The sequence below is a fragment of the Leucopleurus acutus genome (genome assembly GCF_964270905.1).
Source record: "Leucopleurus acutus genome assembly, chromosome: X".
Lineage (NCBI taxonomy): Eukaryota > Metazoa > Chordata > Mammalia > Artiodactyla > Delphinidae > Leucopleurus > Leucopleurus acutus.
In genome coordinates, this window is record NC_139148.1 from 45,865,154 (window position 1) to 45,926,101 (window position 60,948).

At 45.8% G+C, this 60,948-nt stretch overlaps 3 protein-coding genes across 3 annotated transcripts; 1 reads left to right on the top strand and 2 right to left on the bottom strand.

Annotated features, from left to right (window-relative positions):
* Nucleotides 1-11,704: 11,704 nt before the first annotated feature.
* Nucleotides 11,705-43,913, bottom strand: SMC1A (structural maintenance of chromosomes 1A). The gene is made up of 25 exons (XM_082864975.1): nucleotides 43,754-43,913; nucleotides 38,254-38,442; nucleotides 38,023-38,135; nucleotides 36,513-36,716; nucleotides 36,181-36,419; nucleotides 35,300-35,558; nucleotides 35,056-35,196; nucleotides 34,128-34,210; nucleotides 33,766-33,973; nucleotides 32,245-32,430; nucleotides 31,972-32,151; nucleotides 31,725-31,871; nucleotides 31,492-31,629; nucleotides 30,393-30,509; nucleotides 30,180-30,286; nucleotides 26,936-27,077; nucleotides 24,812-24,957; nucleotides 24,567-24,720; nucleotides 23,409-23,519; nucleotides 15,046-15,202; nucleotides 14,416-14,570; nucleotides 14,145-14,296; nucleotides 13,019-13,088; nucleotides 12,623-12,733; nucleotides 11,705-12,193 (listed from the first exon to the last, which is right to left on the bottom strand). The coding sequence occupies exons 1-25, from the start codon at nucleotides 43,860-43,862 to the stop codon at nucleotides 12,110-12,112; spliced, it is 3,702 nt and encodes a 1,233-aa protein (XP_082721101.1). The 5' UTR covers nucleotides 43,863-43,913; the 3' UTR covers nucleotides 11,705-12,109.
* A 6,412-nt stretch (nucleotides 43,914-50,325) lies between these two features.
* Nucleotides 50,326-58,120, top strand: RIBC1 (RIB43A domain with coiled-coils 1; the record flags this gene model as incomplete). The annotated part of the gene is given in 7 exon segments (XM_082864482.1): nucleotides 50,326-50,442; nucleotides 52,060-52,141; nucleotides 52,345-52,432; nucleotides 52,434-52,687; nucleotides 56,794-56,912; nucleotides 57,353-57,747; nucleotides 57,815-58,120. Coding segments are annotated over 7 exon segments (1,170 nt in total). The 3' UTR covers nucleotides 57,930-58,120.
* A 109-nt stretch (nucleotides 58,121-58,229) lies between these two features.
* HSD17B10 (hydroxysteroid 17-beta dehydrogenase 10) lies at nucleotides 58,230-60,570 on the bottom strand. Its single transcript, XM_082864577.1, has 6 exons — nucleotides 60,522-60,570; nucleotides 59,998-60,162; nucleotides 59,207-59,371; nucleotides 58,950-59,078; nucleotides 58,762-58,870; nucleotides 58,230-58,562 (listed from the first exon to the last, which is right to left on the bottom strand). The coding sequence occupies exons 1-6, from the start codon at nucleotides 60,546-60,548 to the stop codon at nucleotides 58,372-58,374; spliced, it is 786 nt and encodes a 261-aa protein (XP_082720703.1). The 5' UTR covers nucleotides 60,549-60,570; the 3' UTR covers nucleotides 58,230-58,371.
* Nucleotides 60,571-60,948: the final 378 nt, after the last annotated feature.

Here is a 60,948-nt window from a genome sequence, read left to right on the forward strand (position 1 = left end):
GGTCCATCAGCAAAAGAGAGATTCCAACAAATGTCTGGAAGATAGGAAGTAAATGGAGAAATGGTGACTGATGAAGCGTGGTGGAGGAAGCCACAGCCTGGAGTATGCATGGAGGTGATGTCACCGAGGAAGGAGTTGATCTTTCTCTGCAGAAGCCTGGAGTGTCTTGGGTCTTAACAATGCCAGGTATGGTATAGAGTGGGAGTGAGATGTGGGGCTGAAAACAGGGAGATTAACTGGAAGGCTGTATATCAAACTGTTAACCCACCACCCTGTGTACAATTCACAGCAGCCAGGTGTCTACCCATTAGGCAAAACCAGAGGTTTCTTATTTAAGGAAACTGAACAACCTTGGAGAAAAGATCTTTGCATTTTGGCACAGCATAGTAGTCAGCTATTCTCCAGTCATCCTAAAGGTAAGCCACCAGTCACCTAGCTCTGTACCCCATATACAGAGCTTCCAATCAAATTTTATTGCTACATTCTTAAATATGAGTAAACAACTATAGATCACTGGGTTTTTGAGAAAAGACTACAAATTGAAAGAGATCAAAATACACAAATGAGGGAAAATAAATGCCAAAGGAAATAAATATTTCAAAGAACACAATGAAATATAAAAATACCTCTATTAGTCTCAGAAAGATTCAAGATAATAGTGCATCCATTAAACAAGAACAGGATGCTATAAGAAAGGAAAAGATAACATGAATGGACATTTGGAAATTTTAAAATGTGATTGGCAAAATGAAAAGGAATGTTAATAGAAGAGTTGGAAAATAAAGTTAAATCTTCTTCCAGAAAGTAAACAAAAGGGAGAGAGAGAGAACTAGGAATGGAAGGGAGAGGGAGGGAGCGGGGAAGTGTGGCAGCAGTTGAGAGAACAGATAAAAATACAAAAGATCAGTTCAGAAGGTCTAACATCCAACTTCAAGGAGTTCCAGGAGAGAACAACAACAATAACAAAAACAAAAACAGAAAAGAGGAATGTATCAAAGAAATAATATAAGAGAATTCCCGGAGTTAAAGAACTTCAAAATGAAGGGACCTAACCAATGACCATCACAATGAATGACAAATCCCCAAACTTAAATACATAATTAAGAAATTTTAGGACACCAAGAATACAGTTTTTTTTTTTTTTTTTTCGGCACACAGGTGTCTCACTGTTGTGGTCTCTCCCGTTGCGGAGCACAGGCTCCAGATGTGCAGGCTCAGCGGCCATGGCTCACGGGTCCAGCCGCTCTGCAGCATGTGGGATCTTCCCGGACCGGGGCACGAACCCGTGTCCCCTGCATCGGCAGGCGGACTCTCAACCACTGCGCCACCAGGGAAGCCCCCCAAGAATACAGTTTTAAAAAAATAACTATTTAAAGGTGTGTGGGGGAGTGGCTGGAGTAAAAGTACTTTTCCCTATTCTTCTCCCCAAGCACAGCTAAAATCCTGGGATATTACATATAAACATAAGAAGACTGAGAGGTGGAGAGAAGGCAAACCTCCTGGGGACCTCAGTAGCAGAGGAGCGACATGGTAGTGAGTTCCCTTGGTTTGCTTTTTGCCTCACATAGCCAAGACTTGGTGCTGGAGAAGATGGCAGTTAGATAATAACCACTCTACTCCAGCCAAACACAAAAGAAAAAACTGTGGCCCCACCAGCAAAGGCCAAGTGGGGAGCCTAGACTTCTACCTTTGCTGGCTATAAAGAATAACTCTTCCCCCTTCTCACTGGGGTGCTGTCAGAGAAGGCTGTGTGGGGAGCCAGAACTACCACCCTCACCCAAGAATCATGAGGAAACCCTCCTTCTGGGGTGTGAACAGAGATTGAGTGAGGATCCTGGACTTCTATGCCCATCTGGTAGTAACAAGGCAGTGTCCCCTCTTTCACTGCTGGAACAGTGTCTAAGGAGACAAGCTAAAACAATTAAATAATCCTCGTATTGGACTTCCCTGGTGGCACAATGGTTAAGAATCTGCCTGCCAATGCAGGGGACATGGGTTCGATCCCTGGTCCGGGAAGATTCCACATGCCATGGAGCAACTAAGCCCATGCGCCACTAACTACTAAGCCTGTGCTCTAGAGCCCGCGAGCCACAACTACTGAGCCCGCGCGCCACAACTACTGAAGCCCGTGTGCCTAGAGTCCGTGCTCCTCAACAAGAGAAGCCACTGCAATGAGAAGCCTGTGCACCGCAACGAAGAGTAGCCCCCGATCACCACAACTAGAGAAAGCCTGAGTGCAGCAATGAAGACCCAATGCAGCCAAAACTAAATAAATAAATCAATTTATTTTTTAAAAAAAATCCCCGTATTTAACACCATACCCAAAGTGCCCAGGCTTCAATAGAAAATCACTTATGTTATCAAGAACCAAGAAAATCTCAACTTGAATGAGAAAAGACACTCAGTAGACTCCAACACCAAGATGACAGAGATGTTAAAAATCATCTGACAAGGGTTTTTAAGGAGACATCATAAAAATGCCTCAATGTACAATTAGGAATATGCTTAAAACAAGTGGAAAAACAGAAACTGTCAACAAAAAAATAGAAGATACAAAGAAGAATCAAATGGAAATTTTAGAACTGAAAAATACAATAACCCAAACAAAAACCTCAATGGATGGGCTAACAGCAAAATGTAGAGGACAGAGGAAAGAATCAGTTAACTTGAATATAGAACAATAGAAATTACCCAATCTAGAAAACAGAGAGAAAATAGACTGGGAAAAAAGTGAACAGACTCAGGGACCTGCGACACTATAAGAAAAAATATAACATTCATGTCACTGAGATCCCAGGAGAGAAGAAATAGAGATGGGTAGAACTATGTAAAAGCAATTAGACTCAGACTAATATTAGGCTTCTTATCCTCAAAATTGGATGTTAGAGGAAAGTGGAGCAACGCCTTCAAAGTTCTATGGGAAAATGATGTTGAACCTCAAACTTTAGGGGACATCCCTGGTGGTCCAGTGGTTAAGACTCTATGCTTCCACTGCAGGGGGCATGGGTTTGATCCCTGGTCAGGGAACTATGATCCTGCATGCTGCATGGCCAAAAAAACCCAAAAAACAAACAAACAAAAAAACCCCAAACAAACTTCTGCCGAGTATAAGAATGGAATATGGATATTTTCAGATATGCAAAGACCCAGGAAGTCTACCCCCGACACAACCTTTTTTGAGAAAGTTACTTGAGGATGTATACTATCAAAACAATGGAAAAAATAAACAAAACAAAACCCCTGGGAACCAGTAAACAGTAGATATAACCAAGGAAAGCTGTGAAGGAAAGTCTCAAAATGACAGCCATGCATCAGGCCTAGAGAGCAACTAGTACAGATTTGAGAAAGGAGATGGAGGGCTCCAAGAAGAAGGTCTTTTTATTTTTTGGTGGGGGGGGTGGACTTGATGTACTTAATGTGATAGAGATTTTGGGAAAGAAAAAAATGGAATATATGAAAAAGTAAAATAGTGAAAGAGAAGCAAAGAATTAGAAACTTCAGGAAAAATGAAAAACTGCTACAAGGAAAAAATTATAAAAGTACATAATTGGGACTTCCCTGGTGGTGCAGTGGTTAAGAATCCACCTGCCATTGCAGGGGACACAGGTTTGAGCCCTGGTTCGGGAAGATCCCACATGCCACGGAGCAACTAAGCCCACGCACCACAACTACTGAGCCTGCGCTCTAGAGCCTGCAAGCCGCAACTACTGAAGCCTGTGCACCTAAAGCCCATGCTCCTCAACAAGAGAAGCCACCGCAATGAGAAGCCCACGCACCACAACAAAGAGTAGCCCCCGCTCGCCACAACTAGAGAAAGCCCGCGCACAGCAACGAAGACCCAATGCAACCAAAAATAAAAAAATATAAATTTATTTTTAAAAAGTACATAATTGGCTCTGCAATGAACAATTAGTCATATTAATATAATAACTGCTTATTGCTTTTAAACTTTTAGAATCAAACTATTAAACTGTAGACAAAACACACAGAAAAAGCCTTAATCATGTTTACAGAACAGAATTCAATGTTACCAACTTTGACACATAAAAGACCAGATGACAGAAGTTGAGAGGTTGAACTGTGGGGAAGAAAGCGAAAAGATATTCTCAGCTAACAAAATTCTGGTCAAGAAAAATTGTCTCATGGAACAAGGAATCACAATGTTGCTTAAATTCAGAAAAGTATCTAATAGAGAAACTAAATTATATTAGAAGCAGGAAGGACAAGAGTTGAACTTGGTGTAAATTATCTAAATCCTCATCTGTCATAGCAGGACATCAATGGGTAATGCCTGAAACTGATAAAAGACAAATCACATGGCATAGTATTTAGATATGGAGATAACAATCAGAAGAAATAACTAAAAGTGGTTGCTAATAACTAAAGGTGGTAGAACGGTGGTGGGGATGTGTGGGTCAGTAGACTCTTTTCATTTCCTTTTGTACTAATTTGAGTTTATTGATTTGTTTTCTGAACAACGTGCATGCATTACTTCTATTTTAAAATGAAAGTGTATTTAAAATTAATTTTTAAAAGCAGAAAAAGGACACTCCTCCCCACCACTTACTCCCTCCCCGCAAACTCCCTTGTCCCTGCAGACCTAATGGCAGCAGAATTTACAAATATTTGAGAAACCTTGCAGTCTCCCTTCCTGCCTCTCCCTTAAATGCAGCTCTACTGCAGTCAAACTTGAATATTCGTTAGCCCAAGCTTGCCATACTTATGCTCATCTCCTTGCTTGGAAAAAAATTACTCCTTATCTCCAGTAGTTGGAGTCTTCCTTATTCTTCAAGGCTCAGCTCAAATTCTACCTCCTCCAAAAAGTCTTCCTTAGTCCCCTGGCAGAACTTCCTTCCTCCTCGGTGACTCCCGAGTCTTCATTCATGCCTCTAGTTATGACACTTACATGTTGTTTCTTCAAGTATGTTATTCAGGTCAATGTTTCATGCCCCCACCATCCTTCAAAGCAGCTATCAGAGTGATCTTCCTAAAATACCAATCTGACTCTGTCACTTCCCTGCTTCAAACCCTTCTATGGCTTCCCATTGCCCATAGAATCAAAGCTAAGCTTGACTCCCTGGCTTCCACCATTTCTTCCACTGCTCCCCCCAAAATCCAGGTGCTTTCACACTCTTTATGTAATTTTGCTTAGGCAGCTCTTCTGCTTGGAATATTCTTTCCCCCATTTCTCCATGGTAAACAGCAGCTCTTCCTTCAAGACTCAATTCAAGTACCCCCTTCTCTATATAGGCTTTCCTGATTACTCCCTCCATCCCACCCCACCCTAGGAAGAACAATCCGATGGTCTTATATTCTCTACTCTGCCTCATCTAGACTTCTGTTAGATAATTTGTCACAGTTGGTGCACTTATCTGCTTACTTATCTGAGTCTCCAGGTAAACTGTGACTTCCTGGAGTTCAGGGAGTATATCTCATCTCCAGAACCAAGCACAGGGCCTGACATGCAGCAGGAACTCAATGTATGCTTGCTGAACAAATGGATGAAAAAGTTATGACCGAGTGAATACTGGAAAGAAATGAGCAAATGCTTATATTAATGCATGAATGAATAAGTTAATAAGTGAATGAATGAGTTATACATGAATAAGTGAATAAATGAATGATGACCAGATGAATGAATGAGAAAAAGAAGCCAATGAGTAAATGATTGAAAAGTGCCTGTGCCAGTGAGGGTATGAGAGAAGAATGAATAAATTCCCACCTCTGTGTCTCGGTTCAAACCCACCTGGAAGACCTTCTGCCCTGCTCTTCACCCATCTAAAGTGCACGCCACAGTGTTAACCTCTTTTAGATTACAAGGAACAGACACACTCAGGTTAGTGATGGAGATTTATTGAAGCATTCACAGGGAAATAAGGAAGACAAAAGCAGCTACACAGGCAGCCTCACAGAACAGAAACTTGAAAATGGTTCATGATCCAAAGCAGCTCTAGAGCCTGGCTTATCTTGTCACCCCCTCAGCTGCAGGCATCTGTTGCTCCCTTCTCTAGTGCTTCCCAAAATGGTGACTCAACTTCTTTCTGGCAGTATTTATACTCCTCCTACTGCTACTGACTACCTTTTCTCTGCTCCCCTCCTCCCTAGCCCATGGCCTTCAGGGCCTCAAAGCTTCTGGGCCTCCTGGCTCCTACAGCTTCCTGGCTTCTGGGGCTTCAGTTCCAATTAATCCAGGGCTTCTATGTGCTGTAATTTCTGCTTGCCTTGTCTATCCTGCTGCCTCTTTGATTCCTGATGCCTTGCTGCCACGTGGTTGCAGCTACCTTGTGGCTCTTGCAGTCTCATCGCTTCTGCTGCCTCATGGATCTTGTCTGTTCAAGCCGTATGCTGCTTCGTTAATCTCACAGATTCAGGGTTTTGTCTCATGATTTCTGTTCCTCATGGCTACTGCTACATCGTGGCTCCTATTGCTTCATGGCTTGTGCCCTTTTGACCCATTGTCTTGCTGCTTCATGGCTTCTGCTACCTGTGGCCCCACATTCTAATGATGTCTCATTATTTCTGCAGCTTTCTCCTTGCTTTCACTGTTCAGTTTCTGACACCCTTCATCCACCACCACTCCTGCCTTGATAAATTCTAATTAACTGTTCACTTCTTCTGAATGCCTCACATTCAACCTCCCTGAAAAAGCATCTGATTGTTTCATATATTTGCCATCCGATACAGCCCATCACTAGGAGGCAGAGTTCTTACATCAGTCCACCTAGTAGGCCACTGGCCAGCTTAGAGACTGGCTGTCCTTGAGTAAGATACTACCCCAACTTAACCATCTGTGGCCAGGACTGTGAGGTCACATGGTACAGAACATGGCAACTCATGCTTAAGAAACCCCTTAGAAGGGACTGTGGGCATGGCAGGTCTGCTGAGGGCTTCCAGAAGGGGGCAGTGTAATTGGCAAGCTGCTTCTTGGGCTGTCCAGTACATCGACCTTCAAGGCCAACCTAAGTCCCACCTTCTCCATGGCCTCCTCTCCCTGTCCTGATCTGCAATGGGAGAAATCAAGGCTCTAGGGGCAATGTGGAAAGGGAACTTAGGTTCCAGTTCTGGCTCCAACACTTCCTAGTAGAGGGGCCTTGGGCAAGTTCCCTCCCCTCTGAGAGCCTCAGGAAGGGGTTAGACAAAATCCTAAATTCACTTACAGGTCTGACATCTGGGTATCTCCCTTTAGGTTACTGTATAAGGGATATAAGTCTTATCTGGGGAAGCCCACAAAAACATCTGAGGTAGGAAAGAGGGAGTCAGAGTCCTGGCTTGGAAAAGCACAGGAGGTGCTTAGCCAAGATTTATTGAACTTGATGAATGAATCAATGGTGGTGGGGGGGGGGCGGGGGGGAGACCACACAGCACACAAAGAATGTTTACCTAACTTGAGGAATTCCAGTTGCTGAGGAGGCTGGAAGGAGATTCTGAGTCAGATGGGTAAGGAAGAAGAATGACTGAGATAGGGTAGGAATCTTGGCTATTAACGAGTATTCATTCTATCCTCTCAGTCACCCTCCACATCCAATAATCAGTCACCAAGTCTGCTTCATCATCTTCCTTTAACAGCTCATCTCCAATCCATTCCCACTGCCCTTGCCCTTGAGTGGGCCTAGTATTTTCAACTGTTCCCTAACTAATGTCTCCCCTCTCTCCCTCACAAATGCATTCATTCATTCAAAAACTATTTATTAGGTGCCTGTTTGGGGTCACGCACTGTGCTTTTTGCTGGGGATATACCAGTAGCAGGATAACCCCAGGCTGACCCTTGTGGTGCTTACAGCTTATTCAGAGAGACAAAACAAGCAAATATAAAACAGTGTGAGAATTGAACAAGGAAACTACAGGCATGGGAGCATACAGCTTGAGCATCTAACCTAATCTATTTCCACACTGGCTGGCCAGAAAGGGGTTTGTTAAAATCACATCTTATCTGGAGTCTCCTCTGCTTAAAACTATTCCACGGCTCCCCTGCTGTTTCCAACCCACAATCCCCAAACCTGGCTGCACCCTGGAGTTGTGTGCAGACCTCTATAAGCACTCCAGATCCTAAGGCCCCCACTCCAATTATGGAAATTGAATTTTTAGAAGTTGGGGCCCAGGATGCCCCAAGATGCACAGCCAGTTTGAGAACCACACTGTCCTACGAGGTAAATCTGCTCTGTAGCCAGGCTCTTACGACCCTCTTCAAATCTGGTTCCTGACTACCTCTCTAGCTTCATTTCCTGCTGCTTTTCCCCAGCCCAGGAAACCTTATGCTTCCGTATTTCTGAATTGCTAGGATGTTTCTTGCCTTCAGGTCTTCGTGCATACTGTTCTAACTGGAAACTCCTTCCACTTCCTCCTCAACTGGCTAATTCCTGCCAGTCCCTCAAGAGTCAGCTCAGGTGTCACTTCCTAGACTAGAGGACGTCTTCCCTGAACCTCTACCTAAGCTAGATGCCCCTCCTTTATCCATGCTCCTGTCAGAGCACTGATCACACTGCTTTATGAATTGCCTCCCCAACTAGACAGTGAGTTCCTCAAAGACAGGAGAAAGATTTGACTCATGTTTGTGTCCCGAGACTAAGGCTACCGGGTCCAGAACATAAGGGAGTCAACCTAGTGTCCTCCAATTAGCCCTAGGGATTCTACTTAGATCCAGCTGGCTCTTGGAAACACACCATGGTGTCTGCTCTTCTCTGGGCACAGCCTGCACTGAGCACGTGTTGCCTTGTGATGATAGGAGGTGGTGTGCCACAAGGGAAAGCACTGGGCAAGCACAGAGGAGATCCCAGTGGAAGTCTAGGCTCTGCCAGCAAACCACTGGAATCTCAGACAAGTCATCTCACCTCTCTGATCCTCAGGATTTAAATCTTTTGGAGCACTTCTGTTCCTATGTGCCAGGGTCTTATCCTAAGGCATCTCATGTAATGCTTTCTACCTCGTGAGATAGGGATTAGTTACTCAGATTATCATCCACACCTACTGAATTAGATTTCCAGGGGTGGGACCAGAGCAAGGAGCTCCACATCCTTTGGACATGGGGGTGCAGCAGGTAACTGCTGCTTTTCATTATAAGTCCTTCTGTACTATTTTATTTTCTAACTGGTGTATATATTGCTTTGATTTTTAAAAAGGAAAAAGAGGGAGTTCCCTGGTGGCCTAGTGGTTAGGATTCCAGGCTTTCACTACCATGGCCCGGGTTCAATCTCTGGTCAGAGAACTGAGATCCTGCTAGCTGTGTGGTGCAACCAAAAAAAAAGGAAAAGGAAAAAGCTTCGCAGGTAAGGTTGATAACCACCCTTAGAGGGGAGAAAGCTCAAGACTGAATTGGAGGGTGTGGGTTCAAACCCTCACTGTTATCTGGTAGCTGGGTGATTTAACCTTGCTGGGCCTCAGTCTCCTCATCTGCAAAGTGGGAAGAATAGCAATCACTTTTTAAAAAATTAATTAACTAATTAATTAATTTTTGGCTGTGTCGGGTCCTCGTTTCTGTGTGAGGGCTTTCTCTAGTTGCAGCGAGCAGTGTCCACTCTTCATCGCGGTGTGCGGGCCTCTCACTATCGCGGCCTCTCTTGTTGCGGAGCACAGGCTCCAGATGCGCAGGCTCAGTAGTTGTGGCTCACGGGCCCAGTTGCTCTGCGGCATGTGGGATCTTCCCAGACCAGGGCTCGAACCCGTGTCCCCTGCATTGGCAGGCAGACTCTCAACCACTGCGCCAGCAGGGAAGCCCAGCAATCACTACCTTTAAAGTCCTGTGATAATCTACATGCCAGCCAAATTGCTTCAGATATATTTCATTTCATCTTCCTTACACCGCTGCAAGGTAGGTGTATATTATCTGCTTTCCTACATTAGGAAACTGAGGCTCAAGGAGGTGAACTAACAGGTTCAAGTTTCTACAGCTAGTATTTGAACCAGGGTGACTCCCCAGTTGTGCTGTTCCACATATGCCAGCATTTCCCAAATTACAGCACACATACCACTAGTGGTATGTGACTTCTTTGGTTGAACACAGACAAATTTATTTTGTTTTGATAGCTATCCCTTTTAATATGTATTAGAAAATACATACTTATTAGCACATCTCACCCATGGTTTCACGGTTATCACTACTCAGGATGAAATGAAGTAGATAACGATATTAGACCCAAGACAACCTCAAGAAAAATACTGAGTAAACAGTACAGAAAGACAATTTGGAAGTATCTATTAAAAACAAAAATATAAATAACCTACGATTCTGTAATTCAACTTGTAGGAATCAACCCTAGGTAAATTTTCACACACGCACACACGATGCTCCTGCGTAGTATCCTTATAACAGCAAAAACAGAAGTCTTACTGTCTATCACACGAGAAATAGGTAAATAAAATGTGGCAGAGTCACATCATGGCAATTTACATAACAATTACTAAGGATGAACTGCATCTACATTTAGCAACATGCATATATCTCAAAAACATTGCTAAGAAAGAAAACTGCAGAATGATTCAATATACCATCTGCATTAAACACAGTATTTTCAATGAATTCATACGTAAAAGTCTTAAAGTCAAGATGGATGTACAACAGACATTATAGGAATTGAGAGGGGGAGGGGGAATGGTAGTCGAATGAAGTTAGCTTTATTTGCAACAATCTAATTTCTTAAAAAGAAAATGGATTCATGCATTACTTGGATAATTAGAACTGATTTAACTTTTAAAAAGAAAAAATGTAATATACAGATCGGACAAGGTGATGGTCTGACAGTATACATGAACAAGCAAAGACCGACCTCATGGCAGCAGACTGCACTGCCTCTGCACAGTGCCTGCAACTAATGCGGTTAGTTCCCAGAAGGAACATTACACACAGCCAGGATGCGGCCCAGGCTACCTCTCCCCTACTTCCTCACAACCCAGGTTGGGGCTTAGGCACCCAGTTATCATACATGATTGAAGCGATAGGGTTCCTTAGGTCCTCCACTTACCAGGTAAACCCCATCAATGCCCTGGAACTTTCCCAATAACCAGGGCATTCAACACTTCCCAGATTTGGAGGCTCCTTCTGTCTCTAACAACTGGGATCAGAAGCCCTCAGGGGTTAGGCATGAGAAGGCTTGGATTCTGAGGGGTTGGCACCTAGTGGGCTCCAAGCAGGGATAAGGCCTCCAGTGAGGAGTTTGACATCATTAAATCCTACGAGGTAGGTAAATACTGTTAGCCCCATTTTACAGTTGAGGAAACAGGCACAGAAAGGTCAAATGACTTGCCCAGTGTCAAGCTAGTAAGTGATTAAAAAATGGGACTAGAACTGTCCCTAGAGCCTAGGCTCTGCTCCTAGCACCCAACCAAATCCTACCAACTTGTCAAGGTCCAGCTCAAATGTGACCTCCAGGAAGCCTGGAGCTGATCATCCTCTTCTCAAATTCAAAGCACCTATACATGATTCAGCTAACGACAGGAACTCATGAACCCACTAGCATCTCCTTAGTAGGAGGGTAGAGATCATGTCTGATTCAGTTCTGTATTCCTAGCATAGAGTCTGACAAAGAGGGTGTTCAGTATGTATTTGATGAACACAGGAAATGAATGAAAGCATTAATGAGTGAATGAGGGTGGTTTCACGTAACGGCCTGAATCCTGAGGTCTGGAATAACTATGCCCAGTGCCGGGGTGCTGTCATACTAAGCTCTCTTGGAATCAAATTCAGCCTAGGCTCCTTCTAAAATGGGTCTCCAATATCTTTATTATTTTGCAAACACACCCACATGTGCACATGTGGACACATATACACACATGTACATACCACACACAAGCAAAATGCAGGGGGCCCAAGGAATCCATGATTATGGGTGACGGGGTAAGGTCCAGGGTGGCGGAAGGGGGGATGGACAGATGGCCCTGTTCAGCTCAGTTCAGCTCAGCACCTCGTTCCAGAGGCCAGGATGCTCCCTGAAGCTCAGGAATTTTTGCTCCAGAACTAACATCACCTCTGTTCCTCTTCATGCTTGACAGCAGTGCCTAAATCCCATAACTATACCAAACAGGGACAGGAGGTAGGGAAAGGTTGGGAGCCAAATATCCAGAGATTGGGAGAGGCGTAACTTAGGGATCCAGACCGGGCAGGAGGGCAGAACTACTGCTACTGCTCATTGGGGTTGGGGTTGGCATCTGGGTACTTGGTGAGGTCGAAGGTCAGGACTTTGCTGATCACACAGTCCCCTTGCTGAAGGAGGAGGGAGAAAAAGAAAAATAAAATTGTAAGGAGAGAATTAAGAGGGGTCAAGTGCCCCAGGATTGTGGGGCCTCAAACCCTCCTCCCTACATACCTGCCCAAAGCCCAGGCAATGGTTCTCTGGGTATGAGAGGATGTGCTCAGTCCCATGTGCCTTTCCTGCCTATCTCTGCACTCTCCTCCTTTTCTCTGCTGTCTGGCTGCCTCTGCCTCGCCTTTCCACCTGTCCCCAAATGCAATGGCCCTGCCCAGCTGAGCTGGCTAAGCCTCCAGGGCAGGGCTCCAACAAGCCCAGATGGCCATTCAGGACCTGAGTCCCTATGCTCCCCCACCCCTGTGCCCCTCCACTGCAGCCTTCCCTTCCTGCCCTGGGAAGTCAGGCAGGGAGTGGGGCTGGCTCCTGAGCCAGGACCGCCCTACCTCGGGGTAGACTCCAATGAGGCTCTCAGCCTTGGTGTAGAACTCCTCCTTGAGAGAAATGACGATGGCCTGGAAGTTGCAAGTCGACTGCTCCTTGATGTAATTTGCTACCTGTGGGAGGGGCCATGGAGCACTTAGCAGGGCTGAAGCCCTAACACTCCCTGTCTTATCCAGTCAGAACCAGAGGCAGATGGGGTAGGGTACGGGGCGGAGGGTTGGGGGAAGAGAGGCTGAAAGGAGGCCACTGACTAGCACAGTGCGGATGACCCTGGGCCCAGCCTCCCAGGCACAGTGAAGAGGCTGCAGGAATGGCTAGGGCGCACTCAGGAGTTGTTCCCTGAAACCCAGCCCCGACCTGGGGGCCTCCCTCCCGGGCCCCACTTTCCTTGCACCCACCTTGCCAATGTTGGTGTTATCCAGGGCAGCATCTATCTCATCCAGGACGAAGAAGGGGGCTGGCTTGTAGCTGGGAGGGAACCAGTGGGTGAGCTGACACTGATGGGGGCAGGGGCGGGGCATGACAGCCCCAGAGCCCATCATATAGGCCAGCACCCCCTTCCATTTCTTCAGAGATTAAAAAACCCAGGTCTGAATGTTGCCTGAGCCCCTAAAGCCCAATATACCAACTGAGTCCTCCTTTGCATCCAGCCCTGCGCTCCAGGATCCCACAGAACAGAAGACATGATCCTCTCTGGAGCGTCCAGGTTGGCTGGGGAGATAAAGCTGTCCTAGGCTCTGGCCATACTGACCAAGCTACCTGGAGGTCTACCCCACCCACTCACACCATGTCTCCCTGCCTCTGCACATGCTGTACCCTCTGCCTTGGAATGCCTACTGGTCTCTCTGGCTAACTTCTACTTATCCTTTGCATTTCCTGCTCAAGTGTTGGCTGCCCTTGAAAGGCTTTCCCAGATTGGGTTGGTAGCTCTCCTCTGTGCATCCACCGCTCACACGCTCACCCGGTTACAACATTTAGCTCACTGTTTGTTTACACATCTGGCTTCCAGTAGACCATGAGCTCCTCGAAGACAAAAACCATGTCTGACTCATCTGTGTCCCTAATCCCCCAACAAGGTCTGGTACAGAGCAGCCCTCAAGAAATGCTCACTGAATGATGCTGTACAATCAAGCACTAAGTTGTGGGGGGGAGTCAGATTCAAGTACTGTTGGCATTCAGGAGGGGGAGGTCAGGGTATGCCACAGTGGTTGAAGCAGGCTTCCTAGAGGAACAGGAGGAAGAGAATGAGATGTGAAGGGGTGGAAGGTGATGGCCAAGCTAGATTTGCATGAAAAGGGCTTATGAGCCAGCAACCATGTAAGCAAAAGCCTGGAGGTGGGACTGAATACATGCAGGGGAAGGCATGCTGAGTGGATGAGGTTGGATTGGGAAGACAGGTCCAGGAAACCAAGGCCAGATATGCTGTAGTAGGTAGGGAAACAGGGATTCAATCCAGAGTCCACCAGATTATCCAGTGGCCTCAGTACAGTCTCCACCAACTGCCCTGGAGGGGCACAGCCATACCTGTGGATGGCAAAGAGCAGTGCCAGAGCTGCTACTGTTTTTTCCCCCCCTGACAAGTTGTCCATGGGCCGGAAGCGTTTGCCAGGAGCTACACAGTTGTAGTTGATGCCATCCAAGTAGGGCTCCTCAGGGTTCTCAGGGCCCAGGAATGCCTAGGGGGAAAGGAGATGGGTCAAGAGTCTGGGTCTAGATGGGGATGAGGACAGGAAGCCTAGAGGGAAGGGCAAATGAGGATGGGTAGGGGCTAGTTGGGTAAGGGGCTCCAGCCTACCTGGGCACTGCTGTTACGGGACAGGGCCTTGTAGATCTCATCAATGTTGGTGGCCACTGATTCAAAACAGGAATTGAAGCGGTCAAAGCGTTCCTTCTTGATCTGTTCAAATGCCTGTTTGGCCTTCTTGGCTCGCTTTCGGGCTGCCTCAAACTCTGCCACAAGGGAAAGACAGGTGACCCCTCAGTACCCAGGCTCTGCCAAGGCTGAGGACCATGCCCTGGCAAAAATGACCTACAACTGACAATCCACAGAGCAGGGACATCCCACATGAAGAGGAATGCCTGCGGAGGGGCCCAGGAAGACAGTTCCACGATCACCTGTATCCAGTGGGCCAGCCACATAGTGCAAAGGAAGAAACATGGGCTCGCAGCCACATAACATGGATTCTTCCCTGGGCTCTACCAGCAACGAGCTGTGTGACCTCAGGCAGGTCACTCATTCTCTCTAAACCTCAGCAGTTTTCTACTCTATAAAACAGGTGTGATAATCCCTACTGTTTAGGGCTCTTGGGAGTTTCGAGCAAGAAAGCACGTAAAAACAGGAGCTGTTGTGATGTATAACAGGCCCTTGCCATACCTCTAGCCTCCTGCCTTCATCTTAGAACCAAGAAGAAGAGGAAACCCTTACCGTCTGAGGTTTCCTGGAACTTGTCTCGGACACTTTCCAGCTTTTCCATGGCCTTCATGTTGGGGGCAGCAATACGCTGGAGCACACTCTGCTGCTCATTCAGCTTCTGCTGCAGTGTGTTCATCTCCTGCTTGATCTCCTCCTCGGCCTGGGCATCCTGCAAATCCCAGGCCCAGCAACATCAAGAAGGGCCAGGCCCCTACAAAGATACTTGATCCGGGCGGGGGCCTGGGGACCTACTCCCACGCAGAAGGCAGGTTCTTTTTCCCTAACCCTGCTCCTCTCATCAGGTCCTGCCAACAGTAACCATTCCCACCGTCCCTAGAAATTACAGGCTGACGTCGCTTTTCTCATCTCTAGCCCTTCCCCCAGGCCCTGTCAACCTCTCCATCTCTCAGGAGGAGCAGCTGGTGGTGCCCCTCTCTGGCTCTCAGCCCAGGCCATGAGCCAGCGCCATCCCAGGGTGACCTAGAGGCTCCCACACAGGCTGGTCTGGACTCCACTTACAGCTCTACAACGAATAAGGCAACTCACGTTTTCTGCTCAGATCACCACACCTGAGCAAATTCCATTTGAACTTGGTTTTAGGTCTTATGGATATTGTGATGCATGTCTGGGCTTGTGCCTTTCTGCCACTTTTAGTCAATAAATATTTACTGAATGCCTTCCAATGCCAGGCACTGGCCACTCATATCCTGTGAGTCATGGCTCCTGTGTTCATAGAGCTCATGGACTAACAGAGGAATGCATATAAGCAAACAATCAGAACATTGTATGGTGAATACCCAAACAATGATAAACAGATGGTGACGGGTCAGCACACAAGGGCACCTAACTCAGACACTGGGGCTAGGGAAGGCTTCCAGGAATATTTTTAAGCTCAGGCCCATAGGATGAATGGTGAGGACAGAGAGAAGGAACAGTCTTCTATGCAGACAGGAGTATCACATGCGAGACCAGGGTTTATTCATGGTTCATTCAAGGAAATCAAAGAAATTCAAAAAAGTAATCAACTTTAATGAACTTCAAAAGCCAAACAGGGGAATTCCCTGGCGGTCCAGTGGTTATGACTCAGCGCTTTCACTGCCCGGGCCCAGGTTCAATCCTCGATCAAGGAACTAAGACCCCACAAGCCACACAGCACAGCAGAAAAACAAAAAGGCCAAACAAATATGCAAAGGGCAATTCAACATGGCAACAGTAGCAACTGTGTGTGTGTGTGTGTGTGTGTGTGTGTGTGTGTGTGTGTGTGTGTGTGTGTGTGTGTGTGTGTGTGTGTGTGTAAGCACACACGTGCCTGTCCGCTAGGCAAAGAGACAAAGCTGGAGGCACATGAAGAAGCCCAATGATAACAGGCCTTTTAAGAAATTTGGACTTTATCCCAAGGGAGGTGAGGTACCACTGAATGATTTCAAGCACAGGAAGGACATGAATATATATATATATATATATTTTAGAAAAGCCTTTCTGAACATCTCTCTCTATATATATGTATGGAGTGATTCGTGGATACAGTATAAAGGTACACAATAGAATGCTATCTTTTATCTAAGAGAGGAAATGTGAATAATTTACATACAAATATATTTGTATTTTAAAAATACAACAACAACAAAAAGATAATCCAAAAACTAAAATGGTCACACATACAGGAAGGGGGGTGAAGTTGGACAGGAAAGGAAGCTAAACTTCTCTTCACATACCCTGTATTATACTTATGGTTTCAGAATCAAATGAAGAATTTACATAATTATAAAACAAAATTAAACTGAATCAAAATGTGAAAGCCACGGGGTAAAAAAACTGTTGGGGAACAAGATACTGACAAGATGCCAAAGAATCACCCTAAAGATTCCTTATTACTTACAAAGGTAAAAGTGTATGCTTAGCACTGAGATCTGGCAATTGATACCTTAACTGAGGATCAAACCTACCATCATGAATAGTGGGATACCCTAACACTATGTGCCTCCTGGCATGATGCAATATAAAGTACATAGTGGGGAGTTCCCTGGCGGTCCAGTGATTAGGACTTGGTGCTTTCACTACCATGGCCTGGGTTCAACCTCTGCTCGGGGAACTAAGATTTGGCAAGCCACGCTGCACAGCTGGCGGGGAGGGGGAGCACACAGTGAAATATTTTTGCCAAAAAATTACTTAACCCAAATCTATCAAGCCTCTAAAATAGTTCAAACTTCCAATTCATAGGAAACACAAGGTTAGGTGGAACAAATTAAACAGAGTAATGAAAGGAAACTGACATATCCAATGTACCCATAACATATCCTGTTCTTCGAGACAACATGTAGACTGTTCAAAAGACCGATGTTATGAAAAAAAGTGAGGGGACTGTTCCACATTAAAAGAAACTAACTAAATAAAAGAAACTAAAGAGACAGAACCACCAAAAGCAATGCATGAATTTGATTGGGTCACAGCTTAAAAAAAACAAACTACTACAAAAGACACTTTGTAACAACTAGGAAAATTTGAATATGGGTGGAATATTAGACATAAAATTATTAATTTTCTTAGGTATAAAATTGAACTGTGGTTATGGAGGAGAATCCCTTGCTCCAGCATGCTGAAGAATTTAGAGTTGAAGTCTACAACTTCCTTCAAAAGGTTCAGCAAAAACAAAAAAAGTGTGCAGTACAGAGGGAGGGAGAGAGTCGAGAGATAAGAGAGAAAGCAAACTGGGAAAATGTCCATTGGTCAATCTAAGGTGAAAGGCATATGGGTGTTCAACTGTACTATTCTTTCAGTTTTTCTTGTAGGTTTGAAAAGTTTCAAAATTAAACTTGGAAAAAATAAAGGAGAATAGTAAAAAGCAAAATCCTTTAAAAATTGAAAACTAAACAAAAGAAGTCTGACTATATATTAGCTGGTTAAACACTCAGAAGATTCTTTCAAATCACTTTAAAACATAGGAACACGACTATCCATGCTCAATGAGCCATTAGCTTAATGAGCCATTAGCATCAAGGAAATCTTAAATAGCATTCAATAATTGAATTGTTACTAATAATATCTTATTATGAGTTTCTACATATATGATAGGCTAAAGTAAATATACTATTGAATACTTGCTAGAAACCAGATTTTTAGCAAGAATAATTGGAAACTCAAACATAAAATCAATGTTAAACTGTGAAAATTACAATTTCAATTGGAAGTATCAATATGAACTCATGATACATTTTTCCCTCAAATAAAAAATGCATTTTGTAGCCCAGTCTACTGAAAAGTTCTAGAAGCACCGAGCAACCAAGCAGTCATGAACATTCCAGTGTCCAGATGGTAGTTGCTAAATAATAGCATTCCCTACTAAAAGAAGTCAGAGCTTCTCAGAGAAATGGCTAATTCCAGATCTGGGGTGGGAAACGTAAAGGATGAGCCTGGACATACCAGAAAGCAAGGAAGATATCAAAGACTACAAGAGGGGACTTCCCTGGTGGTCCAGTGGTTAAGAATCTGCCTTCCAATACGGGGGGGCGGGTTCAATCCCTGGTCAGGGAACTAAGATCTCACATGCCACGCGGCACAGCCAAAAAAAAAAAGACTACAAGAGTTGTGTCAAAATTATTCAGAAGCCAACTTGAACGAGTTCCCACTGGCCGAAGATACAACACCTTTATGCAATGAGAAGGATAATAACCACAACAGAGTGCAACACATCAAATGTGTTTAAATCCTTAAGTTCATAATAACATGAAAACAACTCAGTGGACAAATCTTCAGAATGCCAAAGAACCAACTCATTATTTTATAAACTGGTAAATAAAGGGAAAGAATCAAGCCATATATCCTGCCTTTCCTATACAAACTACCTCAGGGTAACCAAATAATTGACGGAGGAAATCTCTTTACAGTATTCCAGCTAATAAAGAAATGATAGAATAAGATGACCATTTTGCAACCCCTGACAAATTATGTAATGGATCTAGGCAATAATCATCATGGCTGCAAGCCACACAAAAAGAGCCAATGACCAGACATTATAAACCTCCTGATGGAAGTAATGACGTCATATGAAGTAGTCTTGACCAAAATAAACCCCAAAACTTGAATCTAATCAAACCTCTAGATCTGAGCTGTCCAATACAGTGGTCACAAGCCACATGTTACTACTGAGCATGAAAAATGCAGCTGGTGTGACTGAGGAACTAAAGTTTTAATTTTACTGAATGCTAGCTAATTTAAATTTAAAAACTGATACTCAATTCAGTTACTACAAAACTTCTAAGTATATTTGGAACAACTTGGGTATGTGGTTCTCCTTTTTCAATTGTAAATTTTAGGATATCTAAATACAGATCAAGTATTTCTGAGTAAAATTTAGCATCCAAATTGAGATGTGCTGGAAGCTTAAAATAGATAATGAATTTTGAAGACTTAGTACAAAGAGATGGTTAAATTTCTCATCAATAATTTTTATACTGTTTACACATTGAAATGATCATTCTTTTGGATATACTCGGTTAAACAAAATATAGTATTAAACTAAATTTCATGTTTTAAAAGTTACACATGTGGGCGATACTGTATCTCTATTGAACAGCACTAATCTACATCTAACTACCCACTTACAGGAACTATGGGGGACAGCAGAACTTATTTTTTTTTGCTTTGTTCTGGGGGAACATTTTAAAAACCACAGGATACAGTCAACAAAGTACAGAATGTAGAAAATCCTTCAGGAGAAATGAGCGAATTTCTTCAACAACAGTAAATATTGCAGAGAAAAATAAAAACAGACAGAGGGGGAACTTTTGGATTAAATGAGACTTAGGAGACATCATCAACCAATCACTATATCAATCATCTATCTCTCTTTCATCTTACTTGACTCCCAGTTCAAGCAAGCACACTGTGAGTGTGTGTGTATAACAATCAGGGAAGTGTGAATACTAATCATAATATTATTATTAAGGAATTATATAATAATATATAACTCCAATGTTAAGTAATTGGGTTTTTTGTATGATAATGATTCTAAATATTTTTAAGAATTTTCTCTTATAGAGATACATTCTGAAATATTTACAAATGAAATGACATGGTGGCCAGAATTTTTTAAATAACCTGGGGGTGGGAAGGGGAGGATGGAGTGTGGGGGGGTGCATATGAAACAAGTTTGGCCATGAGTTGCTAACTGCTGAAACTGGTGATGGCCACATGAGACAGCACTGTACTATTTTACTTCTGCACATGAAATTTTCCATAATAAAAAATCTAATAAGAACAATAGCAAAACTCAACTTGAAGTGGCTCCCTCTGGCCAAGAATGGGACAATTTGAATATCAAAAAGAAAAATGACTCCAAATAGACTGAAACATACCAAAAGACATTTAAACACTTAAGTTTATAATAAATATAAATTAGAAACCTCACTGGTCACTAACTTTAAAGGTTACAAAGATAACCAACTCATTCTGAAAGCTGGTAAATAAAGGCAAAGAATTAAGTATTTATTCTACCTTTTCTGTACTAACTGAATTTCAAGGGAACTAAACAGTTGATGTGAGAAAGTTCTTTTTTAGAAATCAAATTAATAAATGTAGGAGGAATGAAAGAATCAGAAAATTACCATTTTGCAGCCCTTAATAGATGTAGGCAATGATCGTTCATTAATAGCTGCTAAAACCAGCTGTGAAAGGCTGATAGGGAACTTTATAAGATTGATGGGGCTAACAACACCTGAACATGGTGATCATGATTGTTTTTCCTTTTTTAACTTTACATTACGTAAATTTTTAAACATTCACAGAAATGCAGAGAATAATACAATGAACCCCACGTACCCAGCTTCAATAATTATCAACTCATGGCCAATACTCTGCCATCTATACCCAATTTCTTTCTATATTCAACTATTTCAAACCAAATCTCAAATGTTTCATCCATAAATACTTCAGTATGTACCTCTAAAACAGGGTTTCTGCATCTCAGCACTAATGATATTTTGAGCCAAATAATTTGTTGTTGTAGGGGCTGTCCTTTGTGCACTGTAGGATGTTTAGCAGCATCCCTGTTGTCTACCCACTGGATACTGGTAGCAACCTCTGCCCCAGTTGCGACAACTAGCTGTGACAAGAGTATCTCCAGACATTACCAAATGTCCCCTGGGGAGGCAAAATCTACCCCACCCATTGAGAACCACTGTTGTAAAAGGTAAGGACATTTTAAAAATAAAACCACAATACCATTATCACCTAAAGATATTAACAGCAATTCCTGAACATCATAAATTATCTGGTCAGTGTTCAAATCATCCCAATTGTGTTAACATAAAAATTTTTTTACAGGTTTTTTTCAAAGCAGGTTCCAAATAAGGTGCCCACATTACAATTGGCTGATACGTCTCTTAAATCTCATTTAATCTATAAATTCCCCTGCCTCTCTTTTCTTTGCAATGGATTCAAGGGAAGGCCACACATTGTAATTGGTTGATTTGTCTCATAAGCCTATAAAAGTTCTCCCTTTCTGTCCATTTCTTTCTTCCCATTTATTTATGGAAGAGACCAGGTCTTTTGTCCTTTAGAGTTTCCCACAGTCTAGATTTAGTTAACTGCATCCCTGTGCTTTTACTTAACATGTTCCTCTGGCACCAGTGTTTCATATAATTGGCGGACATAAAAGCTTAATCAGATCCTTGTTTGAGTTTTTGGCAAGAATATTTCATAGGTAGTGTTGAGCATTCATCAATCTTACCATTACAAAGATAGAGAGAACTGACATTCAGTGTCTACTGATGCGATGCAAAAGGAAGTTCATGAGTACATGGTACCACTTATGATATATTCTTGCCAAAAATAAAAAATGAATCTGAATCCAATCAAACCACAGATTTAACTACCAGTTTATAGGAAACACAAGGATGGAAGAACATGTTAAAAAACATCATGGGACACAATCAGCCAAATTCAGAGTATAGAAAATTGTACAAGACCAATGACCCAGTTTCTTCCATAAATAGCAAGAAAAAAATAAAAAGGGATAAAAAAATGTTATAGACCATAAGAGACCAACTTTAACACATGGACCTCACTTGAATCCTGATTTAAACACAGAAATTTTTTTTTTTTTTTTTTTTTTTTTGCGGTATGCGGGCCTCTCACTGTTGTGGCCTCTCCCGTTGCGGAGCACAGCCTCCGGACGCGCAGGCTCAGCGGCCATGGCTCACGGGCCCAGCCGCTCCGCGGCATGTGGGATCTTCCCGGACTGGGGCACGAACCCGTGTCCCCTGCGTCGGCAGGCGGACTCTCAACCACTGCACCACCAGGGAAGCCCAGAAAAAATATTTTTAAAAAAGATATTTATGGGACATTCATGGAAATCTAAACATTTATTGAATATCAGGTGACATTACAGAGTTAGTGCTAATTTTTTGGTATAATATCATGGTTACATTTTTTAAAAAGGAGTCCTAGAGATATATACTGAGGTAATTATGAATGGAATATCTAGAATTTGATTTAAAATGTGCCAATCAGGAGGGGGAAGGGTATAAAAAACAGGATTGACCATATGTTGCTAATTATTGAAGCTGGATGATGGGTACCTGGGGTTCATTGTATCATTCTCTCTACTTCTGTATCTGTTTGAAATTTTCCATAATAAAAAGGTTAAAAAAAAAAAAATCAAGTCCCCCTGCCTGGCTATAAGGAAAGACTGGAAAGCATCAGAAACTATTTAGAAGGCTCCTACAGTAGTCCATGTGAGTGGTGAAAGCAGCCTGAACTACAGAGACAGTGGAAACAGAGAAAAGTAGAATTCAGTAGATATCTGGAAGGTAGAATTGACAGGGCTTGGTAATTCACTGAATATGCAAAGTGAGAGAGAGAGTTAAGGACAAGGCTCAGATTTCTGGTTTGAACCTGGGGCTGGCACTGAAGAGAAGAGGCCGATTTGGGGAGGAAGGCTGGGGTTTGAGGTACCTGTGGGCCCTAGCACAGAGATGGCAGCTGAAGCCAGGGGAGTAGAGGAGACACCCAGGATGAGAGCACGCCAAATGAGAAGGAAAGGATGCCTGGGACAGAGCCCTGAGGAACCCCCGAGGTCTATCTGTTCACTGTACAGGAGCCTGTTCTCCGTGTATCTGGGCTGAGATGTGTACACAGGTGGAAGGGGAAGACTGGCAACAGGCAGGGATGGGGGCAGCTGGGGGTGGAGGCGGAAGATGTGCCTGTGTCTGTGTGTGCATATTGGGGGAAGCCATGGATCACAACTCCACCCCGCCCCGCCTTGCCAGCTCGCCCCTCTTTCCAGACATGGTCTGTCTCCACAGGGCCCCCAGATGAGCTGACCCTCTCTCTGGACAGCTGGGAGGATGTACCCACTCCCCGAGGCTAAGCCTCACCTTCAGATCCTCACACAGGTCGCCGTAGTCAATCTCGATGAGGGCCTCTCGTGCATAGATATTGGAAGTTCGTTGGGAGCCACTCACTGAATCCTCCCCCTGGGAGCTACCCTGCAATGGCGAGAGGGAGAGTCAAATGGACCCGAATGGCCATAAGAGCACTTGCTCCTCTAGAGGGGGCTGAGGGGCTCCTTTGCAGCCTTCGATGTCTTTGAGAAGCACCTTGCTAGAAAGTACTTGTGGCAAAAGGAAAAGCAGCTCTGACAGCAGAAAGATCTGAGTTCAAAATTGGGCTCTACCGCTGACTAACCGTGTGACCCTGGGCAAGCCATGCTGTTGCTTGAATCCTCATTTAAACACACAAACCCTCATCTGTAACACAGGACGATGCCTGCCTGGCAGGGCTGTGCTTAGGATTAGGAGTAATTATATCACATGCTACCATGATGCCTGGCACACTGCCAGTGTTCAAAATATTTTGCTGAATTAAATGGAAATGCTATTTGGGAAGAAAGGAGGGAGAAAGACATGTGGGACTGAAATACATGTTCAGGTCAAAGACAAGATATATGCAAACCTCCTCTCAGTTAACATTCCCACCCCCTTGCTACCAACCTTCACTTCCAGTGGATAAAATGCCTTGGCTCTTCTATTGGCTGGTGTCCCTCCCTTTCCCATAACTAAGCTTCATCACCTCTGTATTGTTGATGTCCCTTACCCAACTCTCTCTTGGCCAACCTCCCTCACTGCAGCTAAGTTACCATCCCTCAGGTCCCTCAATTCCATCTTCCTTTGCTCTTGGCTAATGTCCCTCAATTCCCACTCCTACCAGTATCCATCACCTGCTGGAACTATCTTAGCTCAAGTCCCTAAGGTTAATGAATGACTTCCTCTTCTCCTGGCTTACCTCCCTCACCACCTACTGACATGCAGCCCTACCCCCAACAACTTCCCTCTCACACCAAGGCTATTACCTTTCACCTCACCTGCCTTCACAGCCTCACCCTGCCTCATCTCCCCTGCATCCCTCCTTTTGTCTCTCACCACCTGCAACCACCATCCTTTTCTCTCTCTCACCTGCCCTCCCTAGCCACCTTCATCCCCCATTCCTGGTTATGTTATTCACAGCCCACACCCACCACCAGCCTTAATACTCACCTCTTCCTGACTAATATCGTCCATGGTGCCCTTAGACAGTGGCAACTTGATGTCCTGCATCTTGCAGGCCTGTAGCAGGTTGTGGCGGTCACTGCGTTTCTGTTCAAGCTTGGTCTCAATGGCTGTCACCTCCTTCTGTAAATGGGTCATTTCCCTAAGAAGATCCAAGGAGATAGGTGAGACCCAAATCCAGCAAGCTGCCCGTACTACGTACTTCCCCCAGGCCCAGGCCTGAACCCACTCACTTGTTGGCGCCCCCCAGTTTCTTACGAATCTCCTCCATCTCATGGTTCTTGTCATTCACCTCTGACTTCTTGGCCAGGTGCTGATTCTTCAGGTCTTGTAGCTGGGCCATGGTCTCATCTATGATCTTCATGTGTCTTTGTTCCTCCTGGTCCCAGCACGGTGAACAGGACAAGAAGTGAAGGCCTTCCCCAGCTCACCTTGGGATCTTCTCCCATTGTCCCCACCCTTTCCACCAGACAGTTTGCTGGAATCTGTCTTCAATGAGCTCTGCTTTTACAAACCCCATCACCCCTCTGAGTTCTTTTACCTTCTTCCAAATTATTTTGTTGACCTCCCCCTTACCCCAATATACAAGTTGCCTGCTGTAGAAAACTTCAAAGTATAGGAAAAGTATGAAGTAGGAGGAAAATAAGAAATTACTTGTAATCCCACCAGCCAGAGAGAACCAATTAACATTTAGCCTATTTCCCCTCAGCATTACTTATGGACAGGTCTACATAGTTGAGACTAGATTGTAATTAAAAGTCTATATTCTGACTTAATGTTATTTAAGCATCTTTTCCACACCAAGACTACTGTCATGAGCAATAACATCAATGTTTTTAAAACACTCACAAAAACAATACTGTGTACTTTCCATGAGTACATATATATGAATGCAAAAGTATTTAAGTAGGGCTTCCCTGGTGGTGCAGTGGTTGAGAGTCTGCCTGCCGATGCAGGGGACACGGGTTCGTGCCCCGGTCCGGGAAGATCCCACATGCCACGGAGCGGCTGAGCCCGTGAGCCATGGCCGCTGAGCCTGCGCGTCCGGAGCCTGTGCTCCGCAACGGGAGAGGCCACAGCAGTGAGAGGCCCGCATACCGCCAAAAAAAAAAAATTTAAAAAAAAAAAAAGTATTTAAGTAAATGCCTATAAGGTCTGGAAGAATACACCCTACGTGAGATTAGCCCCAGGAAGAGTAAGGGGACTGGGATTGAGAGTGGTCAGTCAAAGGGGACTGTCATCTTACCTATTATGTTCTGATTTTTTTTTAAAGGAGAATGTTTTCATTTTGATCTGAAAGTCACAGAAGGGGACATATCTGCAACTTCCTCTCAAATGGCTCATAAGAAATAATATACAGGGCTTCCCTGGTGGCACAGTGGTTAAGAGTCCGCCTGCCAACGCAAGGCACACGGGTTCAAGCCCTGGTCTGGGAAGATCCCACATGCCGCAGAGCAACTAAGCCCATGTGCCACAACTACTGAGCCTGTGCTCTAGAGCCCAGGAGCCACAACTACTGAGCCCGTGTGCCACAACTACTGAAGCCTGCTCGCCTAGAGCCTGTGCTTCACACCAAGAGAAGCCACCGCAATGAGAAGCCCACGCACCGCAACGAAGAGCAGCCCCTGCTTGCCACAACTAGAGAAAGCCCATGTGCAGCAATGAAGACCCAAAGCAGCCAAAATATTAAAAAAATAATAATAATAATTTTTTAAAAATTAAAAAATAAACAACCTGGGGGACCTCCCTGGTGGTGCAGTGGATAAGACTCCACACTCCCAATGCAGGGGGCCTGGGTTCAATCCCTGGTCAGGGAACTAGATACTACACGCATGCCACAACTAAGTTCGCATGCCAGAACTAAGGAGCCCGCCTGCTGCAACTAAGACCCGGCACAACCAAATAAATAAATAAATAAATAAATAACGAAACAAAAAACAAAAACATCAACCTATGTGCCAGCATTTTGGATTTCCTCATGTATTACTGAGGAGAAATGTATTCTGAAGACTCTCAATGCATGGTGCCATATGGCCTAAGAATGCTGGTTTTGTGCATCATGGCCAGTATCCTTTTTAAAAAAAAAAAAAATCTTGGGTGATGTGATAGGAAACAAATTACACATAATTGTTTTAATTTGCATTCCTTTGATTTCTACTAAGGCTAAATTATATATACGTGTTTATGGGTTATTTGAATCTCTTCTTGAACTGTTTGTGCCACTTACTCATTTTTTCTCCCTATTTAGGTCTTGGTGTTTTTCTTATTTAGAAGAGGGCTTTATAAAGTATGGATATTATCTCTTCCAATTTTTCCTCTTAGCTTTTAGTTTAGTTTTTCATGGTCTCCTTCCTTACCTTTTTGAGCTTTTCTATTTCATTTTCATCTTTTTTCACTGTCTGCTCCCACATGTGTACTTTATCCTGGTCCTCCTTCAGTTGGTTCTTTTCAAAATCCAATTGGATGCCCAAGCGAGTCTTCTGATTCTCGAACTCCAAACTGTGGGGAGAAAGGAGAACTAGGCCTAGGGCACAGGGACACAGTTACTGCTGAATTTTAGTCACCACTCAGCTCATCCACATAAAACTGTCCCCTGAAGTTACAGAACTAAGTTCCTTGGCCTCGCTTTGTAGATATGGCACAAGGCAGAGGAGATTGGGCCAAACTCCATGAATCCTCCTTTAAACACTGGAGCCTCCATTCTGAGTTCCTAGAAGGAGGCACAAAAAGGTCCACCTGAACCCACCAGCTATGATAATTCCTATTTATTAAGCTTCTATGTAATTTACATACATTACCTCTAATCCTCTAATGAACAGCTCCACAAGAAGGCATTATTATCCTAATTTTACAAATGAGGAAACTTGGGCCAAGAGGTAAAAGACCTTGCCCAAGGCCACAGAGCTGGCAAAGTGAGATTAGATCCCAGGTGTAAACACCAAAACCTGGGTTTCTTCTCCTGGCATCCTTGCAATATAATGTGGTGGGATAAGGGGACTGGCATCTCAACTCTGCCATTTACTAGTAATGAATCTCAGACAAGTTAGTCATACTCTCCATGCCTGTTTCCTCACCTGAAAAATGGAAATAATAATAGTACTTACCTCAGAGTTATTGGGAGTTAATATGTATAAAGTCTTTAGAACCATGCCTGGTACACAGTAAGCACTCAACAAATTTTAGTTATCATCACCATCTCCAGGTATACTGGCTGTATTCAGTTCATATTCAGTTCATGGGCTTTCACTCTTTCCAACTACCCCCAAGCCCCCGCATACACCCCTGCCCCAACATTCCAGAATCTCTAAAGGGGCAGAGCTTGGGTAGTAAAAAAAAAAAAAAAAAATGGAGAAAATAGATTTCTGCTAGTTCCCTCCTCCCCATCTCTATAGAAACTCAAGAATATGTAACCAGCATATGCAGATACTAGCAGGACAGGCCGGTCTAACTTTCAACTGTCCCTCCACCCCCCAATATGGTGTGACAGATGCTGCCAGATGTCATGCTAGCAGCTTAAACCTATTAGTCACTATAATCCAAATGGAATGTAATTAACTCTATAATTTTGAGCTATGCAATTTTAAGTTCAATCTCCTAAGCGTGACTCACAAAGCCTTCTGTGATCTGGCCCCTGCTGACCTCTCCAACACCTCCGCCTTCCTCCTGACCCCATTTTTCTGCTCCAGACATTCAATACTTAGTTTGCAGAACATAGTATGCTCTCTCACACCTCTGCGCATGCTGTTCTCACTGCTTGGAACTCCTTTCTTCTGTCTACTGCCTAGTTGGCTAAATCCTACTCACTCTACAGGTCTCCAGTTCATCACTCCTTGGTCTATAAAACCTTTCTTCACGATTGTGAGCAGGTTCTTAGTTTCTATTACAATTTGTTGGGTTCCTCCCTTTTTGGTGTAATCATACCCCATAGTCCATAAAACACTTACGATCACTGTCTGTACAAGACCTTTCCCTTTTCTCCTTTGGTTCAATCTGATTTCTACTCCTATTATCTTCCTTACAGTGAGCATGTACACCAAAGTGACATACAGACATACATACACACACATACGTACACACACATACATACGTACGTATATAACCTTAAAAATGCATATCCTTGTAAAATGTTTTGTTTTTAAATTTATACAAATGTACAGTGTTATAAATTTATCCTATTACTGCCTGTAAATCTAGTTCTTGTCTGAACTGCTACACAGTATTCCATAGTCTGTATAGTCATCACATTTAACTTATACTTCTCTGCAGTGATGGCCGTCTACATTGCCACCGATGTCCCACTATTACAAATTATGCCAAGATGAACAACTTTGAATGTGTCTCTTTGTCACCCTGTGGCTAAGACCCTCTCTGGGATATAGACTCAGGAGTGGCTTTGCTAAGTCATTGGGCTCGTGTAGACTTATTTTCACCAAATACTGCTAGATTGTTTTAATTTGCATTTTCTCTAATTAGGAATGAGATGGAACATCAATTCACAGTTATTAGCCATTCGAGCTTCTCTTTCCATGAAATGCTAATACATCCTCTCTCCATTATTCTACTGGGTCTCTAGGTTTTTCTTTTTCCTTTTGTTGATTTGCAGCTCCTTGAACATTTTCCTCTGTATTTTCTATCTACCTCAAGTACAGCATCATTCTGAAACTGCTGATCTACTTGTTTGTCTCCCTCATTACTCCAAAACAGGAACAGTCTCTGATTCAATTCTATATCCCTTGAGCCTGACTTGGGGGTAGGAGAGCAATGAACAGTTACTGTATGGGTGATGGGCTAGACGAACTGCTGACTGAAGCCCTGGGTCCAGGGGGTGACCTCCTTCAGAGAGACTGTGTCATGTTCATCTATCTTACCCTCATCTCCCCACCCTCTCCAATACCTAGCACAGGACAACTGGGCACAGTAGGTATTCAAACAAGGTTTGTTGAACAAATGAATAAACTAAAGTGGGAAAGAAAGGAGAAACTTGCTTTGTTCTTACTATTCTTCCAACCTGGAACTTTGGTCCTCCTCTCCCACATCACCCATCAGGACAATGACAATAATAAAAGCTAGTATCTATTGGGAGTTCCCTGGTGGTCTAGTGGTTAGGATTCAGTGCTTTCACTGCCATGGCCCAAGTTCAATCCCTGGTTGGGAAACTGAGATCCTGCAAGCCACATGGCGCAACCAGAAAAAAAAAAGCTAATACCTATTGCTCTTAGTAGGTGCAAAGTATCATGCTAAATACTTTATAAGGATTAAGCCCAACCTCTGATCCACCCCAACAATTCTATGTGATAGGTATCACAATTATCCCACTTGACGCATAAGGAAACTAGGGCTTAGAGAGGTCAAGTCACTGCCCAAGATAAATGAACCATGGAGCTGGGATTTTAACCCAGGTAAACCACGTTTAAAGCTGGTACTCTTAATCCCTATACTGTGCCACATGCTTCCATGATGTCCCTGTTAAGGCTGACCTACCATAAATGCCCATCGCTGTAAAAGCTGCTCCCTGCCTTACGATGGCATTTGACTTCCCAGATGTCAGGCTAGGGGCTCAAGGGCACCCCAGTCTCCCCTTCTAACCACACTTCCACCTACCGCTTCTTGGCGATTTCATTCTGCCGCTTCACCTTCTCTTCCTCAAACTCCCGGATGTTGCGCACACCAATCTCCCGACAAAACTCTTCAAATACCTCATCCTCTACCTGAGGGGAGAAGCAAGGGAGAGAAAAGGACCTCTGGGTCAGAGTGCTGCTTCCAGCCTCAGTCCTGCCCTGATGCACATGCTGGCATGGCTCATCCTCTACCAACCTGGTTCATCTTCTCCTTCAAGTCTTTCATTTCCCTCTCTCGACTCTGGATGATCCTCTTGATATCATTGATTCGAGGCCCAAAGTTGGCTAGCTCACTCTCCAGCTTGGACTTTTCCTGAAGGAAACAGGGTTGAGAGGACAAAAGAGACCAGGATCCTTGGAGAAAAAGAGCCACCCTGAGTATACTGGCCCCATGGACAAAAAGGGCTAACTCGCCACATGCTGAGAGAATCTGACTTAGCACTGCTGTTAAGGCTGCATCATCTCTCACTTGGACCATCACATGGCTTCCTCCCTGGTCTCTAGTCAGCCAACTTCAATCCAAAAGGCTGGGCACACAGTAAACATCATTACTTACAGGCCCACACTCCCTCATCAATAACCCCTGGGGCCAGATATGTTTTGGAATTCAGACTTTTTGATTTTAGAAAAATGATACATATACTACATATTACATAACACCTCCAGGGTTAGCTGGGGAAGCACCCATAATCAAACACATTAATATATCTATAAAAGTACCCCCACTCACAGGGACTGAAATATCTGTAGCTCACTTTGAAAACTTTCAGAAGAAACTCAAATATTTGTTGAATGAATTAGTTATGTTAATAGCACCTAACATTTACTGAACATTCACTGGCTATGAGGAATCACTCTAAATACTTCACATATATTAAACTCATTCAATCTTTGTAAGGACCCTATAATTTTACCTCCCACTTTACAGATTAAGATGAAAAAATTGACACTGAGAGGTTTATTTTGTTTTTTTTCCTGTTTTGTTTTGTTTTTTGAGTATTTGCAATACATATGCTTGACAAAGATATTGTTTCTGGAATATATTTTTCAAAAAACTTACAAACCAATACAAAAATGAGCAAAAGATTTGAACAGATACAACACAGAGGTTTAGTAACTTGCCTAATGTCATACAGAGCCAAGATCTGAACCCCTGCTTGTCTGACTCTATGCTATGGCTGGTTCCCCAAAGCAGTTCCCCAAAGGAAGTGGGACAAGTTCCCCACCCCCAGAAAAACCTAAGCCAGGAATGTGAGGATGGCCTTTGGCAAACAGGGCTGAAGGCCAGGCCCCACCTGCAGATTCAGGGCCAGATGTCGTGTCTTGGTCTGTTCTAGGTCACTCTGTGAGTACTTGAGCCGCATCTGCAGTCCGTGGGCCTGAGACTGCACCTGACGTAGTTCTGCCTCTTTCCGCTTTGCCTTCATCTGCTCCTAAAGTGGACGAGAGGGGCTAGGTGGTAAGAAGGTGGCCGGCTGGCCTGGGCTTCGGACCCCCATTCCTAGGGACAGCCCTGCCTATGGCTTACCTTCAGCTCTTCTGTCAACCGCTCTTTCTTCTCTTTCAACTTGTCTACTGCTTTCTCATCCCAGCGCCGGGCCTTGGCCTTCAGATCACTAGCCCCGCCAGAGATCACCCCTGACTTCTGGAACAGGGTCCCATCCAGTGCCACTGTCTACACACAGCAGGGAGAAGAGAGGAGAGGGGAGAAGCTAAACAGAGGAATTGCCAATACTAAGCCTGTCCAGCTCCAATATGGGCAAGGGAATCCATACCTTGTGGCGCTGGTGGCCTCCAAAGGCAATGCGGCGGGCATCCTCCACATTGTCACAGACAAGGGCATTGCCACAAGCGTACTGCAGGGCCTTTTTGATGTGAGGTGGCTCATAGCGAATAACGTCAATCACCAGCTTGGCCCCCTTCAGCTCCCGGAGTTTCTCATCTGTAGGTTTCACCTGTGAGAAGAAGCTCAGTTAAGTGGCAGAACACGGAGGGCTAGGAGGAGCAGCCCTCTCACACTGCCCTGACCCCATGACCACCAGCTTCACCTCCAGGTAATCAAGAGGCAAGAAGGTCTCAGGCTCCCCACGCTGCTCCTTGATATACTGAATACAGTCCCGGCCTGTCTTCTCTGAGTCCACGATAATGGCATCCATGTTCTTACCCAAAACCTTGGTTACTGCAATCTGATACTTCTTTTGTGTGGGTTGGCAGAGGTCAATGAGGCGGCCGTACTAGGGAAAGTCAGAAGAGAAAAGTGAAGCATGAGGCTTTTGGGAGCTGGCTTGGGAACCCCAATTCCCAGCTTGGAAGGGGGTGGGAGCAGGTCAGAATTTCTATCAGGAACACAGCCCCCACACTACGGAAGAAAAACCTACTCTGGCTTTAAAGCAACAACAACTTCAGGCAGTCAGGTCTGAATCCAAAAATCATCTTTCTAAACCTCACTTTTACCATTTCGCAGACCACTGCCACCCCAGGCATTATGCCAGAGACCCTATATGCATTATATCAAATTCTCACAAACACCCAGCAAAGTAAATCTCTTTGTTCAGTTCACTTCCCCCATGTCTCCCAAATCAACCATGGTTCCCTAAGAACTATCAGATAAAGGGTAAGATCTTTAAGGGCAGTGACTGAGCCTAACTCCTCCTTATCAACTCCCCAGCAGTGTCTATAGGAAAGATCAGGAAATAGTTGTGGAACTCAATTAAGTTGAACCCACGGACGGAATTACAGCAATAGAGGAATAATATTTAGGGAATCTGGGGACTCAGGATTTGGTTTAAGAGGCCAAGAGATCTGATAAAGCCTAGCGAATGAGCTGGTTGTTACATGCCAAAGAAGCTCATACTGAAGCCTGCACAGAGCTACTTCCTGGGAGCTAATTCCTGCCCTGTGGCCCCTTCCCTTCCCAAAGTCCTCTCCAGTTTCCCCACCTCCCACAAAGGAGTGGACACAAGCAAGACAAAACTTTTAGGAAGATACAACTGGTGTGATGCAAAGAACACGAGGTTAAGAATCAGAACAAGTTGGGTCTGAACTGCAGTTTTTTTTTCTTTTTTTAAATTTTATTTAGTTTGGCTGTGTTGGGTCTTCATTGCTGCATGCAGGGTTTCTCTAGCTGTGGTGAGCGAGGACTACTCTTCGTTGCGGCGCACGGGCTTCTCACTGCGGTGGCTTCTTTTGTTGCGGAGCACGGGCTCAAAGCACGCGGGCTTCAGGAGTTGTGGCGCTCGGGCTCTAGAGCGCAGGCTCAGTAGTTGTGGCGCACAGGCTTAGTTGCTCTGAGGTATGTGGGATCTTCCTGGACCAGAGATCGAACCTGTGTCCCCTGCACTGGCAGGCGGATTCTTAACCACTGCCCCACCAGGGAAGTCCCTGAATTGCAGTTCTTATACTTATAAGCTATGCTGTTTTGAGCAAGTCATTTAACCTCTCTGACCCTCAGTTTCCCTAGCTGTAAAAATGGGATTAGCAATCCTGTCCTCACAGGGCTGCTGTGAAAATTATCTGACAGTGAGTGTGAAAGTAAGTGCTCAGGAAATGAGTTCCCTCTCCACTCTTACCACAGAGCCAGGGTACAGGCGCTTGATGCTTTCCATAATTTCTGCCTTACGCTGTTGGCGGCTGCTCTCCTGGCGGTCAATGCGTGCATCCCCCAGCTGCTCCATCACCTGGTTCAGCTCCTTATTGATCTCATCAATTCGCCGCTTGGCCATCTCCACCTCCTCTGTCAGCTCCCCCTCTAGCTTCTTCTGCTCCTCGAGGGACTGCCTACAAAGTAAGGAAACACAAGGGTTACCCTGGCTGGCCAGAAAATATTCCTGGCCGAGAGGGACTCTGTGGGTCCTGCCTGGAGAGAGGTAGGACAGGAAGGGTTCACAAGAACAGGCCTGGAAGTAAGAGGGAAGGTTACAAGGCCACATACTTGCTAGTTGTGATGTATTCCTCCAGTTTCTCAATCCGCTTCTGATTCTCTTCAATCTCCCTCAGCTTTTGCTTGATCTTGGCCTGGGAGAAAGACAAATACACTACATCACCATAGGCTGAGTAAGTTAACTCCAAGACCATGGGGCCCTGGCTCATCCCCCTCCCCATGTGCCTGCTCATCCAAGAGCCCAACAGTCATGGACAATGGGTCACTAGTGCAGGAGGCCCATTAAAAAGCAGACACACAGGGACTTCCCTGGTGGTGCAGTGGATAGGAATCCGTCTGTCAAACAGGGAACATGGGTTCGATCCCTGGTCCGGGAAGATCCCACATGCCGCAGAGCAACTAAGCCCATGAGCCACAACTACTGAAGCCCGAGCACCCTAGTGCTCGTGCTCCGCAACAAGAGAAGCCATCGCAAGGAGAAGCTGGCATACCGCAACAAAGAGTAGCTCCCATTCGCCACAAAATGAGAAAGCCCGCACGGCAGCAACGAAGACGCATCGCAGCCAAAAATAAATCAAATTAAATCTTAAAAAAAAAACAGCAGACACACAGATGGTGTTCAATGTGGCTCTGCTAACTGATGGGGTCACCCTGGGCCCTATGAAACCCTCTCATAGGTGTTCTACCCAGCCTGGGCTAACTTCCTCACCAATCAAGACAGGCTCAAACCAAAAAAGTGTGGGCTAGACTGCCCAGGTTCACGTCCCAGTTCTGCCACTTAATAACCTTAGGCAAATTACTTCACCTCTGTGCTGTACTTTCCTCATTTGGAAAATGAGGAATTAAATGACTGCATACATGTAAAAAACAGTGTCTAGCACACAGTGTTTGCTAGATGTTAGCTATTGTCATTACTGTTAAGCTATCATTACTTCCTTTTCTCTGGACCATCATTCCTAATCTTGTACAGCATGCCCACCTCTGTCTCTACTTTCTTCCGCTCTTCCAGATCCAGCCGGTCCTGGTCGGCCTTCTGGTCTCGATTGAACTTCTCAAGCTCCTGCGCCAGGGTAGCTGCTCTCTTGCTGGCTTCTTCTTTCAACCGGTGGTATTTCTTCACCTGTGTCAGGGACAAGGAAAGAGGACAGGGATGACCAAGTCAGTCCATGTCAGCCCAGCGATCTCTCTACTCCCGCCCCCCCCACCCCCGCCCAAGAGCTTACCTGATTCTCCTCCAGGGTCAAATCTCTGCCCTGACTCTGACTCTCCTCTTCCATCCGTTCCTCAAACTCCTGCCGGGCTTTCTCCACTGACAGCATCTCCTTTTCCAGCTCATCCATGTCACCTTTACGCTTCTTGTAATGCTTCTGAGCATTCTGTAGGGACTTCTTGGCTGCTTCCAGCTTCTTGATTTTGTGGGAGGTATTCTCCTTGGCTTTGATGTACTGAGGCCGCTTCTGGTTCAGCTCTGAGTCCTTCTCCCTTTTGCCAGAGGGGAGGGGGAAACCAGTTAGCACTATGGGAGAAGGGAGGGTTCCAAGGCTTTTTAATCCAAAGGGGGCCTAAACTCCAAGCCTCAGGGAAGTGCCTAAAAGAACAAGGGCCTGATGCCCCACAGATCCTCAAAACAGGGGCTATTCCCTAGAAATGCATTCCAGCCACTCTATAAGGTAAAGCTACCACCCCTGCCTCAACCCTAGCCAGGCCAGGCCCCTCAGTAACAACTCCCAAGAGTAACCTGTGTTCACGTAATCTGACTTAACCTTTTCAAATTTCTGTCCTTTAAACTTCAAGCTCCAGTTTTCCTCTTCTAGGAAGAGACTACCAGCCACGAGTGGCTTCCCATCACTTCCTCTCACTTGGCAAAGCCACCACCCCTTTCAAGTTCTCATCTTCTGAGTACCTATCTACCCAGAGTCTGAGTACTTAAATACTCTATTTGTCTAAAATGCAAGTCAACAAATGTGTCTGATTCTAGCCAAAGCAAGTCAAGGGGAAGATAGAGAAACTAGTACAGGCACTGGGCTCTGGGCTCAGAGGAGCCCAAGGAAACAGCACAGCCTCTTGGCTTTCCACATGTCACATGCCCAGGCCTGCCACTTACTTGATCTCCTTCTCAATCTGCTGCTGTTCCCGCATCATTTTGCCCAGCTCCTTCTTCTTCTCCTTCAGCTCATCCTCTACCTTGTCCATCCGCTTCTTGTCCTTCTCGATCTCCTTGTTCTTAGAGGCCAGTTCTTTGTTGAGTTTCTCAATTTCCACTTCATTATGATAAAGTTTGAAAAGTTGCAACTGTACCTGAGCTCGCACCACCTCATCCTTCAGGCGCTGGTAGCGGTCAGCCTGTGCAAATAGGGGTGTGGAGGCAGGGGTGCATCAGTAAGGCACTGGCTTCAATCTGGCCTCTCAGAGCCCAGAGGCAACCTGGCCACCTACCTCTTCTTTTTCTTGTTTGGCCTCCTTGCGTTCAGCTGCGATGTTTTTTTTGCGATGGTAATTAAACTGCGTGTCCTCTTCAGCTTTCACCATTTCCTTTTTTCGCTTGTCATATTCCTGGGCCAGCTCCCCAGAGCGACTGATCTCTTCAAAAAGAGCTGTCCTCTCTTTGGGGTTCTTCATGGCAATAGATTCCACAGCGCCCTAGTAAAGGTCAAAACACTCTCCCCACTTAGACCCTAGCCAGCCCAGTTCCCGCTACCCACTCCGACTCAATCATTCAGAAAAAGTTCACTGATCCCTTCCCCACACTGGGTGCCACATTTCACCATTGAGCTTTGAGGACATATTCCCTGCCTTTTGAGGTACATGGGGAACAGAAGAGATAGAAGCAGAGACAACACCGTGTGTTACGTGCAGTGACAGCAGTAGCACAGAAAAAGAACTAAATGAAGCTTGAGTGTAGGAGACTGGTAGGGGTACCTATGTAGGAAGGTTTCCCAAAGGTGACATCTAAGATGAGTTTGGAAGATGGGGAAGAAACTGACCAAGAAAGTAAGAGAGGGGGCTTCCCTGGTGGCGCAGTGGTTGAGAGTCCGCCTGCCAATGCAGAGGACACGGGTTCAGGCACTGGTCTGGGAGGATCCCACATGCCGCGGAGCAGCTAGGCCCATGAGCCACAAGTACTGAGCCTGCACGTCTGGAGCCTGTGCTCCGCAACGAGAGGCCGCAATGGTGAGAGGCCGCAATGGTGAGAGGCCCGCGCACCGCGATGAAGAGCGGCCCCCGATCGCTGCAACTAGAGAAAGCCCTCGCACAGAAACGAAGACCCAACACAGCCAAAAATAAATAAATAAATTTATTAAAAAAGGAAAGTAAGAGAGATGAGGTTATTTCACGTAGAGGAAAATTAATATTGCAAAGGCCTGCAGGCTAAAGAAAGCAGGTGAATTTGGGGAACTGTAAAAGCCTTAATTAGGCTGGAGGGCAGGGCTAGAAGGGAAGAGTAATGGCATATGAGGCTAGTGAGGTAAGCAAGAACCAAAGGGTGGTGTTTCATGAATGACAGGAGTTGGATTTCATGCTAAGGCAATGGTTCTCAAACTTTAGTGTGCATCATCATAACCTGGACAGCCTGGGAAAACACAAATTGCTGGGCCCCACCCCATAGTCTCTGCCCCTATAGGTCTGGGGTAGGGCCTGAGAATGTGCATTTCTAACATGTCCCCAGTTGATGCTGATCTGGAGACTACAATTTGAGAACTGCCATCAGAAGGCAATGAGAAATCACTGAAATGTTTTAAGGAGAGGAGGGAAAGAAACATATTTGTGCTCGCATAAGATGATCCTGGCCTAGGGGATGAACAGGAAGGCGCAAGACTGGAGTCGGGAAGCACAGTGAGGAAGCTGTTACATTAGTTCAGGGGAGAGATGATGAAGCCAGAGATGGAGCAGGTCCAGTGGGGATAGAACAAAAAGCAGGTAGCCAATAATTGTTAAAAATGCCCACCTGGAAGACGAGGAAGTTACGAGCTTTGATAAGAATGCCCAACTTCTCTAATTCCTCACTGTACTCATGTAGCTGGACCACTTTGTTGTTGATCTTGTACTCAGAGGAACCCCCTACAAGACAATGCATGAGTCAGCCGAGGGTTAGGCCTCCCTCCTACCCCAACAAACTAGTCTAGCCACCCCCCGATGCCCGTGGACCCAAGGAGAACCTCTGGCCAGCCTCACCTACCAACAATGACACGGGCAAAGGTGCGGTCCTCAGCACCCTCCTCAGAGTAGACCATGCTGACAAAGGCCCGGTTGGCAGCTGGCTTGCCCACAGGAGCTCCATGGATCAGGTCCCTCAGGGTCTTTACCCGCAGGTTGCTGGTTTTCTCACCCAACACAAAGCTGATGGCATCCATGAGATTTGACTTACCTAAGGGAGGACAGGACAAAGTAGGGGAGGGGAAGTCAGGAAGAAGGGGAGAGGAAAAGGAATAAAGGAGACATTGACAAGAACATAAATGTTCCCTAATCACTCAGTGCACAGACTAACAGGAGGACAAAATACTGCTTTGCCCCTGTAAAGGCTAGGCCTGACCAAAGCCCTGGATCAAAGGCTTAGAAAAACAGCTCCTTTGCAGTTACCACTTACAGCAGCCAAAAACTAGAACCCCATCTAAGGAAATGGTATATTCACAGAATAAATCATTCTACAACATTTTTTTTTTTTTGGCCATGCCGTGCAGCCTGTGGGATCTTAGTTCCCCAACCAGGGATCGAACCCACGCCCCCTGCATTGGAAGTGTGGAGTATTAGCCAGGGAAGTCCCTCTACAACCTTTGATGACATGGGAAAATACCCACAACAGGAGAAACAAGCATGATACAAAACTCAACATAGTTTGATCTCAACCAAGTTTAAAAAAAAACCACACAAAACAAAAAAACACACAGGGGCTGAGAGAAGGGGGAAAATGCAGAGCTGTTATTTGATGAGCATAGTCTCAGTTTTGCAAGATGAAAAAGTTCAGAAGATTGGATGCACAAAAATGTGAATATATTTAACACTACTGAACTGTACACTCAAAAATGGTTAAAATGGTAAATTTTATGTTATGTGTATTTTAACATAATTTTTTTTAAAAAGGCATATTCCTATAGTGATACATGAAGCACACAGCATCACCTATGAAGTATCTTACCAAAAATATTTGACCTGAATATAAACAAACGTTTAGACCTACCTTCCAGTTTATAAGAAATACAGCAGTTAGAGAAACATGGTAAATGACACCATGAAGAAACCTTAAGACAAACACAGAATGTGGGATATTCTACAAGACAACTGGTCTGGTCTTTTTGAAAAGTCAATGTCTTTTGGGGAGAACCATTCCAGGATACAGAGATTACTGAGACATAAGCAAAGGCAGCACACAAACTTTGATTGGATTCTGGTTCCAAAAAAATCCCAAAAAGACATTTTGGGGAGCAATTTGAGAAGCTTGAATATAAACTGGATAACTGATGACATGAGGAAATTAATTCTCTCAGGTATGATAATGGTATACTGGTAAACAGGAGAAGAGTGATCTTAGTAGATGAATGCTGAATCCTTTAGGGGTAAAACGTCATTATGTCTGCAATTTACTTTCAAATGATTAAGTAAAACACAGGTGTAAGTTTGAAAAGTTTCATAATCAAAACTTGGGGGGACTTCCCTGGTGGTCCAGTGGTTAAGAATCCGTCTTGCAATGCAGGGGATGCCAGTTTGATCCCTGGTAGGGGAACTAAGATCCCACATGCCGCGGGAAACTAAGCCCGCATGCCACAACTAGAGAGCCCACGCACTGCAACTAATGAGCCCACGCGCCACAACTAGAGAGAAGCCCACACACCGCAACGAAGAGCCTGCACACTGCAACGAAAGATCCTGCATGCCACAACTAAGACCCAATGCAGCCAAAAAATAAAAATAAAAAACTTGGGGAGAGGGAAAGGCATAAAAATATAAACAGTATAACAGTGATCATTTCTGGGAAAGAAAATAGGTAACAAATCAGGGAAGGGAGAGAATCTTCTTTTTTACTGTACATCCTTTGGAATTTTCTGAATTTTATACCATGTGCATATATTCACTATTCAAATAAATAAGGTTTTTAACATTAAACATGATTATCTTTTCAGTAGTGGAGTCACAGTTTTTACCTTCTCTATTTTAGACTCAGGAAAAAATATATTAAAAAAAATTTAGACTGGGGTTGGGGGTAGGGAATAGTTTAATCTCTATAAATTCTATCTCAAGATTCCCCCCAACATGCTATCTGACCTTGAACGGAGGACCTGATTTCTAAAACCCTTCTACCCAACTATAAAAATGGCAGCCCAGGTCCTTCCACAGAGGCAGTACAAGACAGTGATTAAGAGCTTGGGTTCTAGGGGCTTCCCTGGTGGCGCAGTGGTTGAGAATCTGCCTGCCAATGCAGGGGACACGGGTTCGAGCCCTGGTCTGGGAAGATCCCACATGCCGCGGAGCAACTAGGCCCGTGAGCCACAACTACTGAGCCTGTGCGTCTGGAGCTTGTGCTCCACAACAAGAGAGGCCCGCGCACCGTGATTAAGAGTGGCCCCCGCTCGCCACAACTAGAGAAAGCCCACGCACAGAAACGAAGACCCAACACAGCCAAAAATAAATAAATAAATAAATAAAATTAAAAAAAAAAAAAGAGCTTGGGTTCTAGTCCAACAGACCAGGTTCTAATCTTAGTTTCACCACTTCTTAGCTGACCTTCCTTTCCCTCATCTGGAAAATCTGAAAAACCAAGACTCATGGGTAAAAGCATCTAAAACAATGGTTGGCACATAGTTCTCTGTGGGAGTGGCAGGAGCACAGGTATGACAGGCACAGGTTCTGATCCTGGTTCTGAGAATCAAGTGTGCAAGTGATCACAACTCTTTGTGCCTGGGTCTTCTCATCTATAAAACAAAGATAATGGTATCTCCCTCCTAGGGTCACTGTGAGAATTTAAATGTAAAGTGTCCTAATAAATAAAGTACTTGCCACACAGTGAATGCTCAATAAATGGCAATCCTATCCTAACCAGGTCTGGACTCTTAGCTTAGTCTCCCTCATCACAGCAGGACTAGCACATCATGCTGACCAGGAGTCAGCCTTTTAGGCACCCATTTCCAACTTTTGGGCTTCTCCCATGCTCTCCAAGGATGGCAAGAACATCTCACAACCAAAGGCCTCCCTACTCGCAATCATTCAATATTGTAAACATTTTTATAACAAGCATTATGACCTGAACAACGATATAATGTTTCAAGGAATGTCTTCTTTGGGGCACTCCATAGACCAGTGATGAAGATACAAAACAGAATAAACGTTAACATGTAGCAAGTGTCTACTATGTGGCAGAGAGAAATTCACTGAGGGGAATCAAAGAATGCTTTGTGGAGCTGGGCACTGAAGAATGGGGTCGGATGTAAGCCTGACATCTACTCGAAGAATGAGGAAGAAGGCGGTCTCTTCCCCCTCCCCCACTTTCCTTTGATTATAAAAATGTAGCTCAACTTAATCCTTGGAGCAGAGCTCCCTCACCTTCCCACTTGTATCCCTCACAAGCATCCTATAAATCTACTTCTTGCCTGTCAAAAAAAAAAACACAGGGTACAGGAGGGCCAGTCAGACCAAGGGCCTTTTCAGAATACCTGGTATACAAATTTACCCATGTTGAGGAGACTGAATGCCAAGAGGTGCATCTCAGCTCTTTCCACAGGGGCCACCACATCAAAATCCTAAGAAACTGCAGTGGAACCCCAAGCATTAGCCGTCTAGGCCAGTAGTTCTCAAATGAGGTGGGAGAGGGTGGAGTGATTTTGCCCCTCCCCCCTGGGGACATCTGGTAATATCTGTAGACCTTTTTTTTTTTTTTTTTGCGGTACGCAGGCCTCTCACTGTTGTGGCCTCTCCCGTTGCGGAGCACAGGCTAGGGACGCGCAGGCTCAGCGGCCATGGCTCATGGGCCTAGCCGCTCCGCAGCATGTGGGATCTTCCCGGACTGGGGCACGAACCCGTGTCCCCTGCATCAGCAGGCGGACTCTCAACCACTGCGCCACCAGGGAAGCCCTGTAGACATTTTTGATTGTCACACCTGGAGGGGGTGGGGGTGGGGTTGCTACTGTCACCTAGTGGGTAAAAGCCAAGGATGCCACTAAACATCCTACACCTTACAATGCTACTAAACATCCTAGTGGGTAAAAGCCAAGGATGCTACTAAACATCCTACAAGGACGGACCCCACAGCAAAGCATTATCTCACTGGAAATGTCAATAGTGGGGCTGTTGAGAAACCCTGCTTAAAAGAGAGCCATATCTAGGCAAGACTCCAGGGAAGGTCATCAGTTACAGCTACTTCAGCAAGAGCAGCCCCTCAGGCTAGAAAGTGATTTAGCTAGAACACCTCTGAGGTGAAGGAACACAGCAGGATTCCAAACAGACCTCTAATGTCCGTAGATGGGAGGACTCCATGGTGTATAATTTAGAGATGGGGAATTTAGATATGAAATAGAGGCCTTATCTGACTACCCTTTCTTTCCTCCTTTCCTTCCTTTTTCTTTCTTTTTATTTTTTCTCCCAGTTTTAACAAGATATAACTGACATACAACACTGTATTACTTTCAGGTGTACAACATGATTCTGTATTTGTATATATTGCAAAATGGTTGCCACAATAAGTTTAGTTAGCATCCATCACCTCACAGTTAATTTTTTTCTTGTGACTTTTTAAAGATCTACTTTAAAACATACAAAATATACAATACAGTATTGTTAACTAATGACCACTCTTCCTAAAAAGCCATCCAAGTCACTCTATCACATCACTGTATCACATCAATCCTGCACAGCACTTATCACAGCCGAAAAATAACTTATTTCCTCCTTTATTATCGTCTTTCCCCTCTGGAATGTAAGTTCTCCGAAAGCATGGCTTATTCTGTTCTCCGCTGTTTCCACAGCACCTTGACTGAGTAACTCCTTATAAAGCAGTAAGCATTCAATAAATTTGACGAGCAAATGAGTTCTGACTTTTGATGGTTTCAGTGGTAGGAAAGGCATGCCTCGAATTCGAGGCATCCCGACCTCTCAGTTGAGGTCGGGGAGTCGAGACCCCAAGCACTCCGGAGACGCGAGCACGGAGTCCGAAATTCAAAAGTGCCGCCTCCAGAGAAGAGTTTTTAAAAGAAAGAAAAAAAAAAGGAATTGGAGTGTACCAACGCGAGGCGGGAGGGGGCACTGGGATGAAGCAGAAGTACACCGTTTGGCCCGGAAGCTACGGGAGGGCCACGAACGGTCCTACATCTGCCGGGGGGTTCAAACAATGCGTGGAGGCCGGATGCAGCTGCTCCGGGGAGGAACTGCGTGGCCAGCGACTGGCAGCCGGCTCCGGACGCGCCACTTTTGGCTGCAGGGGGCAGTGGGAGGGGTAACGTACACTTCGGCCCGTACCACTCGGGCCGGGAAGGGGGTCGCACAAAGAGCGGGCAACTAACATCTGGGGAAGAGGTTCGCGTCAGAGCACCCGAGCGGGAAAAGCGGGTCCAGGTCGAACCCCTCAGGAGGGCAAGGAACCTGTTAGGGTTCGCGACATTTCAGGCTGCACAGGCTGGATTGTACTACTGTGCTGCCGGATAGGGGGGTCCAGGCTGGGACGTTAAGCAGGGCCGCAGCCGGGTTTATCTCACCAGAGCCATTGGGTCCAATGATGGCGGTGAACCTCTGAAATGGTCCGATAATCTGCCGACCCTTGTACGACTTAAAGTTCTCGATCTCAATCAGCTTCAGGAAACCCATGACCGTGGCGGCGCCGCCGACTGTTAGAAAGGCCGCGCCGTACGCCCGCGAACTGGGAGAGCCCGCGCGGGAAACACCGCAGTGCAGGCCGGGCGGACGGCAAACCTCGCGATAATAAGTCCAGGCCTAACGGGATTTTCGGCTTCCGGCGCGGGCGGGGCCTTCGGGCTGACGTGGAGGTTTTCTAGATCCGTTGCCAGGGCGCGAGGTTACGACAGGCGTTTGGGCTCCTCCCCACTTTCTCGTCGCACGGCAACGCAAACCGCCGCTACACCCAACATAGTCTTGGAGGAGGCAGGCGGGGCCGGGAGGAATCTGCAGCTGTTGGGATGAGGGAAATCTGAAGGAGCAGATCCTTGCGGAGACAAGCCAGGAGTCACAGCAGGATTATGCCCTCCAGGGCAAGAGGAAGGTGGGAGCTCGGCTACGGCTTTTGCCTGGCCGGCGGGAAGGCTCAAACAAGAACGGGGTCGGGAATTGGAAGGACCCCAGGGAGCGGAGGGCTGTACAAGAAGGAGGGGCCAGCGGGAGGATTCCGTGTTAGAGTTCAGATCTTGCTGAGGGTGGAGTAGGGTTGGAAGTGGAGTGGGGTGGGGTTATAGATGGGATGGGGTGTGAAGGGGGATGGGGCGTGGATGGAGATGAGGATACTCTGGAGCGACTGGGATACGGGCTGGGGAAAACTATGGCCAGAGGTACTGTCCCTATCCCCCGCCTCCCTCCTGTTTCTCCAAGCAGAGTTCAGAGACTGCCGCTATAGCTGCTATAGTCTTGGACCTGATGCTAGACCCAACCTGGAGCTTCAAAATTGGGACTCCTTGCTGAGAAAGATATTTTGTGTGAACCCCTGGGAGTCAGGGTCCCTAAGCCAGTGCTCTCCACCTCTATCCTTCTTCCCTTCTCCCCACTTCATCTCTCTCTCTCCATGCCTCACCCCCATCTCATTCCCTCCTCTCCATCCCCCTCTGCCGTCCCTTGCTTCCTCCCTTCCTCTTCTCTCTCTGCCCTCCACCCCTATCAACCGCCCTGTTGCCCTCCTTCCTCTCTTCTGCCTCTGCCCCTGACTCTGCCCTTTCTGTCCCTTCCCCTCTGTTTCCCATGTTTCTATCCCTCTCCTCCATCCCCTCATCCCCCATCACTTTATACCTGCTTTTTACTAAGCCATGGCCTTAGCAGTCCAAGAGGCTGTCTGTGGAATCTTCCCCTTCAGTGTGACCTTATATTGTGGTGACAGATGGAATGAGTAGGCTGGCATTGGTGCTTAGACTTAGACATGAAAAGGGTCTGGTGGCTGCCACAGCCATTCCTGTAACTATTTTTTAAATGATGTCTGGAGGCTGGGAAGAGTCTTAAAGTCTTAGGACAAGTCCAGGAAAGTGAGAAAGCTTGTTTGATGCAATCTAGTAAATGAAGTTCAGTTGGGAGAAACAGTCATGATCAGGCTGAGGGGATAAAATGACCAAAGGACAGCAATCTCATATAATTGACAGGAACTACTGTTCCATTTAAGATGAAATGGAGCTTGGGGGGAAAAAAATCAAATTGGATCCCTACTTCTCACACCATATACAAAATGCAATTCCCAAATAGATTAAAAACTTAAATGAGAAAAGCAAAACTTTAGAAATTTTAGAAGAATATATAGGAGAATATCTTTATGACCTCAGGGGATTTCTTAAATAATAAAAACTTTTGAGCTTAAAGGAAAAGATTGGTAAATTTGACTACATTCAAATTCCTCCAAATTACAACATAAAGTGAAAAGATGGTAAGTGCACACAGAAAGCTTCTAAAGTATTGATACTGTTCTATTTTCTGGGTTCTGTGGAGGGTTCACAGGTGTTCATTTTGTTGTTATACTTCATAACTTACATGTGTTAACCATATTCTTTTGTGTGTATCAACTGTTACCATAAAATTATTATAAAATAATAATAAAGTGAAAAGACAAGCCACAAATTGGAGATATTTGCCACAGGTAAACTAAGAAATGATTAGTGTGTAGAATACAAAAGGAGCTCCTAAAATTAATAGGAAAAGGACAAACTGATTTTTTTTAATGAGCAAAAGATATGAATGGGCACTTCACAGAAGAGAAAGAAAAATGGACAAAACACACATGAAAAGATGTTGCAACCTCATTAGCAATAAGGAAAATTCCAATTAAAACTGATAATTATAATTTTATACCCACAAGTTGGCAAAAATTAAAAAGTCTGTAATATCCAGTGTTGCTGAGGATGTGGAATGGCTAGAGTTTTTATACACTATAGTGAAAGTATAAATTGGTACAATCTCCTTGGAAAACAACATTATCTCGTAAAGTTTAAATAGGCTTATGCCCTATGATCCAGCACTTCCGCTCCTAGGTATATGCTAGGGAAACTTTTCCACCTGTATATATGTCTCTTTTAATCTACAAGTCCTTTCTCTTTTCCTCTTGCAATTAAAAAATTGTTTGTGCTGCTGGGTTGTTTGACTAGAGTCCTAGTCTCTCTTGAACCCAGTTCAGTCAGGCCCCACCAAAAATGTTCTAATCAAGGTCATCAGCAACCCTCCCCTTCAAATTAGTCAGTTCTCAGTCTTCATCTTACTTAACCCATCATTGGTTGCCCACTCTCTCCTCCCAAAAGCACTTTCTTCACTTGGCTTCTCAGGCATTCCCATTTTTTCTCCCACCTCACTGGCCACTCCTTAGCCTCCAGTGCTGGCTCCTCCTCTCCCTGTCTCCCCTGAGGCATTCTTAACTATCTACAGTCCCTTAGAGATCTCTCACTGCCTCATAGCTTTAAATTCCTTATATCAGTCAGGATGGGCTAAATTATGCTGAGGTGACAAACAACCTCAAAATCTCAGCAGCTATATGTGGAAGCTAATAAATACAACAAACTAGTAAATATGACATAAAAGAAGCAGACTTACAGACATTGAGAACAAACTAGTGGTTACCAGTGAGGGGTAGGGGCAATATAGGGGTGAGAGAGTGGGAGGTACAAACTACTGGGTGTAAGATAGGCACAAGGATGTATTGTACAACATGGGGAATATAGCCAATATTTTGTGATAACTGTAAATGGAAAGTAACCTTTAAAAAACTGTTTAAACGTGTGTGTGTGTGAGTTGTGAAAAAAATAATATCTACTTCATAGAGATATTAAGAAGAATACTAGTAGGTCAAAAATAGTCAAATATCAGCATTTTTATATGGTGCAACCTAATAAATGAGTTACTAATACAACATGCTTATAATTGCACGTTTACAGTAAATACTCAGTAAATGTTAACTGTGATGACAAAAAAAAAGAAAATCATAGGCTATATAAAGCTTAGTAAAAATATGTGCTACATAAGAACAAATTGTTTCTGACACAGGCCCTGAGAAAGCCTTAAGTGATCTATTTTTGTTTATTTTTAGTTTCAAGCTATGTTATGGGTGGGTGAGGTTGCTGGTTAACTAAATTCCAGTTAGGTAAGGTCTTGCTATACAGAAGCAGAATAATAAAATTATTTTTTAAAAACTGTTTAAAAAAAAAAAAAACCTAAGGACAACCAATCCAAACAGCCACCTAGGCTTTCTCAAATAAAGCAAGTGCTTCAGCTATAGCCAATCAAATAATTTCCTTGCTTTCCATCTCTTCTCTTTAAAGATCTTTCCCTGAACTCTTCTTAACCGCTTCTGGTTTGGCACTGCCCGGTTTGTTTTTTGCTCAGATAAACTCTTTAAAAATGTTTTTTTAAGTCTCAGCAGTTCATAAAAACAAAGATTTCTCACTCCTGCTTCTTGTCCACTGTGGGTTGGCTACATCTCTGCTCTGTCATCACTCCAGGACTGAGGCTGAAGGGGCAGCGCTCACCTGGGACATTGCCGGTCCCACAGCAGAGAGTGAAGAGAGAAAGTGGCTATGATGTAATGGCTCTTAGTTCTGCTTGGGAATGGCACATGTCAATTCTCACATTGCAGAGGGCAAAGCAGATCATGTGGCTAACCTTGAGGACAATAAGGTAAGGATATAGAATCCTTCTGTAAGGAGGAACAGCAATTTTTTTTTTTTTTTTTTTGGCCACATGGGGCTTCTGGGATCTTAATTTCCCAACGAGGGAACAAGGGATCTAACCTGTGTCCCGTGCAGTGGAAGCACAGAGTCCTAACCACTGGACCACCAGGGAATTCCCAACAGCAAATCTTTTTGAACAATAACAAAATTTACCATACTATATGTATGCTATCAGTGGGTATCTAATCGACCTCTCAAACTCAACACTTCGAAACTGATCTCCAGATCCTCATCCCATTCTGTTCTCCCCACACAGACTATTCAGTTGATAACAACTCCTCTGACTGCCCCAGCCAAAATCCTTCAAGTCATTCTTAACACTGCTCTCTCACAGCACATCCAACCCATCAGGAAGTTCTGTTGGCTCTGCCTTCAAAATATATCCAGAATCTGACCACTTCTTGCTACATCCACTGCTACCAACCTGGTGTGAGTCATCATCATCTCTTGCCTGAACGACTGTAATAGCCTCCTGTCTGGTCTCCCTGCCTCTAGTCTTGCCTCCCCTCCCTTCCAGTCTCTTCTTAACAGAGTAGCCAGAAAGATCCTTTAAAAATCAAAGACAGGACACATCACTCCCACTGCTCAAAATCCTCCAATGGCTGCCCATTTCTCTCAGAGTAGAAGCCGCAGCCTTTACAATGGTCTATAAAGTCCTACATGCTCTGCACCCCCCCACCCAATCTCTCTAATGTCATTTCCCACTCCTCCTTGCCTCCCTGCTGTCCCCTTGAACGTGTGCCTCTTCTGTCCACCTTAAGGCCTTTGCACTTGTTCCCTCGGCCTGCAGTGCTCTCCTAGTTATCTGCATAGGAGACTCTCTCACCTTCTTCAAGTATTTGCTCAAATATTACCTTCTCAGTTATGCCTCCCCTGATGTCCATATTTAAAATTGCAACACGCCCCCCACTTCCTTGGCACTTCCAATTCCCTTTATCCTGCTCTATATTTTTTCCTGAAGCACTTATTATCTTCTTACAAACTATTTAATGTACTCCCCACTAGAAAGTAACTTTCACAAGGACTCAGATTTTTGTCACTTTTGCTCCTTGATGTCTCCCAAATGCTTAAAGGATCATCTGACAGTAGGTACTCCATAAATATTTGTTAAATGATAGAATGAACGTGGGTGAAAAAAGCAAGATGCAGAAGAATGCATACTGTGTGATATTCCATAAAATTCTGAGACAAGAAAATGTTTTAAAATATTGTTCAGGGAGTTACGCACACACAGTACATTAATGCATATTAGTAAGGGAATGGTAACATTTTGGATAGTGGTTATCTCTTAGGGTAAGGATGAGGGAGGAGAGACATAAGACCCTTCAATAGTATTGATCATTCACTATTTCTTAAGTTGGGGAGTTGGTTCATGGGTCTCTTTTATCATGCTTCCTAACTTACATATGGCTTATATATATATTCTCCTGTATACATCAAATATTTTAGTTACAAAATGGTTAAAAGAGAGAGAGAGAGAGAGACCGGAACTAGTTATACAAGGAGTTGAAGAATGGTGTTCCAAACAAAGGAACATGGTGTACAAAGGCCCTGAGGTGGGAACAGTTGTAGTGTTGGAGGACTTGATAGGAAGCCAGTGTGCCTGGAGCACCGTAAGCAAGGGATAGGGAGGCATGAGATGAACTGGAGAGGTGTGCAGGAACCAGATCTTGAAAGCCCACAGTAAGGAGTTTGGATCTGATTGTAAGTGCAGTAGGAAGCCAGTGGAGGATTTTAAGCAGGTGCAAGACATGATCAGATTTAAGTTAGCAGAAGTGGTTTGGGCTGTGGCTTTGGCTGGCTCACGTGCCAGAACTGGGCCTCCCAAAACATGAAGGAACACAGGCAAATTTAAGCCCTCTAGCCTTTCATTTGACTGGAGAATAATAAAAATAAAGGGGGAGTGGTGGTGGCATTTACTGAAACGGGGAAAACTAAGTAGAACATAATGTAAAAGGGATGTTGTAAATGAGTTTGAGACTTGGAAAGGTGAGCAGGGGTCAGATCATGAAGACTCATAAATCTGGCAAAGGGGGTTGGACTTTATCTTGTAAACACTGGGGAACCATTTGCTTTAAAGCTGCCTTTAAGGGTTTTAAGCTGAGGCGTGCCATGGTCAGATTTGCTTTCAGAAAAATCACTTTGGTAGCCAAGGCAGAGAAAGAGGTAGAGAGCATAACACTAGAGCAAGGGAGGCCAGTAAGGCTCCTGGGAATACTGTCTGGCACCAGCTTGTGAGGCCTGAATTAGGGTGGTGACAGCAGAGATGGAGAACACAGATATGAAATATGTCAGGAAGTAAAATCAGTAGGAATCAATAACTGGTAAGATACTGTGGGGAGAATGGAATGGGGGTGGGGGTGTAGTCAAGGAGCACTGATTGGCCATTCACCTCACTCTTGCTCCAGATGTATAAGGTAGACCCACCACCACATCCCAAGGAGGTGGCAGCCATAGAGGCTAGAAGAAATCAAGAAAAGGAGCAACAGAGCCAATTCTTCAATGTGTGGACCAGAGAAATGCGGGTGAGTGGGCAGCAGGGACTTTCTCTGGACCAGGGGCCACCTCACTCTTACACCTGGAGAGGAACATAGCAGTGCCCATCACAGCCCCTCCCTGATTCAAGCAGACTGTAGGGCTAGAAAGGAAGGAGGAGGGTGAAAAGGCACTCACCCCCACGTGTGGGAAGAGCCTGGGAAAGGGGACTGGGGGTGCAGGGGAAGAGACTGGGGTTAGAGGAGCCAGTGACAGCTGACTTCTCCAGTCAGCTCTGGGCCAAGTGGCCTGGTTCTCAAGAGACAGGCAAATGGAGCCGAAAGAAGTCTAAAAAGAATATTTGGGGGCTTCCCTGGTGGCGCAGTGGTTAAGAATCTACCTGCCAATGGAGGGGACATGGGTTTGAGCCCTGATCCGGGAAGATCCCACATGCTGCGGAGCAACTAAGCCCATGTGCCACAGCTACTGAGCCTGTGCTCTAGAGCCCATGCTCCACAACAAGATGCAATGAAGAGTAGCCCCCACTCGCCATAACTAGAGAAAGCTCACGCCCAGCAACGAAGACCCAATAGCCAATATTTTGTCAGCCATAAATAAATAAATAAATATATTAAAAAAGAAAAAAGAATATTTGATATTGCATGCATATGCCTAAACTCTTTCTGGAAGGCTACATAAGAAACTGTTAACTGTTCCCTGGTGGTCCAGTGGCTAAGACTCTGTGCTCCCAATGCAGGGGGCCGGGGTTCGATCCCTGGTCAAGGAAATAGATCCCGCATGCCACAACTAAAAGATCCCATATTCTGCAACGAAGATCCTGCGTGCTGCAACTAAGACCCAGTGCAGCCAAATAAATAATAAAATAAATAAATATATTTAAAAGAAAGAAACTGTTAACCAGCCTGAGGGACAGAGATGGGAGGGACACTTACTCTTCACTAAACTGTATTCCCTTTTGCACTATTTTGAAATGTTTTAAATGAATTATAATCAAAATAAAGAGAAAATATTGATAGTTTAAGAAAAAATAGATTGCTGGCTGGGTGGATGAGTGGTGTGACTGAGATCTAGTTGGTAAGCGTTTCCTCAGGGCCTGCTCTGTGCCAAGCACTGGGTTGGGCAGTAGGGATACAAAGCTGACTAAGGCCCAGTCTCTGGCATTAGCAGGCTCACAGTCTGATGTAGGAGATAATCAATAGAGGCAAACTTCATTGTAGTGTGGGCAGTGGGCCCTAGATTCTATGGGAGTAGCACCTGCTGGAGGGGTCAGGAAAGTGAAGTCTGAGCTGGTCTTAAGGGATGAATAGGAGTTTGGGTAAAGAGGGGAGGAAAGAGTGTTCCAAGTGGAGGGAGATGCTGGAGCAAAGGCTATCAGTATGAAACAGCCTAAGATGTGCAGGGAACTGTAAGCAGAGCTTCTGAGGGTGGGAGAGGGGAAGAGGATGAGATGAGGCTGGAGACAGAGGAAGAGGCTAGACCACTGAGGGACTTACAAATCATGCTGAGATGGTAGAACATTATCCAGTAGGTACTGGAGATCCTATAGGAGGATTTTGAAGCAGGTAAATTCTGAGCAGTCTATGTTAGAGCATTCGAGGCCCACTGCTGGGCCCGTACCTTGATTTAACTCATTTCTTTGGGATCAGGTGGATGCTGAAGCCCTGAACAGCCAGGTGGAAGAGAAAAAGCTTAGGAAGGCAAAAAAGCAGAGCAAGGTGGCAGCTTATGGTAAAAGCCCAAGGCCAGGGACCAGCCAAAGAAGAAAAGCAAGGGCCGAGTGGGATAAGGCAGGGCAGTTCTGCTTCGGAGTGGGGCCTGAGGCCTGGGGTGTGGTAAGACAAACCAGATTGACCTTTGGGAACAGTGGCTGTGCTGAGTGGGCTCTGTCCCTCCCGTGGGGCCTTCTCCATGCCCCTACCCACCACCCCCAGGTACCAACCAGGTGCAATATGATGTGGTGGCTCAGATACTACAGAAGGAACAGGCAGAACGGACAGGTCAGCTGGCCAAGAAAATGCAAGTTTCGGAAGCAGAAGCAGCAGCTCAAGAAAAGGCGTGAACTTGACTTTTGGGATTCAGACCGACTCTGGAGGGAGTTTCCAGCTCATCTTGGTGACAATGATCCCCACCGGGGCCCAACCAGCCTGCAGTGCTTCTCTGGGGAAGATTTGGACAGGGCCATATGCCTGAGAATGCAGCAGGAAGAGTTCATGCACAGCCTGGAGAAGCCGCTGCAAGAGCAACAGCAAGCCAGAGTTGAGGAGAACTGTGCAGGTAAGCAGCGGGGCCCTCCAGGCTGTGACCTGAGGCCTAGTGGGGAGTCATCCTGAGCTGGATACAGCGCCCAGAAGACCAGAACTGTGTGGGGAGGTCCAGTTACCCATAGGGGCTGATGCTGAAAGGTTAGACTGAGCAGGCCCCAACCTCCCTGACTTCCTTCATCAACTGACAGTATAGCCACTGATCCCCAATCAGCCTGGCACTCCATTACCTGGAGGCAGCACAGTGAAGACAAACCTAATGGCTCTGCTGCTTACTAGCTGGTTTGGGCAAATGAATTTTCCTCTCTGTGCTTCAGTTTCCTTATCTTTAAAATGAGGAAATGAATCCATACCACAAAGAGCTCGTATGAGAATGAAATGAGATACTGTAAGTAAAGCACAAGCGTCAGTGCTCAATAACCAGTAGCTATTATCAATATTACTATGACATCTGTGGCTATGTCCCCCTTTTCCATTAGAGTAAGCCTTTCACAGGCAAGGACCATCTCTTATCTACTCACACTGCTCACCTTTAAAACCACCCCTGTTATAGCACCCTGTTCTGTTATACCGCTTATCACAGAGGTAACTAAGTATCTGAAAGTATTTGTGGAATGTCTGTCTTCTCTCCAAAATGTCAGCTCACTGAAGATGAACCACATATCTCATTTCCACCCCTATATCCCAGTTGCCTAGTACATTGTCTGCCACAGTGTCAGGAGCTCAATAAATCATTGTTGAATGAACAATTGACCAAAGTAAACAAGAAAGGCACCCTACCCTCCAGGAACCCACAGAACCATGCCTTCCAGAAAATCAGTGTAGAGTAAGAGGAAAAGATACATGCACAAGTCATTTACCAGCACATATCTATACTTTAACGCTGCGTTAGGTACTATGAGCGATACTGTGATAGAAGTATATATAGGACACGGAGGAAACATCAATATGGGAGTGGTCAGTTCTCACAAAGGAAAGGAAGCAGGGTAGGGGGTTTGCACAGGCCCGCTGTCAGGAAGCAGTTTGGGAAAGTTGGGTACAATTTCGGCAAGGTAGAGAGTGGGAATGAGAAAAGGTCATTCTAGGCAGAGCAGGTAGCAAAAGGAAGAACTAACCTTTGCTGAGCACTTACTGTGTACCAGACACTGTGTCAAGCTTTCTACCATGTATTAACTCAATTTATCCTCACGACAACCCTATGAGTCAAGTACTAGTAGTATCCCTATCTTCGGTGGAGGAAACTGAAGAACAAAGATGTTAAATAACTTGCCAAAAATCATACAGCTAGTGGGTGATGGAGGCGGGAAGTGCGGGAAGTGAACTCAGGCAGGCTGGCTCCAGAGCCTGCACTCTTGACTGCTATGCCACACTTGCTGTCAGTCACCATGAGAAACTGGGAACTCAGAGGCCAAGGGAGAAGTTTCAGAGAGGGAGTCATCAATAACGTCAAATGCCCCAGAGAAGTTCAGATAGGAAAAGAATGAGACTTGAAAATGAGATTTGGTAAATGAGATTTGGAAATTAGGAGTATTTGGTGATTTTTGTCAGAACAGTTGCAGTGGAACCAGGGGCCAGCTGCCCAATGGCAGCAGGCAGGTTTACAAGAAGGTAGAGCAAGGCAACAGGGACAGCAGAATGCTGGGAGAGAGTCTGTGTAATGTCATGGAAGGAGCATGGGCTGATTCCTCGAGAGATCCGGATTCAAATCCCAACTTACTACTTGCTGGCTGTGTAACCTTGGGCATTTTACTTCACCTCTGGACCTCATCTGAAAAATGGGGCTGATCTTTCCTCTCTGGGTTGCTACGAAGAGTGAAATGAAACAAGGCACCTCTATCCTCCCTTCCCCCGCCCTCCAGTCTCTGAAATCTGTGTCCCTGTGCCTCTCCAGAGCCAACCCCTCAACCTATGCTCTGGACCCCATTCCCCCTGCCTCCCACACAGGCTGTGCTCCCTTAGGTACTCCCCGCTGGGTTCTCAACACTTGCCCTTCCACTGGCCCCTTCTGTGAAGGCTGTAAGCATGCTTGTGTCTAACCCTTCTTAGGAAAAAAACAAAAGTCTCCTCCACTCTGTGATTACTCTAGATGCTGTGAGCTAGCTGTTTTCCTTTACAACCATACTTTCTGAAAAATCTGCTTCCACTTGCTCTTTCCTTCTGAACTTTCCAGTCACACCTCAACCCCTGAGATTTCATTTCTCCCCACACAACTTCACTGACACTGCTCTTACTAAAATCATCAATGCCCTTTGTGTTATCAGGTACAAGAGGCTCTGTTCAGTCTTTTCTCCTTGACTGGGACTTTCTTGCTACACTTGACTATGATCACATCTTCCTTCTTGAACCTCTCTCTTCCTTGGCTTCTGTGACAGCACATTCTGCTTGTAGCTCTCCGATCATTCCTCCTCTGTCTGCCCTTTATGGATTCCTCTTCCTTCTACTTCTTCCTTCTTGAGACTCTGTCCCTGGCGCACTCCTTACCCTGCATACTTGCCTCAGGCACCCTCGGTCCTCATTCTGGTTTCAGCTAAAATGTCGCCACCTCTGTGCTGAGGACTCTTTACCTGCAGAATCAGATATCCAGGTGCCTGCGGACCACCTCCAACTCAGCTTCCTAAACAATTCATCAGTGCTCCCTAACCTGCTCTAAATTCTGTATCCTCTAGTTCCAGTGGTGGCCGCACGATGCATGGAGTCATCCCAGCCAGGACCCTGGAAAGCATCCAAGTCTTTCTTCTCCCTTACTCCCTCATCCAATCCATCAAGTACTGCTGATGTAACCTCCATATATTTCCCCTCCATCCTTTCCATCACTGGCCTGGTTTGAGCCCTCCCAACTGGCCTACTGCCTTAGCCTCCAAGATGGCTTCCCTACATCAACTGTCTCCCACCAGCCTGACTGTCCTCTATACTGGCCACCAAAAGGAGCTTTCTAAAATGCAGATCTGTGTCACCCCCCTTACTTAAAATCCTTCCATGTTCCCCACCACCTTCAGGGTCAAGTTTTTAGTCCTTAGTCTGGCCCCTGTAGAGCTCCCTAGTCACTTGCATTTTATGCTCTAGGAAGAGCAGACTATTTGTAATTTAAGATACAGACCATGCTGTTTCTTGGCTTCCTTCATTCATTTGATAAATATTTATTGAGCACCCACTATGTGCCAGGCTCTGATGCAGGTGCTAGGGCATGGTAGTGGATAAAACAGACAAAAATCCCTGCTTTCACAAGGGTTACCTTCTAGTGAGGAGAGAGACAGGCAATAGACAAAAATAATTAAGTAAAATGTAGGGTATATTGGATGGTGACAAATGCTAGGGAGAAAAATAAATCAGAGAAGGAGGATAAATGTTGGGGGCAGGCAGGTGGCAATTTTAGGTAGGAGAGACAGAAGGCCTCACTGAGGCGGTAACATTTGAGCAAAGACCTGAGGGAGGCAAAAGAGCATGAGACAAGAGCAACGTTTATTGCAAATCCCTGAGGCAGGAACGTCTGGCATGTTCTAGAAACAGCAAGGAGACTGGTGTGGCTGGATTGAAGCAAAGTTTCAATACATTTGCTCATGCTGTGCTTGCAGCCTGGAATGCCCTTTGCCCTTTCTGACTATATGCAACATGTATTTCAAGGATCACCTCCTCCTGGAAGCCTTCCTCTCACCCAAAGCTCTCTTAATGCCCTACATACATCTCTGTCATTGCCCTTACCACATTGTGGTATGATGATCTACATTTGATCCATCTCCTCCATTAGACAAGGAACTCTCTGAGGACAGGATCTAATTCATTGGTATCCTCAGAACCCAACACATGGCCCTTAGACTGAGGCTCAGAGATGAAATGATTTCCCCAAGGTCACACAGCCCAGAAGCAACAGAGCTGCATTGAGACTCCGGTCCATTGGAGGCATCTTTCAGTGAGGGACCTGAGAAATTCTTGTTGCTGTCACTTTGGTTATCCCTGGCCCCAAAGAGTACCTCCTTCCACACATCCCTCCAATGAGGACATTACCCGCTTCCGAAACATACATACACATACATCCACAAAGCTTGCTGAACAAATGGCTGAATGAGTGAACCAGAAATGCAGCAAGCCAGTACAGTGCCCTGACCATATTTCTCTGTGTAGATATGCTCAGTGAACAGCTGCGCCTAGCCATGGACTTGCAGGCCACCCAGCTGGCCAAGCTGGAGGACTGCTGCCACAAGGCCATAATGTCTGCCATGGCCAACGCCAACAAGGCCCAGGTACGTATGGCCAGAGCCATCCAGTGCACCCGGCTCTCCCCAGTCCCCTGAACAAAGTCCTGGGGAACCTCAGCCACATCTTTCCCCTCACAACCCTTCTTGAATCAACACCAGCCCTCTCATCTACCTGAGGATTTCCCCCTTCACCCAAGGGCCCTCTTAGGGCAGACGGTCCCCTTCCCCACCTCCAGACTCAGGATGACCTGAGAACAGAACACTGCCCTCCCTTCCCCAGCCTCTTAGTCTAAGGGCTTCCAGAGGGCAGGGGAGTTCCCTGCCCATTTCACCCCTTCCCCCACCTTAAGTCACTCAAAGGCCATGCAGTATCTGTTCCTTCTCTCCCTGAGATGAAGGAGAGTAGGGCCATGTCTCCCCCTCCCCTGTGACTGAGAGTTCCCTGAGGTTGGCATCCAAATGCTCACATTCGGGGGCCCCACCAGGTAGCTAAGATGGCTAAGCAGCAGCGCCGTGAGCATCAGCACCAACAGGAGGACAACCTCATGGAGAACCAAAACCAGATCACAAGTGAACTACTGACTGAGAACCCCCAGGTCGCCCAAAACCCTATGGCTCCCCACAGGGTCCTGCCCTATTGCTGGAAGGGCGTGATTCTAGAGCAGAGAGCTGCCATCAGGAAAGTACAGGAGGTGCAACACCATGAAAAGGAGGCACAGCGCCAGACCGAACAAGCACTGGATACCAAATGGGAAAGCCAGCCCATGTGCTTGGCCCAGGCAGCAATGGAGCTAGAAGAGCAGGAGAGGGAGCTGTGTGCTGAATTTCGGAGGGTACTAGGCTCCTTCAACCAGCAGCTGGCTAAGGAGCAAAAAGACCAGTGAGTTCTAGGGGGTGGCAGCAGGGATGAATGCCAAGGGAGGGTGGAGACGGATGGCAAGGGCCAGGGAGAGAGGGAAGGCTCATCACCTGAGGCCTCTGGATTTCTATCTGAATTCAATAATCTACACCAATCAACCTACAGCCCAATATCACTTGCAATTCAACACCAGCAGCCGCTGAGCTCTGGATGGTCATCTCTCCCTCCTCCATCAATCAAGCTCACAGAGGCTGAGTCAAGAGAGGAAGATGATCCATTTCCCAGTGGGAGAGCTGAGCCAGCACCCCCACCTTTGACCCTAGGTAATAAAGTTATTCACTAAAATCAAGGCCACGTGTTGTAATAGGACACAAAAGGTGTGAGGTACTGCCTTTCCCGCCCCACCCCTGGGCTCTGAGCATGCAACCCTGTCAGAGTCTTCACCCATTCACCTTTCTTCCCCATGCCAGTTCCCCCAGCACACAGTGCTGCTCGCTCCCCTGTGAGAAAGAGACTTTATTAGGCACGAAGGGTGACTGGTGGGCAGAGGTTACAAAATGGCTACTGGGCTTCCTCCCAAGCTGGAGTAGAGTACTCCAGGAAGAGGAGGGACAGAGGAGCCTGTGTTTTCTCTGCCTTCCCCCTTCAAGGCTGCATGCGGATGGCCCCATCCAGCCGGATGACCTCTCCATTGAGGAATGGGTTCTCGATGATGGCCTGTACCAGATGAGCATACTCAGCAGAGTCACCCAGTCGGCTGGGGAAGGGCACCTGGCTGGCCAGGAAGTTGCGCACTTTATCTGGGAGGGTGGTCAACAGCGGAGTGCCAAATAGGCCTAGACAAGACAACCAGAGTCAGAGACCCACCCTCGCTTTCATATTTACCTGGTCCCTCATCACCTTAACCCTACTTGTGGTGCTTCCCTATGCCCAGAGATAGAAGGCTGCTGCTGTTTAGATGGTAAATACCTTCCCCTCTCAATTGCCCACAGATCCCATCCAATCCCAGGTGTGGCAGGGAGGGGATATGTCTACCTGGAGCAATGGTCATCACCCGGATGCCCATGGGAGCCAGATCCCGAGCAATGGGCAGTGTCATGCCCACTATGCCCCCCTTGGAAGCAGAGTATGCAGCTTGTCCAACCTGGAGAAGGAGTGGAGGTCACAGGGGGAAGGGGCCCCAACAAGTCACCAAGGCACAAGCCTTGCCCCTACTCACACACCTGGCCCTCAAAGGCAGCTACACTGGCTGTGTTGATGATGACCCCACGTTGGCCTCCCTGGTCTGGTTCATTCTGGCCCATCTCACCAGCTACCAGGCGGATCACATTGAAGGTGCCTATGAGATTCACCTGGAGGACCGGTAGAAACATGGTGTAGGACCTAAAGCAGAAGCAGTCTTTTGTCCCCTAAAAGCTTTGGGGACACCCACAGCCAAATACTTCTTACTACTACCCCTGGAGAACCTCTAAGGCCTTACATTGAGAACTCGCTGAAAGTCCTCCAAGGTATGGGGCTGGCTCTTCTTTAAGTTGTATGTCTTGCTGGCCACTGCAATGCCTGCACAGTTGACTGCCACATCCACACGGCCAAACTTTTCTTTTGCTAGAGTCAGGGCTGCTTGCACGTCCTTCTCTGAGGTCACCTTCAAAGGGAGAAGTGGAGAAGGTATTCATCTCCCATCACACACATACCACTAAATCTTGAGGAGGGGAGGGCAAGGCAGGTTCACTCTTTGAGTGACAAGAGAATTGTGTAAGCAAGGGAGAGGCCAGGAGAAAGAAAACTCAAGAGTGGGACAAAGGTGAAAATGTTAGGTAATACAGAGCAGTGTTTCAAAACATTTTTGAAATCCATACCCTCTTCTGATAAATTCACATACCCCTGGAGATTCTCAACTGCTGTGGATCAGAGAAGTTTTGAGAATTATTGATATGAAGATAAACTAGCTTTTTTGTACCCGTACCTGCTAAGATAATTTCGTCAAGCTTTGCTTCCTGTAGTTTGTTTCATGAAAAGTTTTTTGACTTTGTAAATATAAAATTACAGGGCACAATATGCATTTTCAAACTATACATACTTCCTTGAGGAGATTCTGATATGGCCAATTCCCAACCCCTCCGTTGTGAAACCCAGCTTTAGAAATTCCTTACCGCAGGCGTTTTGAAAATGGCTCAGGCCAAAAGGGAAAAGGAGATGGGTCCACTGCCCACATAGCCGGTACCCTTATGAAAAGGGACCCCATGGGAGAGGTGAGGTAATCCCACTTACGTCCGCTGGGGCAAAGGCGCAGTTCTTCCCTAACTTCTTGGCCTGGGTCTCCCCATCCGAGTTGGGCAGGTCGAGAAGTACAGCAGTGGCCCCCTGCCCCACCAGTCGCTCCGCCGTGGCCAAGCCGAGGCCCGAGGCTCCACCGGTTATTACAGCGACCAGACCCTGTGAAGAGGGGCACGGTCAACAACTATACTGTACAGACCACCCCCACCCTTGCATCTGCCCATTTTCCAGGCTTCTGCGAGGGAGGCTCCTGGTCACCCCTGCGGTTTGACCCAGATGTGCCTCCTCACTTTAACGATGGGACCTCTGGGTGTCTCATACCCCAGAAGCCCATCCAGACACCCCGCATGCACGTGCCCCAGAGAGTTGACCTTCACCTCCCGAGGCCAACCGCCGCAACAGCAGGCCTCGATAAGAGTAACCCTTTCTGCCAGCACCTATCTCTCCCCCGTAGTTCTACGGCCGCGCCGTCCCAGCAGGTGCAGCGGGGCAAGAAGCAGGGACGAAGACCCGGTTACCTTCACGCTCCGACACGCAGCAGCCATCTTGCGCTGGCCTCTCTACAAGCAGGACTGCCGGGCGCTCGCTGGTTGGCCGAGGCAGAGCCGCGGGGCGGGGCCGGCGAGACTGGCTGTCCGCGGCTAAGGACAAACGGCGAGTGCCGGCGGCTAGCGTCCAAGACCCGAGAGCAGGCCCAGGCAAGGTCCCGGCCGAGAGTTATTTCACCCGGGGGAGAAAACAATGAGTAGCAGCATCGCACCACCACAACCTCCGGCCTTTGGGCAGACGGCCAGCTCCGCTGGGGGGAGGGGGACAGGAGATTGAGCATGTGTAACTTACTCCTCGGAAAAAGCCTCCATTCAACATTCATATGTTTATATCTGAGAGACTCCTATATGCCGGGCTCTGTGCGGGGCACTGGGGATAACCAGAGGAATAATAAAA

Excerpts from the sequence above, each read along its gene's own strand:
- SMC1A (XM_082864975.1), bottom strand. The coding sequence starts at position 43,862 with ATGGGTTTCCTGAAGCTGATTGAGATCGAGAACTTTAAGTCGTACAAG. Across the intron at positions 35,559-36,180 it reads CAGATTGAGAAGGAGATCAA|GGAGAAGGACTCAGAGCTGA; the intron begins GTAAGTGGCAGG and ends CTCTGGCAAAAG. Across the intron at positions 35,197-35,299 it reads TGACCCTGGAGGAGAATCAG|GTGAAGAAATACCACCGGTT; the intron begins GTAAGCTCTTGG and ends TCCCTGACACAG.
- HSD17B10 (XM_082864577.1), bottom strand. The coding sequence starts at position 60,548 with ATGGCTGCTGCGTGTCGGAGCGTGAAG. Across the intron at positions 59,079-59,206 it reads ACTTTCAGCGAGTTCTCAAT|GTGAATCTCATAGGCACCTT; the intron begins GTAAGGCCTTAG and ends CCGGTCCTCCAG. Across the intron at positions 58,563-58,761 it reads GGTGATGACCATTGCTCCAG|GCCTATTTGGCACTCCGCTG; the intron begins GTAGACATATCC and ends TGTCTTGTCTAG.